The sequence below is a fragment of the Leuresthes tenuis genome, unplaced genomic scaffold (genome assembly GCF_036924035.1).
Source record: "Leuresthes tenuis unplaced genomic scaffold, fLeuTen1.0.hap1 SCAF_34, whole genome shotgun sequence".
NCBI classification, from domain to species: domain Eukaryota; kingdom Metazoa; phylum Chordata; class Actinopteri; order Atheriniformes; family Atherinopsidae; genus Leuresthes; species Leuresthes tenuis.
The window spans coordinates 1,065,848-1,137,936 of NW_027325388.1; the positions used below are offsets into that span (position 1 = coordinate 1,065,848).

Genomic DNA, 72,089 nt, shown 5'->3' on the forward strand with positions numbered 1-72,089 from the left:
TAAGAGTCAGCAGTAAAAGCTGTACTCCACCGGTGTGTTAAGTGCTAGTAACCTCTGACACCGAAGATTGAAACATCCTTACTGAGACCAGCGATGAAGATGATCATACACATGCTGTGAACCATGGAAGAAACTGTTTGTTGTTTGTATTTTCTTATTTGTAACCAGCATGTGCACATTGTATCTTGATTTCACAGGAAGCAATAATACAGGGCTGCCGTATTTCCCCACGACCCGAGAGACCACCAGACGCCCGAAGCCACACAGCCCCCCCCAGCACACACCCAACCGCCCAGAGCGACGGGACAGCAACCCACCACCACCACTATGTGATCAAGCTAATCAGAAGGGACCAGAGAGAATTAAATTCAGCCAATTGATGTTTTGAGGAAGCAGACATTGTTTCCATGCTAATATAATCTAAAAGAAAATTTCTAAACTGGTTAATACACAGATTGTTCTTCGCTTTCCAGTTCATGAGAATAGTTTTCTTTGCTATACATAACACTGTGAGGATCATGTGTGCTAAGCTAAATTCCACATTGATGTTGTCTAAGTCACCCAGTATGCACAGTGTGGGGCATGCAGGAATGGTACACTTTAGTCATGTTGATAGGTCCGCACAGACTTCAAGCCAGAACTTCTGGACAGGCGCACAAAACCACAAAGCGTGTGCATAATCATCAGGTGTGTTATCTGTGCAATGTGAGCAGATGTTTGAGTGTGTTAAACCCATCCTGAACATCCTTTGTCCTGTATAGTGTGTTCTATGAAGAATTTTGTATTGTATGAGCTGTAAATTAGGATTTCGAGTCATTCTGAAGGTGTTCAAACATATATGTGGCCAGAAGCTATGACTAGAACTGATGGATAAATCTGCCTCCCATTTTGAGGACGGTAGAGACATTGTGTCATCTATCTTAGACAATAATTTATATATTTTTGATAGTAGTTTTGGGGTGCAGATGCTTAGAAATTCTACTACCCTAATCGGGAGTTGTAAGTCTGGTTGGTGGAGGATATATTTCTTTTTTATTATAGACTTAAGTTGTTGATATTCTAGGAATTTATTGCTGCCTATCTCATGTTGTGATATGAGCTCATAAAATAAAATAAAATGTCCATTTTGGATTATATGTTCCAGATGTTTGATTCCTTTGATCTTCCAGAGAGTAAAGTTTAGCATTTTTTTGTTTTGCAGGATGTCAGGATTGTTCCAGATGGGTGTAAGCTTACACGGGACAAGTGAAGACTATGTTATTTTAAGAAATTCCCACCAGGCTGTCAGAGAGGTGCTGATGTTAATGCTTTTGAAACATTTGTGATTTTTTACGTTTTGACTAATAAGTGGCAGGTCAGAGATTTCCAGATTATCACACAATGCTTGTTCTATATTTATCCATGGTTCATCTATTGGGCTAGGTTTAAACCATTTTGATATATACTGTAACCTATTGGCTAAGGAATAGTGCTGAAAATTAGGTAAATCTAATCCACCCTGTCCTTGGTCTTCTGTAGGGTTTTTAAACTAATACGTGGTGGTTTGTTTTTCCACAGAAATTTGGAGATGCATGAACCTAGTGACTTAAACCAAGTAGCAGATGGTTTTATGGGGATCATTGAGAACAAATAGTTAACTTTTGGTAGTATCATCATTTTAATGGTTGTAACTCTCCCCATAAGTGATATAGGTAAGGACTTCAAACGAGAGAGATCGTCCTCTACTGTCTTTAATAATTGCACATAATTTAGCTTTGTTAGCCCTGAGAGCCTGGAGGAAATGTTTATTCCTAAATATCTAATATTTCCTGACTGTAAAGTGATCGCAGGTATATTCTGGTCCCTATAGTTAATGGGCAGAACTGTGGTCTTAGACCAATTGATAGAGTAGTCAGAAAGTGCTGAGAATTTATTTATGAGTGTGATCGTGTGAGTGAGAGACGTTTGTGAGTTCTGAAGGAAAAGTAATACATCATCAGCATAAAGACTTATTTTATGCTCAATATTTTGGGGTTGGATGCCTTTAATATTTCTATCTTGTCTGATAGCAGCTGCTAAAGGTTCGATGAAAATATCAAAAAGTGAGGGCGAAAGTGGGCAACCCTGTCTTGTACCTCTCTGCAGACTGAAGCTTGGAGAAGTTTGATCATTTGTCCTGACACTTGCACTTGGGGAGTCAGTTATTTTCTTTTGAGGAGATAAGAGGCTTTAATAATAATATCTTGCAAGAGAGAACAACACAGTACAGAATACAGAGTTGCTCTGACCACTGAAGCAAAAACACACAGTTATATTGCCCACTCATCACGTCATCTGTTTTTGGGTATAGTTGATTGTTCTTCTAACTTTCCTCCCCAACCATTAGTTGAGGTTACCCAGACACACTCGTAAATACCAGCCTAACCCTGTCCCCCCTAAAGTGTAGCTATCTCATAATAACAAGCCCACCATTGTAAAGAGGAATTTAAGAAAACAGGGCAGGGTGGTACCTTGCAGCTCAGTGTTTTGCAGGTTATACACAGTAACACTCAATGCAATGCATATAAGAATTATTTTCCATTACATTCCTCCCTTTTGATTATAATAATACCATTATATTAATCAACCCAAAAGAAACAAGGAAAATAATAACTTTATCTGTAAAACATCAGCCTGCATTTGCACACAACGTGAGTTTAAAATGCAGGCATCATAGTGATAAAGGGTCCAATGATAAACAATCAAAACATGAACAATTAAATATGATTATCTTCATCCCTCTCTAAGTCAGCGTCACTAGAAGAAAAATTTTGAAAGCAAATAAGTTCTTTGAGTCATTTGAATCATTTGGTGAGATACATACAATGAGGCCTTTCACACAGGGAAAAATACAGCAGCCCTGTATTATTGCTTCCTGTGAAATCAAGATACAATGTGCACATGCTGGTTACAAATAAGAAAATACAAACAACAAACAGTTTCTTCCATGGTTCACAGCATGTGTATGATCATCTTCATCACAGGTCTCAGTAAGGATGTTTCAATCTTCGGTGTCAGAGGTTACTAGCACTTAACACACCGGTGGAGTACAGCTTTTACTGCTGACTCTTATCTTTGTCCTTCCGGGCGTGTTGGTTAGGCTGATGTATGTCAGGGTGGAAGTCATCTACTGGTTCTGGTACCTTCTTACAGTGACTGGCATGAATCCAGGTTGCTCTCTCTGCAACTTTAACAGCTGTATGAGTGACCAGTAGCACCTGGAACGGGCCTTGCCAACGTTTGGACTTCCAATGTTTCCTGCGAAGTTCCTTCACCACCTGTCATCTGGTTGGAGTGGTGTGTTTTCTGTGGCTGGAAGGGCTGCTTTTACTGTCTGTGAAACTTGAGATAGAACAGTGGAAAGGTTTCGACAGTAAGACAACATAGCATCATCACAAACAGTTGTGGAAGGGAGGGGTCTGGTTACAGGTCCCAATCCCAGGTTAGGAGGTCTGCCAAATAAAATTTCAAATGGGCTGAGATTCACTTGAGCTCTGATTCTCATTCTCATGTAGGTAAGCACAATAGGTAATGTTTTTGTCCATGGCAGACCTGTTTCTTCACAACATTTGGCTAACTTGGACTTTAATGTACCATTTTCTCTTTCCACAGCACCTCCACTCTGTGGATGATAAGCACAATGTGTGCGCAAGGTTATTCCCAGGAATTTACCAACCTCAGTCAATGCAGTGTTTACAAAATGTGTGCCATTATCACTGCTGATCTTCTCTGGAATGCCCCATCTAGGAATGATTTCTGTTTAGCAGTGCTTTAGTCACTGCATTACTGTTTGCATGTTTTGCAGTGAAAACTTCAACCCATTTACTAAACACGTCCACTATTACTAGTGCATATTTCTTTCCTTCAGCTGGTGTGAGTTCAACAAAATCCATCATCAAATGTTCAAAAGGTTTCTCTGATGGAGGGTGTGGAACTTGCGATGTGTGTAATGCCTTTCCTACATTATGTGTGGCACAAACCATACATGACTGACAGTATTTTTGCGCATATGAACTGAACCCTTTTGTGAACCACTGAGCAGTGAGTGCATTCAGCATCCCCCCTTTTGACACATGGTCCAACCCATGTGTCAATTTTGAAAAATGAGGAAAAAAATGTTTAGGTAGACAGGGTTTACCATCAGGTCCCATCCAAACACCATCCATATAAGTTGCACCCACAGAGGACCAAATGCGTCCAGAGGACCAAATTTCATCTGCAGAGGCAAAGGTTTACAAAGCATGGAGATCTGTGAGGGAGTCTTCTGCCTGCAAAGAGAGCTGCATGTCAGAACTGCAGCTGCCTTTACCATGGATAAGAGCACCTAAGAGAGCTTCGAGAAAAGAGTAGTTAGGAATAAAGTTCCTGCAGTAAGATGTTATACCTAAGAATGACATAAGCTGTTTTTTAGTAACCGGTTTAGGAATGATCTGAACTGCAGCAACACGTTTAGGAGAAAGTGAGCGCCCATCCTTAGAAATCACATGACCCAAAAAGGTGACTTCGTCCTGTACAAACTGTAACTTAGAAAGGCTGGCTTTATGGCCATAAGAAGGAAGATGTTTCAACAGATTCACTGTCTTTTTCACACTGTTGTTTAGATGGACCACATAAAAGGATGTCATCCACATACTGCAAAAGAGCAGAGCCTGTGGTTGATTGAAGTTAATCCAGACTAGCTTTGAGGGCAGCATTGTAAATAGTGGGACTTTCACAGTACCCCTGGCATAACCGGGTAAAAGTCCAAGATCTCCCTTCAAACTAAAAAGCAAACCAAAATGGGCTATCAGGGTGCACTGGCGACAAGTCAACCACGGAGAAAAACTGTGCATCTGATGTAATTTGAGACAAAATAGTGTGTGGGTTGGGCACAGTAGGAGCATGTGGCTGAACTGCAGCATTCACCGCTTGGAGGTCCTGTACAAAACGCCATTCATCTGGCTGGCCAGCATCTTTAATCTTTTTAACAGGAAACAATGGAGTAACCACAGGTGAATTTTCAAAAGGAACAATAACGCCTGTTTTCTGAAAAGATTGAAAAACAGGTTTAATCCCTTTAATTGCTTCAGGCTTAAAAGGGTATTGTTTTTTACATGGACAAAAGTCTGATTTAGGGGTGACAATTACTGGTTCACAGCCTTTTATCAACCCCACATCATATTTGCTCTTAGCCCAAAGATCATTGGGCACTTCAGCCAACATGGGTATCGAAGACAAATCTGTTTCAGATAAAAAACATGCTTCAAAATGTGATTCTGTGGTAGGAATTAAGTCCACAGTTCTTTGACAATGCATTGTACTCAAAAATGTTTTTTTGTATGCTGACAATCGTTCAGAAAACATCAAATTTGGATCAGCAGGTGAAACGGTCCACTCCATTTCTTTCTGACATGTAGCAACAAACTCTCCCACACCTTGTCACTGCCAGTGTGTACGTTTGGCCAAGGAAATGTGAGGGCGAGTACCACAAACATTAAAAAAATCGAAGTGCTCTGGAGTGAGCGACACAGCCAATAAAGTAGGCGCACATATTTTTTCACTTCTTCTCATAGTCATTGTCAGGCCCCGAAGAAATGTGTGATGTGCAGTGCAAATCAGTAGGTTGCATGAAATCAGAAAGGGGTGAAACTAACGCTTTTGCTTCTTCCACTAGTTGTTGTGAAAAAGGAGAGCTGGGAAGTTTCCACTCATAAGCATATGTAAGTGCCGATGAATCAAACTGCACTGCTGTGAAAACTTTGTCAGGCTGTAACATAACCTTAACACCCTCTGGTGTAGAAGTTAAAATAATGCCTAATTTACACATGAGATCACAGCCCATCAGGTTAATGGGACACAACTCTGATAACAAAAATGAGTGTTTGAAGGAGAGCTCATCGGGAGTGACAACACGCAATGGGCATTGTCATTTTCTCCTTCACAACCTGGCCTGAGGCAGACATACAGTAAACGTGGTTTCCACTTAACTTTTGAGGACAATCAAACTCCCCTGACGTCACTACTGATGAACATAAGTTCCTATATTCTGAAAGAAATATCTTTGCTCTAGGACGGAAATAGCATGCAAAACTTTACTACGTGAATCACAGTCGGCAAGCGTTTCTTCACTACACAGAGCAGGAAAAATGTGTGAGTGTGTTTGTGCTATCACCCATCAGTGGAGGCTCCGCTGCCGCGTGACGTCCAGAACCTGCCTCCCACCCTCAGTCAGCCTTTTGCCCAATTTCATCACTTTTCAGCTGTGGACAGTCCTTCTTCCAGTGTCCAGTCTGGCCACAGTAAAAACAAATATTCGGATCATAGCTCTGGCGTGGCCCATTTCGACCTCCTCTCCCACACGTCCACGTCTTCAACTTCGGCCTCGTCCTCTGTTTACACCAACTGCGTAATACATGGTCATGGCTGCCAAATGCAGCTCCTTTTCACACTTGTCCCTTTTGGTTGTCTTACGCGTCTCAACTTGGTTATGAGCATGGCAAACATATCGGCGAACGTCAGCCAAACGAGGACCCTCACACCATCCCACGTAAATGTTCTTTACTTCAGTGGCGACATCTGGCATGAGGCCTTTAATTATTGCATTGCATGCAATACTCTCCCATGGTCCTGATTCATTACCCAAATCCCTTGGTCTCTGATGACCGCTGTGCTTGCTGACTTCCTCAAGGATGCGGTGTACAAAATCATCAGTCCCTTCACCAGGTTTCTGTTTGCAGGTGTAAATGTGGGACATATTGATTTTGGTTGGAAATTGAGTGGTGATGGCTTGACACAGTCTTTGGATGGCTGCTTCATATTGAGCGTTATCATTATGTCCTCGTTCACTGTTGGTAGGTCGCAAATCCAGTTGTAGCATACTGGCCTCTATTTTGCAGAGGTCGGTCGGTTTGAACTTTTTTGCCAATGTGCGACGCAATTCAACCCCAGTCGGGCAGATTGTGCGCAGAAATCTCGCAACTCGTCAGCAAAATGGGGTCCAGAAATCTCTGGATCTGGTAAGCATTGTTATGCTTCCATGATGTCAGTCTCAGTCCAGGGTCGATAAACCAGTAATGGTCCAGTGGGAACTGCAACTTTAACCATAGGCATGGTTTGAATCTGGTTTTGTTTTTTCTCACGTTTAGATCTCTGAAGTCCAGATTGTGGGTAAAGGATTTTTGTCACTTGCGTTAAAAGTTCTTGGGCAGGTACGCTGGAGAACCAAACGTCTTCCTTTTCCTCATCATCAGACCTATGTAACTGATGTTGTGAGAATGATGGAATTTCTTCCCGAGGGAGGATGGAAGAAGTCCCTTCTTCCCGAGAGCCAGAGGCTTGTGGCAGGGCTGGCTGTTGTTGTTGCAGGGCAGGAGTCCAGGTCTGGATCCGGCACAGCTAATACTAAATTATTATCATCATTCCGTCATGGCATTTGTTTAACATTTTCCTTTCTTTCTCTTAATACACTTTATTTTTTCCAAAATTCTATACCTTTCTTACTTCTTATTTAAACTTAATTTTCTTTTTTTTTGCTTCATCTCTTTCTCATATTTGCAAAACTTTTCTTCTAATTTTCTTATTTCTAACATACTAAAAGAACCTTCTGGTGGAAAACCTCTGGACCATATGTCTTTTTCATTTCATCATGCTTAGGTCCCCCGGTAGGGTCAAAAGTCTGAGACCTACTGTTTCCCATTCTCAGACTTGGAATGGGGAAATATATTCCTTCACTCAAAGGACGTCTCCAATGAGGACCTTAATCTGTACTCACACTTCTTCGGAGTACTTCACACTTCTTCGGACTGCTTCAAAAGTTTCACTTACCCATGAAATCTCTGTCTCACTAATGACACAACCGGGAAACCCTCTTTTATTCAAATAAAAACTAAAAAGCAGTCCTATCGTCTCAGACTATCTGTTTTATGAATTTAAGGGGCTAAAAAGTTTTGTTCTCGTTTTTCTATGATTAACCGAATGTATGTGAGAGTCCAAACAGACAGAAGGGTTACGGCCGAGCGCTGGACCTTCCTACCCGGCTGGGGTATATGTTCTTGTATGTTGTCTGACTGTTTGATTTGAATGTGTTGTGTAAGTGTCCTGTTGAATGTTACATGTTTGGGCTTTGACACGCTTCACTGTGGTTGTTAACTGTGTGGTGTGTCCTGAAATGTTATATGTTTGGGCTGTGTGACATGCTTAATGCTTTTCAGTAGCAACCCACTTATTCATATATAGCAACTGACAACATAAGAAGTCCGGACATACTTTGATAGTAGTTGTAGAAGTATCCTTATTGATAATAGATAAACTAATTCATAGTGATAGAACAGTAGATGAACAGGTGCCTGCACATGTCTCATGAAAATAAAATGGGTGTATGATTGCTGACGGCAGAGCAATACTGCCAAACTTATGAGTTCATGTGGCAAACTTGATTCAGTGTCTTGACGTGTATACGCTGTTTCGCTGACTTGTCACAAGAAACAAAGTGTGTTTGATAAGATCCGACCATTTTATTACGGGAGGATCAGTATGTATGGATTCTGATGTGACTGATAAACCCATTCGTATCTTAAGCATAATCTAATACGTGAGACAACGCCCTGGCACACAATCAAAAAAAAAAAGAGAGAGAGCGGTTTTGTGTCCCCACAGTCCATAATGTAGAAAAGAGAGAAAAAAGCCTTTCTGATTTGGTGTGTGTGCTCACAGTGCAGAGTGTAGAGAAAAGAGAGGAAAGAAAGCCGTTTTGGTGTCACGGGTGCTGTGACTTACACACACACATTTCTGAATTGAGAAAGGAAATTATTTTAGAGAAAGCACTAGAGTTTAGATCCCACATTTGTTGATAGGCATTCATTTAATTTTTCTTTTAATCAGTTTTAAAGTGAATACTAACTGAGAAATGAAAAAGGTGAAGAGTTTAGAAGCTTGGTTCAAGAGCAAAACTTGGTTTATGATCAGCTGAGTCTCTAAACAGAACAGCAAAGGGCTTCATCGAACATTTAAAAAAGATTCAGATTGTTAGAATATCCAGAATTTATAGGAATGGTGGTGATTACTCTTATTTTCTAGAATGGAAATAACTGCACCATGTCTGTTTTATGAATTTAAGGGGCTAAAAAGTTTTGTTCTCGTTTTTCTATGATTAACCGAATGTATGTGAGAGTCCAAACAGACAGAAGGGTTACGGCCGAGCGCTGGACCTTCCAAAAAAGATGAGACAGGCTGGACCTGTGCCATACTAGTTAAGACCTGCCTGTGGATAACAGGTTCTTTAAACTCTCACACACACAAACTCACACACGTTCGCACACATACACCCATACACACACACATTCTTGAACTTGCTGCAAGATTAAACATTTGCATTAACTGACTCCAGCAACTCTGAGTCTCATTGAGAGACTTTTCTCAACAATTGGGTCCTCAAACCAGATCTCAACGTTTTTTCCGCTTTCCAGGGTCGGAGCTGAAACCGTGCACGGGGGAGTCCAGTACTCCTAATGAAAGACCCCCTGCTGAATTGCGGTAATTAGGGGCCAGTGTCCACTGAAAGGGGGAAAAAGGGACGAGATCGTACTTTTGAATCAATGGCCAGAAGCCATTGGCAGTGCAGGCATCAACAATAATGGTGTTATTTCACCCATTAACACTCAAGGTACCTCATGCAGTGGCTGTGATATGGTTACTTAACAAAATATCTTTACCAGACATCTCTCCTACATAACAGTTCTTCTTTCACAGCCACACCTTGTTGTCGAGAGATGTGCTACACTTAATCCATCCACACTGCTACCTACCCCACAGATGGAAAGCCTCATGATTGCATGTCAGAAATAACCATCAGTGTTTTACCCAGGCCAGACTTAACTGATATACATTATGAAAATGCAGAAATAACTATATTTATTCAACAGGTCAAGCAAAAAACCCTGATGGCACAAATGCTACAGGATTTGCAGTAGTAACAGAAACTGAAGTTTTCTTAAAACAACCACTACCAAAAAATTACTCTGTTCAAGCAGTCGAATTGGTAGCTTTAACTGAAGCTTGTAAATTAAATAACAAAAAGGTTGTTAACGTTTACACTGACAGTCAGTATGCCTTCTCAACTGTACATGTGTTAACACAGCATTGGAAAAACAGGTATGTTGACATCCACAGCTAAATGTATAAACTACAAATATTTTAGCATTATTAGATGTTATTCAATTGCCATCTACAATAGACTCGTATGAATGACCGGAAGGAAAACCATACTGCCAAAGAATTTGTTTAAATATGCTGCAGTATTGAGCCACGGACCATGTCATGTCTCAACAGGAGGGATGGAAGCAATAATGAACAAGGTTTTTACAGCATATGGTTTTACTAATTATTGAATTTTTTTTTTAGAATAAATAAATGAATAAAGTTTTGTCTAGCAGGTCAAATATGTGCAAAATACATTCCACAGGGCAATCTAAGACCAAAACGAAGATAATTCCCTAAGCCAGTGTATCTTTTTCAACATATTTGTTTGTATTTCATTATTTCATTATTGTGTAGATTTCATTGAACTAAATTAATGTTAAGGGAAACGATTCTGCTCAGTGACAACAGAGGTTTTTACCAAATGGTCTGAAATATTTCCATGTGCACAAGCAGATGCACTCTCAGTAGCAAAATCACGCGTAAAATAACTCATTTCTAGATTTGAAATTCCTGAAAAGATCTTCAGTGATAATTTGACACACTTTGTAAACTATGTCATCTCACTGATGGCAAAGAACTTAAAATAGATCTTAGAAACCACTGTGATATAGAAGGTTTCGCTAACACATTGGAATTGTTTTACTATTTACATATGCATGTGCAGTGAAGAATTGCTTGCTGCTGATAAATGCAAAGAAGAACAGCTTACACATAGATGCTCACATATAGGCTGCTGAATGCAATGAAGACCTGCTTATCCAGTAAAGTTCAATGTCAATGTGTAATATTCAATTAGGATTTGCAAAACAGTGAAGTTAAACAATGAATGGGTCCATAGTCGGTATGAGAAGACTACAGGAATATTTACCTGGGTGTACGTTCAAACAGAGATGAGAAAATTGCGATAAATTATTGTTTGTTTGTTTGTTAGTATGTATATGAATGTTATGTGTATAAACTGTGTTGAGTTGTAGTTACTCAGTAGTGTCTCAGTGAAACAACCGACGGGGGAAGCCTTGCGGTGACAACAAAAGCAGTGTTTTACTGATCAGTCAAGTTGCTCCAGTGTACTCCATACAAACTGGTTGGCTACTGAAGGGATAGAAAATGGGGAATACTTGTTTTAAAGCAAACAAGGAATTAGATGGGAAAAATACATGTTTTAACGGGACCCAGACAATATTAAATACTCAGACAGATGGGAGAAGAAGTGTAGTTTTGTAGGAAATCACAAAATTATTACATAAAATTAGTGAAATCAATTGAAGAATGCCTTTTTGAAGAGCTGTTTACCACAGATGAGCAGCTTTGCGACCAAGCACATTGTAGATCGCTTTACTGCCAAAATGATCTAGTTTAATGGATTGGTTTAGACATGCATAACAGCATTTTAAGAACAAAGAGAGAAACAAAAAGGGACAACGCTTCATGGTGGAAGGTGATGTATAAATAACTGTGTATATGATGAAGGAGAGACCATTTGAGCAGCACAGCCATTTCGCAGCACAGGGACAGCAGTCCAAGTTAAAGGATCTCCCACGTGGTATCACCTGTCACACTGTGTCAAGGCATCAAAAGAAGAAAAAATCACCAAACTCAAGGACAAAGAGACGAAGACTCCGGTGAACGAAGAGAGAGGACTTACAAACCAGAAATACAAAAGGATGCTCGATATCAAGATCCAGAAGAAGAGGCTAACAATGCCACGAACACTTACGATGCTGGGAATGATGCCAGCAATGAACAGAGAAGAAGATTCAGTGTCATCAATCTGCAACACGTGCCTCTAATGAGGGGGTGAATATAGAATCCTCAACGATTACAACGTCTCTGGGAACTGTGACAACAACAAGGTTTAAACCATTTTGATATATATTGTAACCTATTGGCTAAGGAATAGTGCTGAAAATTAGGTAAATCTAATCCACCACTGTCCTTGGTCTTCTGTAGGGTTTTTAAACTAATACGTGGTGGTTTGTTTTTCCACAGAAATTTGGAGATGCATGAATCTAGTGACTTAAACCAAGTAGCAAATGGTTTTATGGGGATCATTGAGAACAAATAGTTAACTTTTGGTAGTATCATCATTTTAATGGTTGTAACTCTCCCCATAAGTGATATAGGTAAGGACTTCCAACGAGAGAGATCGTCCTCTACTCTCTTTAATAATTGCACATAATTTAGCTTTGTTAGCTCTGAGAGCCTGGAGGAAATGTTTATGCCTAAATATCTAATATTTCCTGACTGTAAAGTGATCGCAGGTATATTCTGGACCCTACAGTTAATGGGCAGAACTGTGGTCTTAGACCATTTGATAGAGTAGTCAGAAAGTGCCGAGAATTTATTTATGAGTGTGATCGTGTGAGTGAGAGACGTCTCTGAGTTCTGAAGGAAAAATAATACATCATCAGCATAAAGACTTATTTTATGCTCAATATTTTGGGGTTGGATGCCTTTAATATTTCTATCTTGTCTGATAGCAGCTGCTAAAGGTTTGATGAAAATAGCAAAAAGTGAGGGAGAAAGTGAGCAACCCTGTCTTGTACCTCTCTGCAGACTGAAGCTTGGAGAAGTTTGATCATTTGTCCTGACACTTGCATTTGGGGAGCTATATAATATCCTTATCCAGTTGATGAAGTGTGACCCAAACCCAAATTTGTTTTATGCTGCGAATAAAAATTTCCAGTTCCCTCCATTAAATGCTTTTTCTGCATCTAGAGAGTCGATTGTGGTTTCCAAGTTGTTGATGGTAGAATAGTCTATGAGATTAACGATGCGGTTTGTGAACGAACTGTTGTGCCTACTGCTCTTCAGCCTTTCAAATGAAAGGTAGAATTTAAAACGTGACAAATGAACGAAGACCCAAGGAGTTGAGTCGTAAACTAATCAATACTGTTTCCTGTGCGAGGACCCGTCAGTCGAGGAGTTGAGTCATGAACGAATCAATACTGTTTCCTGTCCTGCTGACTGAGCTTATGAAGCTGCCGCCTGCCATGTGGTGAGGAAGGGTACTGCATGAAAATGAACGAATCACTCACTGAGACAACTCGTTACTCCCGAGTCATATAAAAAATTTGTTCATATCGAACGAATCGCTCACGAACGACACTTCACTATCTATTTGACGAGTTATGCATGAATTCGGATTTTGCAATAAAATTAATTCCTTCTCTCAAACCAAGTTCAAACTGCTTTGTCCTTCATATTAATCTATTTCTAATCTAGTTTCAACAATAAACAACCCCACATCATATTTGCTCTTCGCCCAAAGATCATTGGGCACTTCAGCCAACATGGGTATCGAAGACAAATCTTTTTCAGATTAAAAACATGCTTCAAAATGTGATTCTGTGGTAGGAATTAATTCCACAGTTCTTTGACAATGCATTGTACTCAAAAATGTTTTTTTGTATGCTGACAATCGTTCAGAAAACATCAAATTTGGATCAGCAGGTGAAACGGTCCAATCCGTTTCTTTCTGACATGTAGCAACAAACTCTCCCACACCTTGTCAATGCCAGTGTGTAGGTTTGGCCAAGGAAATGTGAGGGCGAGTACCACAAACATTAAAAAAATCGAATTGCTCTGGAGTGAGCGACACAGCCAATAAAGTAGGCGCACATATTTTTTCACTTCTTCTCATAGTCATTGTCAGGCCCCAAAGAAATGTGTGATGTTCAGTGCAAATCAGCAGGTTGCATGAAATCAGAAAGGGGTGAAACTAACGCTTTTGCTTCTTCCACTAGTTGTTGTGAAAAAGGAGAGCTGGGAAGTTTCCACTCATAAGCATATGTAAGTGCAGATGAATCAAACTGCACTGCTGTAAAAACTTTGTCAGGCTGTAACATAACGTTAACACCCTCTGGTGTAGAAGTTAAAATAATGCCTAATTTACACATGAGATCACAGCCCATCAGGTTAATGGGACACAACTCTGATAACAAAAATGAGTGTTTGAAGGAGAGCCCATCGGGAGTGACACACGCAATGGGCGATGTCATTTTCTCCTTCACAACCTGGCCTGATGCAGACATAGAGTAAACGTGGTTTCCACTTAACTTTGGAGGACAATCAACCTCCCCTGACGTCACTACTGATGAACATAAGTTCCTATATTCTGAGAGAAATATCTTTGCTCTAGGACGGAACTAGCATGCAAAACTTTACTACGTGAATCACAGTCGGCAAGCGTTTCTTCACTACACAGAGCAGGAAAAATGTGTGAGTGTGTTTGTGCTATCACCCATTAGTGGAGGCTCCGCTGCCGCGTGACGTCCAGAACCTGCCTCCCACCCTCAGTCAGCCTTTTGCCCAATTTCATCACTTTTCAGCTGTGGACACAGCCACAGTAAAAACAAATATTCGGATCATAGCTCTGGCGTGGCCCATTTCGACCTCCTCTCCCACACGTCCACGTCTTCAACTTCGGCCTCGTCCTCTGTTTACACCAACTGCGTAATACATGGTCATGGCTGCCAAATGCAGCTCCTTTTCACACTTGTCCCTTTTGGTTGTCTTACGCGTCTCAACTTGGTTATGAGCATGGCGAGCATATCGGCGAACCTCAGCCAAACGAGGACCCTCACACCATCCCACGTAAATGTTCTTTACTTCAGTGGCGACATCTGGCATGAGGCCTTTAATTATTGCATTGCATGCAATACTCTCCCATGGCCCTGATTCATTACCCAAATCCCTTGGTCTCTGATGACCGCTGTGCTTGCTGACTTCCTCAAGGATGCGGTGTACAAAATCATCAGTCCCTTCACGGGTTTCTGTTTGCAGGTGTAAATGTGGGACATATTGATTTTGGTTGGAAATTGAGTGGTGATGGCTTGACACAGTCTTTGGTTGGCTGCTTCATATTGAGCGTTATCATTATGTCCTCGTTCACTGTTGGTAGGTCGCAAATCCAGTTGTAGCATACTGGCCTCTATTTTGCAGAGGTCGGTCGGTTTGAACTTTTTTGCCAATGTGCGACGCAATTCAACCCCAGTCGGGCAGATTGTGCGCAGAAATCTCGCAACTCGTCAGCAAAATGGGGTCCAGAAATCTCTGGATCTGGTAAGCATTGTTATGCTTCCATGATGTCAGTCTCAGTCCAGGGTCGATAAACCAGTAATGGTCCAGTGGGAACTGCAACTTTAACCATAGGCATGGTTTGAATCTGGTTTTGTTTTTTCTCACGTTTAGATCTCTGAAGTCCAGATTGTGGGTAAAGGATTTTTGTCACTTGCGTTAAAAGTTCTTGGGCAGGTACGCTGGAGAACCAAACGTCTTCCTTTTCCTCATCATCAGACCTATGTAACTGATGTTGTGAGAATGATGGAATTTCTTCCCGAGGGAGGATGGAAGAAGTCCCTTCTTCCCGAGAGCCAGAGGCTTGTGGCAGGGCTGGCTGTTGTTGTTGCAGGCGTCGTGGAGGGCAGGAGTCCAGGTCTGGATCCGGCACAGCGAGAGCGCTCAGGGTGGGGTAAAGAGGTGCAGAAGGAGAAAAAGTGTTATCAGTGGAATATGGTGGTGGTTTAAAAGAAGATTCAGTCTTAATCAGAGCTGAATTATGTTTTCGTCCACATACTAAATTATTATCATCATTCCGTCATGGCATTTGTTTAACATTTTCCTTTCTTTCTCTTAATACACTTTATTTTTTCCAACATTCTATACCTTTCTTACTTCTTATTTAAACTTAATTTTCTTTTTTTTGCTTCATCTCTTTCTCATATTTGCAAAACTTTTCTTCTAATTTTCTTATTTCTAACATACTAAAAGAACCTTCAGGTGGAAAACCTCTGGACCATATTTCTTTTTCATTTCAACATGCTTAGGTCCCCCGGTAGGGTCAAAAGTCTGAGACCTACTGTTTCCCATTCTCAGACTTGGAATGGGGAAATATATTCCTTCACTCAAAGGACGTCTCCAATGAGGACCTTTAATCTGTACTCACACTTCTTCGGAGTACTTCACACTTCTTCGGACTGCTTCAAAAGTTTCACTTACCCATGAAATCTCTGTCTCACTAATGACACAACCGGGAAACCCTCTTTTATTCAAATAAAAACTAAAAAGCAGTCCTATCGTCTCAGACTATCATATTTAAAAAATGATCCCAGCGCTGGTATTCAGGAAAAGGACCTGCCAGTCCTCTCTCTCAGAAAAGGCCTTGGAGGTATGAGGCTGGAACAGCTACTTCAGTCCAGGCTGGCCATGCACTGCGGTCCGGTCCAGAGACACCAGTCGAGGGATCCTGTTCGTGACGCCAAAATTGTGGACATTGAAGGGCATGTTGAAGGTGTGAATGTCCGACCATAGTTGGTAAAAAGCGGGTAAGAAAAGGTTAAAATACCCGACTCTACACAATCAATAGCGGGAGCGGAGTTGTTCGGCTAAAAGAAGGTGTGAAAGTCCGACCATGGTTTGTAAAAAGCGGGTAAGAAAAGGTTCGAATGCCAAAATATACACCATCAAAAGCGGAAGCCGAGGTGTTCGGCTGCAAGTAGGTGTGAATGTCAGATCATAATTTGCAAAAAGCTGATGAGAAAGGTGTGAATGACCAACAAAAGTTGCTGAAAAATGTGATTCTGTGGTAGGAATTAATTCCACAGTTCTTTGACAATGCATTGTACTCAAAAATGTTTTTTTGTATGCTGACAATCGTTCAGAAAACATCAAATTTGGATCAGCAGGTGAAACGGTCCAATCTGTTTCTTTCTGACATGTAGCAACAAACTCTCCCACACCTTGTCAATGCCAGTGTGTAGGTTTGGCCAAGGAAATGTGAGGGCGAGCACCACAAACATTAAAAAAATCGAATTGCTCTGGAGTGAGCGACACAGCCAATAAAGTAGGCGCACATATTTTTTCACTACTGTTTCCCATTCTCAGACTTGGAATGGGGAAATATATTCCTTCACTCAAAGGACGTCTCCAATGACGGTGTGAATGACCGACAATAATTGCTGAAAAATGTGTTAGAAAAGGTAAGAATGCCAGACCATTCATCATCAAAAGCGGGAGTAGAGGTGTTCCGCTGTAAGATGGTGCGAATGTCCGACCATAGTTGGTAAAAAGCGGGTAAAAAAAGGTTCGAATGCCCGAATATATACCATCAAAAGCGGAAGCGGAGGTGTTCGGCTGCAAGAAGGTGTGAACGTCCGACCAAAGTTTGTAAAAAGCAGGTAAGAAAAGGTGCGAATGCCCGAACATACACCATCAAAAGAGGGAGCGGAGGTGTTCCGCTGTAAGATGGTGCGAATGTCCGACCATAGTTGGTAAAAAGCGGGTAAGAAAAGGTTCGAATGCCCGAATATATACCATCAAAAGCGGAAGCGGAGGTGTTCGGCTGCAAGAAGGTGTGAATGTCCGACCAAAGTTTGTAAAAAGCAGTTAAGAAAAGGTTCGAATATCCAACCAAACAATCAAAAGTGGGAGCAGAGCTGTTCGACTGCAAGTAGGTGTGAATGTCCACCCATAATTCCTGAAAAATGGGTAAGAAAAGGTGCGAATGCCCAACCATACATCATCAAAAGAAGAAGTGGATGTGTTCTGCTACAAGAAGGTTTGAATGTCCGACCATAGTTTGTAAAAAGTGGGTAAGAAAAAGTTCGAATGCCCGAACATACACCATCAAAAGAGGGAGCGGAGGTGTTCCGCTGTAAGACGGTGTGAATGTCCGACCATAATTGGTAAAAAGCGGGTAAGAAAAGGTTAAAATACCCGACTGTACACAATCAATAGCGGGAGCGGAGTTGTTCGGCTACAAGAAGGTGTGAAAGTCCGACCATGGTTTGTAAAACGCGGGTAAGACAAGGTGCGAATGCCCGACAATGTATGATCAAAAGAGGGAGCGGAGGTGTTCGGCTGCAAGGTCTGAATTTCCAACAATAATTTGTAAACACCGTTGAAGAAAAGCCTCGAAAGCCCGACTATACACCATCAAAAGCGGGAGCAGAGGTGTTCAGCTGCAAGAAGGTCTGAATGTCCACCAATAATTACTGAAAAATGGGTAAGAAAAGGTGTGAATGCCCAACTATACATCATAAAAAGCAGAAGTGGATGTGTTCGGCCACAAGAAGGTTTGAATGTCCGACCATAGTTTGTAAAAGGCGGGTAAGAAAAGGTTTGAATGCCCGAACATACACAATCAAAAGAGGGAGCGGAGGTGTTTCGCTGCAAGAAGGTGTGAATGTCCGAGCATAGTTTGTAAAAAGTCGGTAAGAAAAGGTTCGAATGCCAGAACATACACCATCAAAAGAGGGAGCGGAGGTGTTCCGCTGTAAGAAGGTGTGAATGTCCGACCATAGTTGGTAAAAAGCGGGTAAGAAAAGGTTAAAATACCCGACTCTACACAATCAATAGCGGGAGCGGAGTTATTCGGCTAAAAGAAGGTGTGAAAGTCCGACCATGGTTTGTAAAAAGCGGGTAAGAAAAGGTTCGATTGCCAAAATATACACCATCAAAAGCGGAAGCCGAGGTGTTCGGCTGCAAGTAGGTGTGAATGTCCGACCATAGTTTGTAAAAAGCGGGTAAGAAAAGGTTGAAATGCCCGAACATACACCATCAAAAGAGGCAGCGGAGGTGTTCCGCCATAAGAAGGTGTGAATGTCCGACCGTAGTTTGTAAAAAGCAGTTAAGAAAAGGTTCGAATATCCAACCAAACAATCAAAAGTGGGAGCAGAGCTGTTCGACTGCAAGTAGGTGTGAATGTCCACCCATAATTCCTGAAAAATGGGTAAGAAAAGGTGCGAATGCCCAACCATACATCATCAAAAGAAGAAGTGGATGTGTTCTGCTACAAGAAGGTTTGAATGTCCGACCATAGTTTGTAAAAAGTGGGTAAGAAAAAGTTCGAATGCCCGAACATACACCATCAAAAGAGGGAGCGGAGGTGTTCCGCTGTAAGACGGTGTGAATGTCCGACCATAATTGGTAAAAAGCGGGTAAGAAAAGGTTAAAATACCCGACTGTACACAATCAATAGCGGGAGCGGAGTTGTTCGGCTACAAGAAGGTGTGAAAGTCCGACCATGGTTTGTAAAACGCGGGTAAGACAAGGTGCGAATGCCCGACAATGTATGATCAAAAGAGGGAGCGGAGGTGTTCGGCTGCAAGGTCTGAATTTCCAACAATAATTTGTAAACACCGTTGAAGAAAAGCCTCGAAAGCCCGACTATACACCATCAAAAGCGGGAGCAGAGGTGTTCAGCTGCAAGAAGGTCTGAATGTCCACCAATAATTACTGAAAAATGGGTAAGAAAAGGTGTGAATGCCCAACTATACATCATAAAAAGCAGAAGTGGATGTGTTCGGCCACAAGAAGGTTTGAATGTCCGACCATAGTTTGTAAAAGGCGGGTAAGAAAAGGTTTGAATGCCCGAACATACACAATCAAAAGAGGGAGCGGAGGTGTTTCGCTGCAAGAAGGTGTGAATGTCCGAGCATAGTTTGTAAAAAGTCGGTAAGAAAAGGTTCGAATGCCAGAACATACACCATCAAAAGAGGGAGCGGAGGTGTTCCGCTGTAAGAAGGTGTGAATGTCCGACCATAGTTGGTAAAAAGCGGGTAAGAAAAGGTTAAAATACCCGACTCTACACAATCAATAGCGGGAGCGGAGTTATTCGGCTAAAAGAAGGTGTGAAAGTCCGACCATGGTTTGTAAAAAGCGGGTAAGAAAAGGTTCGATTGCCAAAATATACACCATCAAAAGCGGAAGCCGAGGTGTTCGGCTGCAAGTAGGTGTGAATGTCCGACCATAGTTTGTAAAAAGCGGGTAAGAAAAGGTTGAAATGCCCGAACATACACCATCAAAAGAGGCAGCGGAGGTGTTCCGCCATAAGAAGGTGTGAATGTCCGACCGTAGTTGGTAAAAAGTGGGTAAGAAAAGGTTAAAAAACCCGACTGTACACAATCAATAGCGGGAGCGGAGTTGTTCGGCTACAAGAAGGTGTGAAAGTCCGACCATGGTTTGTAAAACGCGGGTAAGACAAGGTGCGAATGCCCCACAATGTATGATCAAAAGAGGGAGCGGAGATTTTAGGCTGCAAGGTCTGAATTTCCAACCATAATTTGTAAACACCGTTGAAGAAAAGCCTCCAAAGCCCGACTATACACCATCAAAAGCGGGAGCGGAGGTATTCAGCTGCAAGAAGGTCTGAATGTCCACCAATAATTACTGAAAAATGGGTAAGAAAAGGTATGAATGCCCAACTATACATCATCAAAAGCAGAAGTGGATGTGTTCGGCCACAAGAAGGTTTGAATGTCCGACCATAGTTTGTAAAAGGCGGGTAAGAAAAGGTTCGAATGCCCGAACATACACAATCAAAAGAGGGAGCGGAGGTGTTTCGCTGTAAGAAGGTGTGAATGTCCGACCATAGTTGGTAAAAAGCGGGTAAGAAAAGGTTAAATTACCCGACTCTACACAATCAATAGCAGGAGCGGAGTTGTTCGGCTAAAAGAAGGTGTGAAAGTCCGACCATGGTTTGTAAAAAGCGGGTAAGAAAAGGTTCGAATGCCAAAATATACACCATCAAAAGCGGAAGCCGAGGTGTTCGGCTGCAAGTAGGTGTGAATGTCAGATCATAATTTGCAAAAAGCTGATGAGAAAGGTGTGAATGACCGACAATAATTGCTGAAAAATGTGTTAGAAAAGGTAAGAATGCCGGACAATTCATCATCAAAAGCGGGAGAAGAGGTGTTCGGCTGCAAGAAGCTGTGAATGTCCAGCCATAATTACCTAAAAACGGGTAAGAAAAGGTAGTATTGCCAGACCATAAATGATCAAAACAGGGAGCGGAGGTGTTCCGCCGAAAGAAGGTGTGAATGTCCGACCATAATTGGTAAAAAGCGGGTAAGAAAAGGTTAAAATACCCGACTGTACACAATCAATAGCGGGAGCGGAGTTGTTTGGCTACTAAAAGGTGTGAAAGTCCGACCATGGTTTGTAAAAAGCGGGTACGAAAAGGTGCGAATGTCCGACAATATATGATCAAAAGAGAGAGCGGAGGTTTTCGGATACAAGAAGGTTTGAATGTCCCACCATAGTTTGTAAAAAGCGGGTAAGAAAAGGTTCGAAAGCCCGACTATACACCATCAAAAGCGGGAGCAGAGGTGTTCCGCTGTAAGACGGTGTGAATGTCCGACCATAGTTGGTAAAAAGCGGGTAAGAAAAGGTTAAAATACCCGACTGTACAAAATCAATAGCGGGAGCGGAGTTGTTTGGCTACAAGAAGGTGTGAAAGTCACACCATGGTTTGTAAAAACCGGGAAGAAAAGGCTCGAAAGCCCGACTATACACAATCAAAAAGAAGGTTTGAATGTCCATCAATAATTGCTTTAAAACAAGAAAGTAAATTTTCGAATATCAAACCGTACATGATCATAAGCGGGAGAGGAGGTGTTCCGCTGTAAGACGGTGTGAATGTCCGACCATAGTTGGTAAAAAGCGGGTAAGAAAAGGTTAAAATACCCGACTGTACACAATCAATAGCGGGAGCGGAGTTGTTCGGCTACTAAAAGGTGTGAAAGTCCGACCCTGGTTTGTAAAAGCGGGTAAGAAAAGGTTCGAATGCCCGAACATACACCATCAAAAGAGGGAGCGGAGGTGTTCCGCTGTAAGACGGTGTGAATGTCCGATCATAGTTGGTAAAAAGCGGGTAAGAAAAGGTTAAAATACCCGACTGTACACAATCAAAAGAGGGAGCGGAGTTGTTCAGCTAAGAGAAGGTGTGAAAGTCCGACCATGGTTTGTAAAAAGCGGGTAAGAAAAGGTTCGTATGCCCGAATATACACTATCAAAACCGGAAGCGTAGGTGTTCGGCTGCAAGAAGGTGTGAACGTCCGACCAAAGTTTGTAAAAAAGCAGTTAAGAAAAGGTTCGAATATCTAACCAAACATAATCAAAAGCGGGAGCAGAGCTGTTTGACTGCAAGTAGGTGTGACTGTCAGAGAATAATTTGCAAAAAGCTGATGAGAAAGGGTGAGAAATCCCGACTATACACCATCAAATGCGGTAGCGGAGTTGTTCGACTGTGAGTAGGTGTGATTCTCCAACCATAATTGCTGAAAAATGTGTTAGAAAAGGTAAGAATGCCGGTCCATACATCATCAAAAGCGGGAGAGGTGGTGTTCGGCTGCAAGTAGGTGTGAATGTCCATTAATAATTGCTTTAAAACATGAAAGAAAATTTTCGAATATCAAACCTTACATGATCATTAGCGGGAGAGGAGGTGTTCAGCTGCAAGAAGATGTGAATATCCACCCATAATTACTGAAAAATGGGTAGGAAAAGATGCGAATGTCCAACCATAAATCATCAAAAGCAGGAGTGGAGTTGTTCAGCTACAAGAAGGTATGAAAGTCCAACCATGGTTTGTAAAAAGCGGGTAAGAGAAGGTTCGAATACTGAAAAATGTGTTAGAAAAGGTAAGAATGCCGGACCATATATCATCAAAAGCGGGAGAGGTTGTGTTCGGCTGCAAGAAGGTGTGAATGTCCAGCCATAATTACTCACAAACGGGTAAGAAAAGGTACTATTGCCAGACCATATATGATCAAAACAGGGAGCGGAGGTGGTTCAGCTGCAAGAAGGTTTGAATGTCCGACTAAAGTTTGTAAAAAGCGGGTAAGACAAGGTGTGAATGCCCGACAATGTATGATCAAAAGAGGTGCGGAGGTTTACAGCTGCAAGAAGGTCTGAATATCCACCCATAATTACTGAAAAATGGGTAAGAAAAGGTGCGAAAGCCCAACCGCACATGATCATAAGTGGATGAGAAGGTGTTCGACTGCAAGTAGGTGTGAATGTAAGATCATAATTTGTAAAAAGCGGGTAAGAAAAGGTAAGAATGCCCAACCATAAATTATCAAAAGTGGCAGCAGAGTTTCGGCTGGTATTTATCAATGTCTAGATAGATTTCAACAAAAAACAACGTTGTACTTTGCAGTAAAAGAAAGTGCAAATCAAAAGTTTTAGGAATCCGAGAATAAGCTTATTTTCATGAGTTCTGCACGATTTCGGATTTTATGTATAAAATGAATTTCTTCACGCAAACTAAGTTAACACTGCTTTGTCCTTCATATGTACCCATTTCTACATATATTTCAAGCATAAACTTCCTCATATTACCCTGAATGAGAAAGAGCCACACTTGTGATTAAGCCATACCTCCCTTTTGAGGAGTTCTGCATGATTTGGGATTTTATCTATAAAATTAATTCCTTCACTCAAACTATGTTAAAACGGCTTTTACCTTCATATTTATCAATGTCTCGATAGATTTAAACAAAAAAACCACGTTGTACTTTTCAATAAAAGAAAGAGCCAATCAAAAGTTTTAGGAATCCGAGAATAAGCTTATTTTCATGAGTTCTGCACGATTTCGGATTTTATGTATAAAATGAATTCATTCACTCAAACCAAGTTAAAACTGCTTTTTCCTTCATATTTATCAATGTCTAGATCGACTTCAACAAAGAACAACATTGTATTTTGCAGTAGAAGAAAGAGCAAAACTGAAGGATCAGGAATCCGAGAATAAGCTTCTTTTCATACGTTCTGCATGATTTGGGATTTTATGTATAAAATGAATTCCTTCACTCAAACTAAGTTAACACTGCTTTGTCCTTCATATGTACCCATTTCTACATATATTTCAAGCATAAACTTCCTCATACTACCCTGAATGAGAAAGAACCACACTTGTGATTAAGCCATACGCCCCTTTTGAGGAGTTCTGCATGATTTGGGATTTTATCTATAAAATCAATTCCTTCACTCAAACTATGTTAAAACGGCTTTTACCTTCATATTTATCAATGTCTCGATAGATTTAAACAAAAAAACAACGTTGTTTAAATATTTCTAGACATGGTAAATATGAAGGACAAATCAGTTTTAACATAGTTTGAGTGAAGTAATGCATTTTATAAGCAAAATCCCAAATCATGCAGAACTCACGAAATGCTTTTTCTCACTTTTCACTGCTTTTTACAAACTTTGGTCGGACGTTCACACCTTCTTGCATCCGAACACCTCCGCTTCCGCTTTTGATGATGTATATTCGGGCATTCGAACCTTTTTTTACCCGCTTTTTACAAACCATTGTCGGACTTTCACACCTTCTTGCAGCCGAACACCACCTCTCCCGCTTTTAATGATGTATAGTCCAGTATTCTTACCTTTTCTAACACATTTTTCAGCAATTATGGTCGGACATTCACACCTACTCACAGCTGGACACCTCCGCTCTCGCTTTTGATTATACAATGAAGGGACATCGCTCCTTGTCTTACCAGCTTTTTACAAACTTTAGTCGAACATTCACACCTTCTTGCAGCTGAACACCTCCGCTCCCGCTTTTGATGATGTATAGTCGGGCTTTCGAGCCTTTTCTTACCCGGTTTTTACAAATTATGGTTGGACATTCAGACCTTGCAGCCGAACACCTCCGCTCTCTCTTTTGATCATACATTGTTGGGCATTCGCACCTTGTCTTACCCGCTTTTTACAAACTATAGTCAGACATTCACACCTTGCAGCTGAACCTCCGCTCCCTGTTTTGATCATGTATGGTCTGGTAATACTACCTTTTCTTCCCCCGTTTGTGAGTAATTATGGCTGGACATTCACACCTACTTGCAGTCGAACAGCTCTGCTCCCGCTTTTGATTATGTTTGGTTGGATATTCGAACCTTTTCTTAACTGCTTTTTACAAACCATGGTCGGACTTTCACACCTTCTTGTAGCCGAACAACTCCGCTCCCGCTATTGATTGTGTACAGTCGGGTATTTTAACCTTTTCTTACCCGCTTTTTACCAACTATGGTCGGACATTCACACCGTCTTACAGCGGAACACCTCCGCTCCCGCTTTTTATGGTGTATAGTCGGGCATTCGAACCTTTTCTTACCCGCTATTTACAAACTATGGTAGGACATACAAACCTTCGTGTATCCGAAAACCTCCGCTCTCTCTTTTGATCATACATTGTCGGACATTCGCACCTTTTCTTACCCGCTTTTTACAAACCATGGTCGGACTGTCACACCTTCTTGTAGCCGAACACATCCGCTCCCGCTATTGATTGTGTACAGTCGGGTATTTTTAACCTTTTCTTACCCGCTTTTTACCAAGTATGGTTGGACATTCACACTTTCGTACAGCGGAACACCTCCGCTCCCTCTTTTGATGGTGTATGTTCGGGCATTCAAACCTTTTCTTACCCGCTTTTTCCAAACTATGGTCGGCTATTCACAGCTTCCTCTCCACCATACTTGTATGGTGGGATATTCACACCCACTTGCATCCGAAAACCTCCGCCCCAAATTTTGTTGATATTTAGTCGGACATTCGCACCTTACCCGCTTCTGGCAAACTATGGCCTTCTTGCAGCCAAACAACTCTGATCTCGCTTTTGATGATGTAAGGTTGGGCATTCAGACCTTGCTTCACCTGCTTTTCACCAAATATAGTCGGACATTCACACCTTCTTGCAGCCGAACACTTCCGCTCCACCTTTTAGTGTTCTATCACACCTTTTTTTTCACCGCATTTTATACATTATGGTTGGAAATTTTCAACCACTTTCATCCGAAGACCTCTCCTCCCGCTTTTGTTAATATATTTGAACTTTACTTTGACATTCAAACCTTCTTGCAGCTGAACCACCTCCGCTCCCTGTTTTGATCATATATGGTCTGGCAATACTACCTTTTCTTACCCGTTTGTGAGTAATTATGGCTGGACATTCACACCTACTCACAGCCGAACAACTCCGCTCCCGCATTTGATGGTGTATAGTCGGGCATTCTCACCCTTTCTCATCAGCTTTTTGCAAATTATGATCTGACATTCACACCTACTTGCAGTCGAACAGCTCTGCTCCCGCTTTTGATTATGTTTGGTTGGATATTCGAACCTTTTCTTAACTTCTTTTTACATATTTTGGTTGGACGTTCACACCTTCTTGTTGCCGAACACTTCCACTCCTGCTTTTGATGATGTATGGTTGGGCATTCACACCTTTTTTTGCCCATTTTTCAGGAATTATGGGTGGACATTCACACCTTGCAGCTGAACACCTCCTATCCCACTTATGATCATGTGCGGTTTGATTTTCGAAAAGTTTCTTTCATGTTTTCTAGCAATTATTGATGGACATGTAGACCTTCTTGCAGCTGAACACCTCCGCTCCCGCTTTTGATCATACATTGTCAGGCATTCGCACCTTGTCTTACCCACTTTTTACAAACTTTAGTCGAACAGTCACACCTTTTTGCAGCCGAACACCACCTCTACCGCTTTTGATGATGTATGGTCCAGCATTCTTACCTTTTCTAACACATTCTTCAGCAATTATGGTCGGACATTCACACCTACTCAGAGCCGAACACCTCCGCTCCCGCATTTGATGGTCTATAGTCGGGCATTCTACAGCGGAAAAGACTCATTCTTATGTTTGGTTAGATATTCGAACCTTTTCTTAACTGCTTTTTACAAACTTTGGTCGGACGTTCACAATATCTTGCAGCCGAACACCTCCGCTTCCGCTTTTGATGGTGTATATTCGGGCATACGAACCTTTTCTTACCCGCTTTTTACAAACCAAGGTCGGACTTTCACACCTTCTCTTAGCTGAACAACTCCGCTCCCTCTTTTGATGGTGTACAGTCGGGTAATTTAACCTTTTCTTACCCGCTTTTTACCATCTATGGTCGGACATTCACACAGTCTTACAGCGGAACACCTCCGCTCCCTCTTTTGATGATGTATGGTTAGGCAATCGCACCTTTTCTTACCCATTTTTCAGTAATTATGGGTAGACATTCACACCTTCTTGCAGCTGAACACCTCCTCTCCTGCTTATGATCATGTGCAGTTTGATATTTGAAAATTTTCTTTCATGTTTTCTAGCAATTATTGATGGACATTCAGACCGTCTTGAAGTTGAACACCTCCGCTCCCACTTTTGATGGTGTATAGTCGGGCTTTCGAGCCTTTTCTTCCCCGGTTTTTACAAATTATGGTTGGACATTCAGACCTTCTTGCAGCCGAAAACCTCCACTCCCTCTTTTGATCATACATTGTCGGGCATTCGCACCTTTTCTTACCCGCTTTTTACAAACCATGGTCGGACTTTCACACCTTCTTGTAGCGGAACAACTCCGCTCCCGCTATTGATTGTGTACAGTCGGGTATTTTAACCTTTTCTTACCCGCTTTTTACCAACTATTGTTGGACATTCACACCGTCTTACAGCGGAACACCTCCGCTCCCTCTTTTGATGGTGTATGTTCGGGCACTCGAACCTTTTCTTACCCGCTTTTTACAAACTATGGTCAGACATTCAAACCTTCTTGTAGCCGAACACATCCACTCCTGCTTTTGATGATGGGTATTCAAACCTACTTGTTGCCCGCTTTTTATTAATTATGGGTGGACATACACACCTTGTCGCAGCCAAACACCTCCGCTCCCTGTTTTGATCATGTATGATTGGACATTCGCACCTTTTCTCACCCGCTTTTTACTATGGTCGGCCATTCACAGCTTCCTCTCCACCATACTTGTATGGTGGAATATTCACACCCACTTGCATCCGAAGACCTCCGCCCCCACTTTTGTTGATATTTAGCCGGTCATTCGCAGCTTACCCGCTTTTGGCAAACTATGGCCTTCTTGCAGCCAAACACCTCTGATCTCGTTTTTGATGATGTAAGGTTGGGCATTCAGACCTTGCTTCACCTGCTTTTCACCATATATAGTCGAACAGTCACACCTTCTTGCAGCCGAACACTTCTGCTCCACCTTTTAGTGTTCTATGGGGTATTCACACCTTTTTTTTCATCGCATTTTATTGATTATGGTTGGAAATTCTCACCCACTCTTATCCGAAGACCTCTCCTCCTGCTTTTGTTAATATATAGTCGAGCATTCAAACCTTTTCTTACCCGCTTTTTACAAATTATGGTTGAACATTCACACCTACTTGCAGCCGAACACCTCCGCTCCCGCTTTTGATGGTGTATAGTCGGGCTTTTGAGCCTTTTCTTCCCCGGTTTTTACAAATTATGGTTGTACATTCAGACCTTGCAGCCGAAAACCTCCGCTCCCTCATTTGATCATACATTGTCAGGCATTCGCACCTTGTCTTACCCGCTTTTTATAAACTTTAGTCAGATATTCACACCTTGCAGCTGAACCACCTCCGCTCCCTGTTTTGATAATGTATGGTCTGGCAATACTACCTTTTCTTACCGGTTTGTGAGTAATTATGGCTGTATATTCACACCTACTTGCAGCCGAACACCACTTTTCCCGCTTTTGATGATGTATGGTCCGGCATTCTAGTCTTTTCTAACACATTTTTCAGCAATTATGGTTTGACATTCACACCTACTCACAGCCGAACACTTCCGCTCCCGCATTTGATGGTGTATAGCCGGGCATTCTCACCCTTTCTCATCAGCTTTTTGCAAATTATGATCTGACATTCACACCTACTTGCAGTCGAACAGCTCTGCTCCCGCTTTTGATTATGTTTGGTTGGATATTCGAAACTTTTCTTCACTGCTTTTTACAAACTTTGGTCGGACGTTCACACCTTCTTGTAGCCGAACACATCCACTCCTGCTTTTGATGATGGGTATTCAAACCTACTTGTTGCCCGCTTTTCATTAATTATGGGTGGACATATACACCTTGTCGCAGCCAAACACCTCCGCTCCCTGTTAGGATCATGTATGGTTGGGCATTCGTACCTTTTCTTACCCATTTTGCAGTAATTATGGGTGGACATTCACACCTTCTTGCATTTGAACACCTCCTCTCCCGCTTATGATCATGTGCGGTTTGATATTCGAAAATTCTCTTCCATGTTTTCTAGCAATTATTGATGGACATTCAGACCTTCTTGCAGCTGAACACCTCCGCTCCAGCTGTTGATGGTGTATAGTCGGGCTTTCGAGCCTTTTCTTCCCAGATTTTTACAAAATATGGATGGACATTCAGACCTTGTTTCAGCCGAAAACCTCCTCTCCCTCTTTTGATCATACATTGTCGGGCATTCACACCTTTTCTTACCCGCTTTTTACAAACCATGGTCGGACTTTCACACCTTTTAGTAGCGGAACAACTCTGCTCCCGCTATTGATTGTGTACAATCGGGTATTTTAACCTTTTCTTACCTGCTTTTTGCCAACTATGGTCGGACATTCACACCTTCTTACAGCTGAACACCTCCGCTCCCTCCTTTGATGGTGTATGTTCGGGCATTCGAACCTTTTCTTACCCGCTTTTTACAAACTATGGTCAGACATTCACACCTTCTTGCAGCCGAACACTTCCGCTCTACCTTTTAGTGTTCTATGGGGTATTCACACCTTTTTTTTCACCGCATTTTATAGATTATGGTTGTAAATTCTCACCCACTCTTATCCGAAGACCTCTCCTCCTGCTTTGGTTAATATATAGTCGGGCATTCGAACCTTTTCTTACCCGCTTTTTACAAATTATGGTCGAACATTCACACCTACTTGCAGCCGAACACCTCCGCTCCCGCTTTTGATGGTGTATAGTCGGGCTTTCGAGCCTTTTCTTCCCCGGTTTTTACAAATTATGGTTGGACATTCAGACCTTGCAGCCGAAAACCTCCGCTCCCTCTTTTGATCATACATTGTCATGCATTCGCACCTACTTGCAGCCGAATACTTCCGCTCCACCTTTTAGTGATGTATGGTTGGCATTTGCACCTTTTCTTACCCTTTCTTACCCTACTGATTGCTTAAGATGAAGTTGTTTTTTCTCAAACTACAACATTTTTTTAATTGTTGAAACTTGATTTGAAGTGGATAAATAAGGAGGACAAACAGTTTTAAGTCAGGCTGATAGAAGGAATTAATTTTATAGCAAAATCTGTATTTCGTCATATGTCGAGAGATGCTTATTGCTGAAGAAGTTCTTTCTCATTCTAGAAAGTACAACGTTGTTTATCGTTGAAACTTGATTAGACATGAATAAATATGAAGTACAAAGCAGTCTTAACTTGGTTAGAGTTAAGGAATTCGTTTTATAGGAGAATCCGAATTCGTGCATAACTCGTAAAATAGAGCTTATTTTCGGATTCCTGAAGAATGAGTCTGGTTCTTTCTCATAATACAAAGTTTGTTGTTTATTGTTGAAACTTCATCAGAAGTGAAGAAATAAATGAATGCCTATCAACAAATGTGGGATCTAAACTCTAGTGCTTCCTCTAAAATAATTTCCTTTCTCAATTCAGAAATGTGTGTGTGTAAGTCACAACACCCGTGACACCAAAACTCAAAGGACGTCTCCAATGAGGACCTTTAATCTGTACTCACACTTCTTCGGAGTACTTCACACTTCTTCGGACTGCTTCAAAAGTTTCACTTACCCATGAAATCTCTGTCTCACTGATGACACAACCGGGAAACACTCTTTTATTCAAATAAAAACTAAAAAGCAGTCCTATCGTCTCAGACTATCATATTTCAAAAATGATCCCAGCGCTGGTATTCAAGAAAAGGACCTGCCAGTCCTCTCTCTCAGAAAAGGCCTTGGAGGTATGAGGCTGGAACAGCTACTTCAGTCCAGGCTGGCCATGCACTGCGATCCGGTCCAGAGACACCAGTCGAGGGATCCTGTTCGTGACGCCAAAATTGTGGTGGAAATTTAGTAACGCACAGAGTCAGTTATTTTCTTCTGAGGAGATAAGAGGCTTTAATAATAATATCTTGAAAGAGAGAACAACACAGTACAGAATACAGAGTTGCTCTGACCACTGAAGCAAAAACACACAGTTATATTGCCCGCTCATCACGTCATCTGTCTTTGGTTGATAGTTGATTGTTCTTCTAACTTTCCTCCCCAACCATCAGTTTAGGTTACCCAAAAGGAGTGTATTGCTCCATCACAAGTATGCTTCTTTCACATACAGGGTAATATGAAGAATTTTATGCCTGAAACCTATTTAGACATGCAAAAATATGAAGGACAAAGCAGTTTTAACTTGGTTTGAGTGAAGGAATTCATTTTATATCAAAATCCGGAATTGTGCATTATGGCAGCAGAATTGTAGTCTGAATACCTTTATGCCAAACAGATTTGCTTTGCCAAGGGAAGTTTTATAAATGTTTATTGTTTATGTTTACAATATATAAACTAGCAGAATAATTAATTCATCCTCCTGGTCCCTCCCACCCCGGAGAGGGCAGCCAGAGACTGGCTGCAATAGGCATCCCCGCTACCTGGGACCCAACACAGGGCAGGAGGGCCTGATGTCCACCAGGCTCGGGGCCTGCAGTCACCATATTCCGGGAGCTACTGTACCCCCAGAAGGAACCCATCCCGCCCCACCCCACTCAACCCAACCCCATCCCGGAGGACCTCTACAAAAACAAACAAACAACAACAAAAATCAAACAAACATACAAACAAATCACCCGGTCACACCAGTCGCAGCAGCGAGACCCACCATCACCCAGGCCCCCCCCAACAGGGGAAAAGCACACCCCCACACAGACCCCCTCCCCCTCACCGCACGCCCCAACACCCTAAAAAAAATAACCACCTGCGGACACCTTGGAGTTCCCAGAGCAACAAGGCCGGCACCAGGATCTGCACCAACCCACGCATATTGTGGCATGTCCAGGGCAACCCAGACCCCCCAGGCACAGGCAGGGCCCCGCCCCGGGCGCAAGGCAGCGGCAAGCCACCAGGTCCAGGCCCAGCTCCACCACCCACGCCAGAGCGGCCCGGTCACCCGGTACAGAGCCAGCAGCCACCACCCCAAGGCCCCTAAGGGACCCCGCCCCACACCGCAAGACAGCCCCACCCGCAAGCCCCCAAAACTGCCCTCCAAGCCCGACACACAGTCCCCCCCAGCAATGACCAACCCGGTCCCCACGACCCGAGAGACCACCAGACGCCCGAAGCCACACAGCCCCCCCCAGCACACACCCAACCGCCCAGAGCGACGGGACAGCAACCCACCACCAACACTATGTGATCAAGCTAATCAGAGGGGACCAGAGAGAATTAAATTCAGCCAATTGATGTTTTGAGGAGGTAGACATTGTTTCCATGCTAATATAATCTAAAAGAAAATTTCTAAACTGGTTAATACACAGATTGTTCTTCGCTTTCCAGTTCATGAGAATAGTTTTCTTTGCTATACATAACACTGTGAGGATCATGTGTGCTAAGCTAAATTCCACGTTGATGTTGTCTAAGTCACCCAGTATGCACAGTGTGGGGCATGCAGGAATGCTACACTTTAGCCATGTTGATAGGTCCGCACAGACTTCAAGCCACAACTTCTGGACAGGCGCACAAAACCACAAAGCGTGTGCATAATCATCAGGTGTGTTATCTGTGCAATGTGAGCAGATGTTTGAGTGTGTTAGACCCATCCTGAACATCCTTTGTCCTGTATAGTGTGTTCTATGAAGAATTTTGTATTGTATGAGCTGTAAATTAGGATTTTGAGTCATTCTGAAGGTGTTCAAACATATTTGTGGCCAGAAGCTATGACTAGAACTGATGGATAAATCTGCCTCCCATTTTGAGGACGGTAGAGACATTGTGTCATCTATCTTAGACAATAATTTATATATTTTTGATAGTAGTTTTGGGGTGCAGATGCTTAGAAATTCTGCTACCCTAATCGGGAGTTGTAAGTCTGGTTGGTGGAGGATATATTTCTTTGTTATTATAGACTTAAGTTGTTGATATTCTAGGAATTTATTGCTGCCTATCTCATGTTGTGATATGAGCTCATCAAATGAAATAAAATGTCCATTTTGGATTATATGTTCCAGATGTTTGATTCCTTTGATCTTCCACAGAGTAAAGTTTAGCATTTTTTTGTTTTGCAGGATGTCAGGATTGTTCCAGATGGGTGTAAGCTTACACGGGACAAGTGAAGACTTTGTTATTTTAAGAAATTCCCACCAGGCTGTCAGAGAGGTGCTGATGTTAATGCTTTTGAAACATTTGTGATTTTTTACGTTTTGACTAATAAGTGGCAGGTCAGAGATTTACAGATTATCACACAATGCTTGTTCTATATTTATCCATGTTCATCTATTGGGCTAGGTTTAAACCATTTTGATATATACCGTAACCTATTGGCTAAGGAATAGTGCTGAAAATTAGGTAAATCTAATCCACCACTGTCCTTGGTCTTCTGTAGGGTTTTTAAACTAATACGTGGTGGTTTGTTTTTCCACGGAAATTTGGAGATGCATGAATCTAGTGACTTAAACCAAGTAGCAGGTTGGTTTTATTGGGATCATTGAGAACAAATAGTTAACTTTTGGTAGTATCATCATTTTAATGGTTGTAACTCTCCCCATAAGTGATATAGGTAAGGACTTCCAACGAGAGAGATTGTCCTCTACTGTCTTTAATAATTGCACATAAATTAGCTTTGTTAGCTCTGAGAGCCTGGAGGAAATGTTTATGCCTAAATATCTAATATTTCCTGACTGTAAAGTGATCGCAGGTATATTCTGGACCCTACAGTTAATGGGCAGAACTGTGGTCTTAGACCAATTGATAGAGTAGTCAGAAAGTGCTGAGAATTTATTTATGAGTGTGATCGTGAGTGAGAGACGTCTGTGAGTTCTGAAGGAAAAGTAATACATCATCAGCATAAAGACTTATTTTATGCTCAATATTTTGGGGTTGGATGTCTTTAATATTTCTATCTTGTCTGATAGCAGCTGCTAAAGGTTTGATGAAAATAGCAAAAGGTGAGGGAGAAAGTGAGCAACCCTGTCTTGTACTTCTCTGCAGACTGAAGCTTGGAGAAGTTTGATCATTTGTCCTGACACTTGCATTTGGGGAGTCAGTTATTTTCTTGTGAGGAGATAAGAGACTTTAATAATAATATCTTGCAAGAGAGAACAACACAGTACAGAATACAGAGTTGCTCTGACCACTGAAGCAAAAACACACAGTTATATTGCCCGCTCATCACGTCATCTGTTTTTGGGTATAATTGATTGTTCTTCTAACTTTCCTCCCCAACCATCAGTTGAGGTTACCCAGACACACTCGTAAATACCAGCCTAACCCTGTCCCCCCTAAAGTGCAGCTATCTCATTATAACAAGCCCACCATTGTAAAGAGGAATTTAAGAAAACAGGGCAGGGTGGTACCTTGCAGCTCGGTCATTTGCAGGTTATACACAGTAACACTCAATACAATGCATATAAGAATTATTTTCCATTACATTCCTCCCTTTTGATTATAATAATACCATTATATTAATCAACCCAAAAGAAACAAGGAAAATAATAACTTTATCTGTAAAACATCAGCCTGCATTTGCACACAACGTGAGTTTAAAATGCAGGCATCATAGTAATAAAGGGTCCAATGATAAACAATCAAAACATGAACAATTAAACATGATTATCTTCATCCCTCTCTAAGTCAGCGTCACTAGAGGAAAAATTTTGAAAGCAAAAAAGTTATTTGAGTCATTTGGTCTTTTTCACACTGTTGTTTAGATGGACTACATAAAATGATGTCATCCACATACTGCAAAATAGCAGAGCCTGTGGTTGATTGAAGTTAATCCAGACTAGCTTTGAGGGCAGCATTGTAAATAGTGGGACTTTCACAGTACCCCTGGCATAACCGGGTAAAAGTCCAAGATCTCCCTTCAAACTAAAAAGCAAACCAAAATGGGCTATCAGGGTGCACTGGCGACAAGTCAACCACTGAGAAAAACTGTGCATCTGATGTAATTTGAGACAAAATAGTGTGTGGGTTGGGCACAGTAGGAGCATGTGGCTGAACTGCAGCATTCACCGCTTGGAGGTCCTGTACAAAACGCCATTCATCTGGCTGGCCAGCATCTTTAATCTTTTTAACAGGAAACAATGGAGTAAGCACAGGTGAATTTTCAAAAGGAACAATAACGCCTGTTTTCTGAAAAGATTGAAAAACAGGTTTAATCCCTTTAATTGCTTCAGGCTTAAAAGGGTATTGTTTTTTACATGGACAAAAGTCTGATTTAGGGGTGACAATTACTGGTTCACAGCCTTTTATCAACCCCACATCATATTTGCTCTTAGCCCAAAGATCATTGGGCACTTCAGCCAACATGGGTATCGAAGACAAATCTGTTTCAGATAAAAAACATGCTTCAAAATGTGATTCTGTGGTAGGAATTAAGTCCACAGTTCTTTGACAATGTATTGTACTCAAAAATGTTTTTTTGTATGCTGACAATCGTTCAGAAAACATCAAATTTGGATCAGCAGGTGAAACAGTCCACTCCATTTATTTCTGACATGTAGCAACAAACTCTCCCACACCTTGTCACTGCCAGTGTGTACGTTTGGCCAAGGAAATGTGAGGGCGAGTACCACAAACATTAAAAAAATCGAAGTGCTCTGGAGTGAGCGACACAGCCAATAAAGTAGGCGCACATATTTTTTCACTTCTTCTCATAGTCATTGTCAGGCCCCAAAGAAATGTGTGATGTGCAGTGCAAATCAGTAGGTTGCATGAAATCAGAAAGGGGTGAAACTAACGCTTTTGCTTCTTCCACTAGTTGTTGTGAAAAAGGAGAGCTGGGAAGTTTCCACTCATAAGCATATGTAAGTGCCGATGAATCAAACTGCACTGCTGTGAAAACTTTGTCAGGCTGTAACATAACCTTAACACCCTCTGGTGTAGAAGTTAAAATAATGCCTAATTTACACATGAGATCACAGCCCATCAGGTTAATGGGACACAACTCTGATAACAAAAATGAGTGTTTGAAGGAGAGCTCATCGGGAGTGACAACACGCAATGGGCATTGTCATTTTCTCCTTCACAACCTGGCCTGATGCAGACATACAGTAAACGTGGTTTCCACTTAACTTTGGAGGACAATCAAACTCCCCTGACGTCACTACTGATGAACATAAGTTCCTATATTCTGAGAGAAATATCTTTGCTCTAGGACGGAAATAGCATGCAAAACTTTACTACGTGAATCACAGTCGGCAAGCGTTGCTTCACTACACAGAGCAGGAAAAATGTGTGAGTGTGTTTGTGCTATCACCCATTAGTGGAGGCTCCGCTGCCGCGTGACGTCCAGAACCTGCCTCCCACCCTCAGTCAGCCTTTTGCCCAATTTCATCACTTTTTAGCTGTGGACAGTCCTTCTTCCAGTGTCCAGTCTGGCCACAGTAAAAACAAATATTCGGATCATAGCTCTGGCGTGGCTCCTCTCCCACACGTCCACGTCTTCGACTTCGGCCTCGTCCTCTGTTTACACCAACTGCGTAATACATGGTCATGGTTGCCACATGCATCTCCTTTTCACACTTGTCCCTTTTGGTTGTCTTACGCGTCTCAACTTGGTTCTGAGCATGGCGAGCATATCGGCGAACGTCAGCCAAACGAGGACCCTCACACCATCCCACGTAAATGTTCTTTACTTCAGTGGCGACATCTATATAATATTGTCTGGGTCCCGTTAAAACATGTATTTTTCCCATCTAATTCCTTGTTTGCTTTAAAACAAGTATTCCCCATTTTCTATCCCTTCAGTAGCCAACCAGTTTGTATGGAGTACACTGGAGCAACTTGACTGATCAGTAAAACACTGCTTTTGTTGTCACCGCAAGGCTTCCCCCGTCGGTTGTTTCACTGAGACACTACTGAGTAACTACAACTCAACACAGTTTATACACATAACATTCATATACATACTAACAAACAAACAAACAATAATTTATCGCAATTTTCTCATCTCTGTTTGAACGTACACCCAGGTAAATATTCCTGTAGTCTTCTCATACCGACTATGGACCCATTCATTGTTTAACTTCACTGTTTTGCAAATCCTAATTGAATATTACACATTGACATTGAACTTTACTGGATAAGCAGGTCTTCATTGCATTCAGCAGCCTATATGTGAGCATCTATGTGTAAGCTGTTCTTCTTTGCATTTATCAGCAGCAAGCAATTCTTCACTGCACATGCATATGTAAATAGTAAAACAATTCCAATGTGTTAGCGAAACCTTCTATATCACAGTGGTTTCTAAGATCTATTTTAAGTTCTTTGCCATCAGTGAGATGACATAGTTTACAAAGTGTGTCAAATTATCACTGAAGATCTTTTCAGGAATTTCAAATCTAGAAATGAGTTATTTTACGCGTGATTTTGCTACTGAGAGTGCATCTGCTTGTGCACATGGAAATATTTCAGACCATTTGGTAAAAACCTCTGTTGTCACTGAGCAGAATCGTTTCCCTTAACATTAATTTAGTTCAATGAAATCTACACAATAATGAAATAATGAAATACAAACAAATATGTTGAAAAAGATACACTGGCTTAGGGAATTATCTTCGTTTTGGTCTTAGATTGCCCTGTGGAATGTATTTTGCACATATTTGACCTGCTAGACAAAACTTTATTCATTTATTTATTCTAAAAAAAAAATTCAATAATTAGTAAAACCATATGCTGTAAAAACCTTGTTCATTATTGCTTCCATCCCTCCTGTTGAGACATGACATGGTCCGTGGCTCAATACTGCAGCATATTTAAACAAATTCTTTGGCAGTATGGTTTTCCTTCCGGTCATTCATACGAGTCTATTGTAGATGGCAATTGAATAACATCTAATAATGCTAAAATATTTGTAGTTTATACATTTAGCTGTGGATGTCAACATACCTGTTTTTCCAATGCTGTGTTAACACATGTACAGTTGAGAAGGCATACTGACTGTCAGTGTAAACGTTAACAACCTTTTTGTTATTTAATTTACAAGCTTCAGTTAAAGCTACCAATTCGACTGCTTGAACAGAGTAATTTTTTGGTAGTTGGTGTTTTAAGAAAACTTCAGTTTCTGTTACTACTGCAAATCCTGTAGCATTTGTGCCATCAGGGTTTTTTGCTTGACCTGTTGAATAAATATAGTTATTTCTGCATTTTCATAACGTATATCAGTTAAGTCTGGCCTGGGTAAAACACTGATGGTTATTTCTGACATGCAATCATGAGGCTTTCCATCTGTGGGGTAGGTAGCAGTGTGGATGGATTAAGTGTAGCACATCTCTCGACAACAAGGTGTGGCTGTGAAAGAAGAACTGTTATGTAGGAGAGATGTCTGGTAAAGATATTTTGTTAAGTAACCATATCACAGCCACTGCATGAGGTACCTTAAGTGTTAAGGGGTGAAATAACACCATTATTGTTGATGCCTGCACTGCCAATGGCTTCTGGCCATTGATTCAAAAGTACGATCTCGTCCCTGTTTCCCCCTTTCAGTGGACACTTGCCCCTAATTACCGCAATTCAGCAGGGGGTCTTTCATTAGGAGTACTGGACTCCCCCGTGCACGGTTTCAGCTCCGACCCTGGAAAGCGGAAAAAACGTTGAGATCTGGTTTGAGGACCCAATTGTTGAGAAAAGTCTCTCAATGAGACTCAGAGTTGCTGGAGTCAGTTAATGCAAATGTTTAATCTTGCAGCAAGTTCAAGAATGTGTGTGTGAATGGGTGTATGTGTGCGAACGTGTGTGAGTTTGTGTATGTGAGAGTTTAATGAACCTGTTATCCACAGGCAGGTCTTAACTAGTATGGCACAGGTCCAGCCTGTCTCATCTTTTTTGGAAGGTCCAGCGCTCGGCCGTAACCCTTCTGTCTGTTTGGACTCTCACATACATTCGGTTAATCATAGAAAAACGAGAACAAAACTTTTTAGCCCCTTAAATTCATAAAACAGACATGGTGCAGTTATTTCCATTCTAGAAAATAAGAGTAATCACCACCATTCCTATAAATTCTGGATATTCTAACAATCTGAATCTTTTTTAAATGTTCGATGAAGCCCTTTGCTGTTCTGTTTAGAGACTCAGCTGATCATAAACCAAGTTTTGCTCTTGAACCAAGCTTCTAAACTCTTCACCTTTTTCATTTCTCAGTTAGTATTCACTTTAAAACTGATTAAAAGAAAAATTAAATGAATGCCTATCAACAAATGTGGGATCTAAACTCTAGTGCTTTCTCTAAAATAATTTCCTTTCTCAATTCAGAAATGTGTGTGTGTAAGTCACAACACCCGTGACACCAAAACAGCTTTCTTTTCTCTCTTTTCTCTACACTCTGCACTGTGAGCACACACACCAAATCAGAAAGGCTTTTTTCTCTCTTTTCTACATTATGGACTGTGGGGACACAAAACCGCTCTCTCTCTTTTTTTTTTTGATTGTGTGCCAGGGCGTTGTCTCACGTATTAGATTATGCTTAAGATACGAATGGGTTTATCAGTCACATCAGAATCCATACATACTGATCCTCCCGTAATAAAATGGTCGGATCTTATCAAACACACTTTGTTTCTTGTGACAAGTCAGCGAAACAGCGTATACACGTCAAGACACTGAATCAAGTTTGCCACAAGAACTCATAAGTTTGGCAGTATTGCTCTGCCGTCAGCAATCATACACCCATTTTATTTTCATGAGACATGTGCAGGCACCTGTTCATCTACTGTTCTATCACTATGAATTAGTTTATCTATTATCAATAAGGATACTTCTACAACTACTATCAAAGTATGTCCGGACTTCTTATGTTGTCAGTTGCTATATATGAATAAGTGGGTTGCTACTGAAAAGCATTAAGCATGTCACACAGCCCAAACATATAACATTTCAGGACACTTACACAACACATTCAAATCAAACAGTCAGACAACATACAAGAACATATACCCCAGCCGGCATTGCTCCCTGCCTATTTTCCTACAACTCACTATGTGTGCGCACACCTTTATTCACAAACTCTTCAACTTATACTCTTTTACCGAAGCTGCTACAGCTCGATTGGCCAAATACCCTTAGATCCTATTTCGGTGAATTTGACATCTGCCTTGTATGTAACAGATTAGCGGTTTAGCAGTTTTAATTTAGTTTGAGTGAAGGAATTCATTTTATAGCAAAATCCGAAATCGTGAAGAACTCATGAAAGTAAGCTTATTCTCGGATTCCTGAAACTTTAGATTTGCTCTTTCTTTTACTGCAAAGTACAACGTTGAGCAGCACTAATGAGTTGTTTCTATTTTTGGCAGGCTTTACCTTTGCGGATGAAGCCCTTTCTGTCTGTGCAAAAGAAATCTTGTTACTGTGCAGAGTGACTTCTCTGACTAGAGTCGCCTTACTTGTTGCGACTGTGCCGATGTTCGAAGCTGGAGTGCAAAGTTGTTGCTTGAATGGTGCTCGCTGGAGCGTGTGGTAGTGTAAAGTTATACCATTTAAAAGGGCTGAAGAGTGCTCAGTGCAGCGGGTGGGCGGAGGTGCAAAGTGACACTATGGCCATAAAAAGAACACCGCTACAAGTGCGCATTGTGCCAGGAAGGGCCCTCGGACGTGAACCAGTGGACAGTTATCGCTTCTCGGCCTTTTGGCTAAGATCAAGTGTAGTATCTGTTCTTATCAGTTTAATGTCTGATATGTCCTCTATGCGAGACTACATATTAAATGGATTTTTATCAATAGGAGTTGAAAAAGGAGCTTGCTCCGTTCACTCCAAGCATCGACCCGGTACTGCAGTGCCGCTGGGAACGGTGCGCTCTCCTCTGCTCTTGTGAAAAAGCAAACAGCGGTGCAGGATGGAAGTTTCAGGGAGCCTAAGATGAAACTTTCTTTTAATCTGCTGATAAAAGAGAGTGAATGCGAAGCAGACTTTAACACGGCTCTGGGAGCGAGCCGAGTGCGGGCTAACCGGGAGAATTGCTTGAAAGAAACGCGACACCGAATGAGCAGTCAGATCAAAGCCTCAATACGGTGTTCCCGTGTTGTTTGTGGCTGCCTTGTCTTTTGCACAGAGTAAAAGACAAGGCAGCCATCGAATAGGGCCCGATTGTTCCTACTTGGTCAGCCGAGGAGCAAGGGGGGGGAGCAAGCGTCTCAACCAAGCAAAGCTCACCATGGGGAAGGTGGCTATGCCAACTAGCCTGATGCCCTGCTCCCGCAGTGATGGATAATCATACACTGGTTTCTCTTCATAATGTACAAGTCTTTCGCCTTTTACTAAAGACTTCCGTGGAGAGCAGCACTAATGAATTGTTTCTATTTTTGGCAGGCTTTACCTTTGCGGGTGAAGCCCTTTCTGTCTGTGCAAAAGAAATCTTGTTACTGTGCAGAGTGACTTCTCTGAGTAGAGTCGCCTTACTTGTTGCGACTGTGCCGATGTTGCTTGAATGGTGCTCGCTGGAGCGTGCGGTAGTGTAAAGTTATACCATTTAAAAGGGTTGAAGAGTGCTCAGTGCAGCGGGTGGGCGGAGGTGCAAAGTGACACTATGGCCATAAAACGAACACCGCTACAATTGCGCATTGTGCCAGGAAGGGCCCTCGGACGTGAACCAGTGGACAGTTATCGCTTCTCGGCCTTTTGGCTAAGATCAAGTGTAGTATCTGTACTTATCAGTTTAATATGTGATATGTCTATGCAAGGACTACATATTAAATGGATTTTTATCAATAGGAGTTGAAAAAGGAGCTTGCTCCGTTCACTCCAAGCATCGACCCGGTACTGCAGTGCCGCTGGGAACGGTGCGCTCTCCTCTGCTCTTGTGAAAAAGCAAACAGCGGTGCAGGATGGAAGTTTCTTTAATCTGCTGAGAAAAGAGAGTGAATGCGAAGCAGACTTTAACACGGCTCTGGGAGCGAGCCGAGTGCGGGCTAACCAGGAGAATTGCTTGAAAGAAACGCGACACCGAATGAGCGGTCAGAACAAAGCCTCAATACGGTGTTCCTGTGGTGTTTTTATAAAATGCGGTGTAAAAAAAGGTGTGAATGCCCCATAGAAAACTAAAAGGTGGAGCGGAAGTGTTCGGCTGCAAGAAGGTGTGAATGTCCGACTATATTTGGTGAAAAGCAGGTGAAGCAAGGTCTGAATGCCCAACCTTACATCATCAAAAGCGAGATCAGAGGTTTTTGGCTGCAAGAAGGCCATAGTTTGCCAAAAGCGGGTAAGGTGCGAATGATCGGCTAAATATCAACAAAAGTGGGGGCGGAGGTCTTCGGATGCAAGTGGGTGTGAATATCCCACCATACAAGTATGGTGGAGAGGAAGCTGTGAATGGCCGACCATAGTTTGCAAAAAGCGGGTGAGAAAAGGTGCGAATGTCCAACCATACATGATCAAAACAGGGAGCGAATGGAAAGCTATAGGCCGATCACGTTGCTCTGTGTGGACTACAAAATTGTGGCTCGAGTCCTAGTTGGTCGTCTTCGGAAGGCTCTACCTCATGTAATCCATGAGGATCAGACGTGTGGGGTGGAGGGAAGGCTAATACAGTGGAATCTGGGATTGGTGAGGGACTGTATTCATTGGGTGGAGGAGCGGGGGATCAATATGAGTTTGGTGGGGTTAGATATAGAGAAAGCGTTTGACAGGGTGAACCACAGGTTTCTTTTTGCAGTTTTGGAGAGGATGGGATTTGGGCCCCGTTTTATAGAGTGGTTGGAGATCATGTACAAGGGGGTGGGGAGCAGAGTTATGGTGAACGGGCACTTGGGTACAGTGGTGGCACAGAGAACTGGGGTGAGGCAGGGATGCCCACTCTCCCCGCTGCTCTTTGTGGCTTACATGGAGCCGCTGGGTTCGGTGGTGCGGGGGGACCCGGGTGTGGTGGGTCTGCACCTTCCTGGAGCAGGTCCGGACAAGTTGACAGTGATGCAGTATGCGGATGACATGACCTTTTTTTTGACAACAGAGAGGTCGGTCACACGGCTGTTGAAAGTGGTGGAGAGTTTTTCAATAGTGTCGGGGGCCAAGGTGAACTTAGGGAAGTCCACCATTAAGTTTTTTGGACCATGGGCTGGTAGGGTGGGAGGCCTAGCTGGTCTGCCCCAGTGCCAGGGCCCAGTGAGAGTCCTGGGGGTAGAGTTTCAGGGAGAAGGGAGTGCAGCATTAAATTGGGGAAGGCGTCTGGCTGCAGCCCGTTCGCGGATGGGGCTGTGGAAATCCCGGCAACTTTCCTTAAGTGGTAGAGTGCTGGTTTTGAAGGCTGATATTTTGCCATTTTTGGTATACCTAGCGTATGTTTTTCCTTTACCTCCTCAATTTTGGAGAAGTTTCATGAGAGATGTTTTTTCCTTTGTATGGGGGGGGTATGAATATGTGAGAAGGGAGTGGATGTACCAGGAAGTTCGGATGGGAGGGAGGGGTGTGCCGGACATCCCACTTAAGTTGGATGTGGTTTTCTTTTCCTTTTTGTGCAGGTCTGTGCAACAGACAAGTGGCCATCATTTTCAGGCACTTTTGCTGTTTTGGTTGTCATTCCCCTTCAGGAGATTGGTGTCCTGGGACAATAGAAGGCCAAAGGGGGATGTCTTACCCCCGTATTATAGGCAGGTGGTATGCTGGGGGAAAAAGCACCCAGAGTGTCAGGAGGGGGACCTGTGCTTCAGTCACCGGCGCCTGTACAGGGCTCTGGTGGAAAAAAGGGGGCTGGTGGGGGTGTATGGGGTGGGGCAACAAGGGTGGGTTTTCACACAGCAGAAAGGTCTCACAAACAGGGCGAGGGATATAAATTGGCTCGCCTTACACAGGAGGTTGCCAGTCAGGGAAGTTTTAAATAGACACGGGTTGACACGGGGGAGTTTGTGCCCAAGGGAGGGGTGTGGGGCTGATGAGACAATTGAGCATGTGTTTTGGGAATGTGGGTTTGCAACATAAGTGTGGGTTGAGTTGGTTCTTTTTTTTCCAAGATTGGGGTCTTTAAAGTATGACATGATAATGCTGGGCTTGGGTTTAAGGGGGAAAGGTAGGGAGGGTTTTCTGTTATGGTTGGTTCTGTCTATGGGAAAGGTGGCGCTGTGGGATGCAAGGACGGCGTTGATTAAAAACAATGTGGACTGGCAGGTGGGAAGGGTGGTGGCAAGGGTGAGGGCAGAGATTGGATGCATGAGAAGAATGGAGGAGGAAAAGTACGGGTATCACGCTGCAAGAGAGCGATGGAAGACTTTATTTTCATGAGCGGCGAGTGTTTCTTTGTGGTTGTTTCTTATGTTTGTATGGTTTTTGTGTCGGACATGTAAAGCATTACTTTGACTGTTTTGTCATGTTGTTCTAAATGTTTCTTGGAAGTTTTGTAATAAAAAAAAAAAAAAAAAAAAAAAAAAAAAAAAAAAATCTGTACTTATCAGTTTAATATGTGATATGTCTATGCAAGGACTACATATTAAATGGATTTTTATCAATAGGAGTTGAAAAAGGAGCTTGCTCCGTTCACTCCAAGCATCGACCCGGTACTGCAGTGCCGCTGGGAACGGTGCGCTCTCCTCTGCTCTTGTGAAAAAGCAAACAGCGGTGCAGGATGGAAGTTTCTTTAATCTGCTGAGAAAAGAGAGTGAATGCGAAGCAGACTTTAACACGGCTCTGGGAGCGAGCCGAGTGCGGGCTAACCAGGAGAAGTGGTTTAGAATTTCCAACCATTATCTATAAAATGCGGTGAAAAAAAAGGTGTGATAGAACACTAAAAGGTGGAGCGGAAGTGTTCGGCTGCAAGAGGGTGTGAATGTCCGACTATATTTAGTGAAAAGCAGGTGAAGCAAGGTCTGCATGCCCAACCTTACATCATGAAAAGCGAGATCAGAGGTGTTTGGCTGAGAGAAGGCCACAGTTTGCGATGCAATAATTAAAGGCCTCATGCCAGATGTCGCCACTGAAGTAAAGAACATTTACGTGGGATGGTATGAGGGTCCTCGTTTGGCTGACGTTCGCCGATATGCTCGCCATGCTCAGAACCAAGTTGAGACGCGTAAGACAACCAAAAGGGACAAGTGTGAAAAGGAGCTGCATTTGGCAGCCATGACCATGTATTACGCAGTTGGTGTAAACAGAGCACGAGGCCGAAGTCGAAGACGTGGACGTGTGAGAGAGGAGGTCGAAATGGGCCACGCCAGAGCTATGATCCGAATATTTGTTTTTACTGTGGCCAGACTGGACACTGGAAGAAGGACTGTCCACAGCTGAAAAGTGATGAAATTTGGCCAAAGGCTGACTGAGGGTGGGAGGCAGGTTCTGGACGTCACGCGGCAGCGGAGCCTCCACTAATGGGTGATAGCACAAACACACTCACACATTTTTCCTGCTCTGTGTAGTGAAGAAACGCTTGCCGACTGTGATTCACGTAGTAAAGTTTTGCATGCTATTTCCGTCCTAGAGCAAAGATATTTCTCTCAGAATATAGGAACTTATGTTCATCAGTAGTGACGTCAGGGGAGTTTGATTGTCCTCCAAAGTTAAGTGGAAACCACGTTTACTCTATGTCTGCATCAGGCCAGGTTGTGAAGGAGAAAATGACATCGCCCATTGCGTGTGTCACTCCCGATGGGCTCTCCTTCAAACACTCATTTTTGTTATCAGAGTTGTGTCCCATTAACCTAATGGGCTGTGATCTCATGTGTAAATTAGGCATTATTTTAACTTCTACACCAGAGGGTATTAACGTTATGTTACAGCCTGACAAAGTTTTCACAGCAGTGCAGTTTGATTCATCTGCACTTACATATGCTTATGAGTGGAAACTTCCCAGCTCTCCTTTTTCACAACAACTAGTGGAAGAAGCAAAAGCGTTAGTTTCACCCCTTTCTGATTTCATGCAACCTGCTGATTTGCACTGCACATCACACATTTCTTTGGGGCCTGACAATGACTATGAGAAGAAGTGAAAAAATATGTGCGCCTACTTTATTGGCTGTGTCGCTCACTCCAGAGCAATTCGATTTTTTTAATGTTTGTGGTACTCGCCCTCACATTTCCTTGGCCAAACCTACACACTGGCATTGACAAGGTGTGGGAGAGTTTGTTGCTACATGTCAGAAAGAAACGGATTGGACCGTTTCACCTGCTGATCCAAATTTGATGTTTTCTGAACGATTGTCAGCATACAAAAAAATATTTTTGAGTACAATGCATTGTCAAAGAACTGTGGAATTAATTCCTACCACAGAATCACATTTTGAAGCATGTTTTTAATCTGAAAAAGATTTGTCTTCGATACCCATGTTGGCTGAAGTGCCCAATGATCTTTGGGCGAAGAGCAAATATGATGTGGGGTTGTTTATTGTTGAAACTAGATTAGAAGTAGATAAATATGAAGGACAAAGCAGTTTGAACTTGGTTTGAGAGAAGGAATTAATTTTATTGCAAAATCCGAATTCATGCATAACTCGTCAAATAGATAGTGATGTGTCGTTCGTGAGCGATTCGTTCGACATGAACAAATTTTTTATATGACTCGGGAGTAACGAGTTGTCTCAGTGAGTGATTCGTTCATTTTCATGCAGTACCCTTCCTCACCACATGGCAGGCGGCAGCTTCATAAGCTCAGTCAGCAGGACAGGAAACAGTATTGATTCGTTCATGACTCAACTCCTCGACTGACAGGTCCTCGCACAGGAAACAGTATTGATTAGTTTACGACTCAACTCCTTGGGTCTTCGTTCATTTGTCACGTTTTAAATTCTACGTTTCATTTGACAGGCTGAAGAGCAGTAGGCACAACAGTTCGTTCACAAACCGGATCATTAATCTCATAGACTATTCTACCATCAACAACTTGGAAACCACAATCGACTCTCTAGATGCAGAAAAAGCATTTAATGGAGTGAACTGGAAATTTTTTTACAAACTATGCTCGGACATTCAAACCTTCTTGTAACCGAACACATCCAGTCCTGCTTTTGATGATGTATGGTTGGGCATTCGCACCTTTTTTTTTACCCATTTTTGAGGAATTATGGGTGGACATTCACACCTTCTTGAAGCTGAACACCTCCTCTCCCACTTATGATCATGTGCGGTTGGATATTCGAACATTTTTTTTCATGTTTTCTAGCAATTATTGATGGACATTCAGACCTTCTTGCAGCTGAACACCTCCGCTCCCGCTTTTGATGGTGTATAGTCGGGCTTCCGAGCCTTTTCTTCCCCGGTTTTTACAAATTATGGTTGGACATTTAGACCTTCTTGCAGCCGAAAACCTCCGTTCCCTCTTTTGATCATACATTGTCCGGCATTCGCACCTTTTCTTACCCGCTTTTTACAAACCATGGTCGGACATTCACACCTTCTTACAGCCAAACAACTCCGCTCCCGCTATTGATTGTGTACAGTCGGGTATTTTAACCTTTTCTTACCCGCTTTTTACCAATTATGGTCGGACATTCACACCTTCTTACAGCGGAACACCTCCGCTCCCTGTTTTGATAATTTATGGTCTGGCAATACTACCTTTTCTTACCCGTTTTTGAGTAATTATGGCTGGACATTCACAGCTTCTTGTAGCCGAACACATCCACTCCTGCTTTTGATGATGTATGGTATGGCATTCGAACCTACTTGTTGCCCGCTTTTCATTAATTATGGGTGGACATTCACACCTTGTCGCAGCCAAACACCTCCGCTCCCTGTTTTGATCATGTATGGTTGGACATTCGCACCTTTTCTCACCCGCTTTTTGCAAACTATGGTCGGCCATTCACAGCTTCCTCTCCACCATACTTGTATGGTGGGATATTCACACCCACTTGCATCCGAAGACCTCCGCCCCCACTTTTATTTATATTTTACTTCACTTTTACTTGATATTTAGTCGGTCATTCGCACCTTACCCGCTTTTGGCAAACTATGGCCTTCTTGCAGCCAAAAACCTCTGATCTCGCTTTTGATGATGTAAGGTTGGGCATTCAGACCTTGCTTCACCTGCTTTTCACCAAATATAGTCGGACATTCACACCTTCTTGCAGCCGAACACTTCCGCTCCACCTTTTAGTTTTCTCTGGGGCATTCACACCTTTATTTTCACTGCATTTTATAAAAACACCACAGGAACACCGTATTGAGGCTTTGTTCTGACCGCTCATTCGGTGTCGCATTTCTTTCAAGCAATTCTCCTGGTTAGCCCGCACTCGGCTCGCTCCCAGAGCCGTGTTAAAGTGTACTTCGCATTCACTCTCTTTTCTCAGCAGACTAAAAGAAAGTTTCATCTTGGGGTCCCTGAAACTTCCATCCTGCACCGCTGTTTGCTTTTTCACAAGAGCAGAGGAGAGCGCACCGTTCCCAGCGGCACTGCAGTACCGGGTCGATGCTTGGAGTGAACGGAGCAAGCTCCTTTTTCAACTCCTATTGATACAAATCCATTTAATATGTGGTCCTTGCATAGACATATCACAACTTGGTTTGAGTGAAGGAATTAATTTTATATCAAAATCCGGAATTGTGTAGAACTCGTGAAACGACGCTTATTCTCTGATTCCTGAAAAGGTTTAGTGTTGTTCTCTCCTATCCTGCAAAGTACAACGTTCTTTTTTGTTTAAAGCTATTTGGACATGGATAAATATGAAGGACAAAGAAGTTTTAACTTAGTTTGAGTGAAGGAATTCATTTTATATCAAAATCCGAAATTGTGTAGAACTCGTAAAAATAAGCTTATTCTCGGATTCCTAAAGGTTTAGTGTTGTTGTTTCCTATCCTGCAAAGTACAACGTTCTTTTTTGTTCAAAGCTATTTAGACATGGATAAATATGAAGGAAAATGCAGTTTTAACTTGGTTTGAGTGAAGGAATTCATTTTATATCAAAATCCGGAATTGTGCATTATGGCAGCAGAATTGTAGTCTGAATACCTTTATGCCAAACAGATTTGCTTTGCCAAGGGAAGTTTTATAATTGTTTATTGTTTATGTTTACAATATATAAACTAGCAGAATAATTAATTCATCCTCCTGGTCCCTCCCACCCCGGAGAGGGCAGCCAGAGACTGGCTGCAATAGGCATCCCCGCTACCTGGGACCCAACACAGGGCAGGAGGGCCTGATGTCCACCAGGCTCGGGGCCTGCAGTCACCATATTCCGGGAGCTACTGTACCCCCAGAAGGAACCCATCCCGCCCCACCCCACTCAACCCAACCCCACCCCAGAGGACCTCTACAAAAACAAACAAACAACAACAAAAATCAAACAAACAAACAAACAAATCACCCGGTTACACCAGTCGCAGCAGCCCGGGCCTGAGACCCACCATCACCCAGGCCCCCCCAGGCCCCCCCCAACAGGGGAAAAGCACACCCCCATACAGACCCCCTCCTCCTCACCGCACGCCCCAACACCCTAAAAAAAACAACCACCTGCGGACACCTTGGAGTTCCCAGAGCAACAAGGCCGGCACCAGGACCTGCACCAACCCACGCATACTGTGGCATGTCCAGGGCAACCCAGACCCCCCAGGCACAGGCAGGGCCCCGCCCCGGGCACAAGGCAGCGGCAAGCCACCAGGTCCAGGCCCAGCTCCACCACCCACGCCAGAGCGGCCCCGTCACCCGGTACAGAGCCAGCAGCCACCACCCCAAGGCCCCTAAGGGACCCCGCCCCACACCGCAAGACAGCCCCACCCGCAAGCCCCCAAAACTGCCCTCCAAGCCCGACACACAGTCCCCCCCAGCAATGACCAACCCGGTCCCCACGACCCGAGAGACCACCAGACGCCCGAAGCCACACAGCCCCCCCCCAGCACACACCCAACCGCCCAGAGCGACGGGACATCAACCCACCACCAACACTATGTGATCAAGCTAATCAGAGGGGACCAGAGAGAATTAAATTCAGCCAATTGATGTTTTGAGGAAGCAGACATTGTTTCCATGCTAATATAATCTAAAAGAAAATTTCTAAACTGGTTAATACACAGATTGTTCTTCGCTTTCCAGTTCATGAGAATAGTTTTCTTTGCTATACATAACACTGTGAGGATCATGTGTGCTAAGCTAAATTCCACGTTGATGTTGTCTAAGTCACCCAGTATGCACAGTGTGGGGCATGCAGGAATGCTACACTTTAGCCATGTTGATAGGTCCGCACAGACTTCAAGCCAGAACTTCTGGACAGGCGCACAAAACCACAAAGCGTGTGCATAATCATCAGGTGTGTTATCTGTGCAATGTGAGCAGATGTTTGAGTGTGTTAGACCCATCCTGAACATCCTTTGTCCGGTATAGTGTGTTCTATGAAGAATTTTGTATTGTATGAGCTGTAAATTAGGATTTCGAGTCATTCTGAAGGTGTTCAAACATATTTGTGGCCAGAAGCTATGACTAGAACTGATGGATAAATCTGCCTCCCATTTTGAGGACGGTAGAGACATTGTGTCATCTATCTTAGACAATAATTTATATATTTTTGATAGTAGTTTTGGGGTGCAGATGCTTAGAAATTCTGCTACCCTAATCGGGAGTTGTAAGTCTGGTTGGTGGAGGATATATTTCTTTGTTATTATAGACTTAAGTTGTTGATATTCTAGGAATTTATTGCTGCCTATCTCATGTTGTGATATGAGCTCATCAAATGAAATAAAATGTCCATTTTGGATTATATGTTCCAGATGTTTGATTCCTTTGATCTTCCACAGAGTAAAGTTTAGCATTTTTTTGTTTTGCAGGATGTCAGGATTGTTCCAGATGGGTGTAAGCTTACACGGGACAAGTGAAGACTTTGTTATTTTAAGAAATTCCCACCAGGCTGTCAGAGAGGTGCTGATGTTAATGCTTTTGAAACATTTGTGATTTTTCACTATTTGACTAATAAGTGGCAGGTCAGAGATTTCCAGATTATCACACAATGCTTGTTCTATACTTATCCATGTTCATCTATTGGGCTAGGTTTAAACCATTTTGATATATACTGTAACCTATTGGCTAAGGAATAGTGCTGAAAATTAGGTAAATCTAATCCACCCTGTCCTTGGTCTTCTGTAGGGTTTTTAAACTAATACGTGGTGGTTTGTTTTTCCACAGAAATTTAGAGATGCATGAATCTAGTGACTTAAACCAAGTAGCAGGTGGTTTTATGGGGATCATTGAGAAAAGATAGTTAACTTTTGGTAGTATCATCATTTTAATGGTTGTAACTCTCCCGATAAGTGATATAGGTAAGGACTTCCAACGAGAGAGATCGTCCTTTACTGTCTTTAATAATTCCACATTGAGGCGGCCTGTTGCCACTGCGGGTTCTTTCAGAGAGACTCAGAGACAGAGGACGGTTCAACGTATAGTTTATTTAACCCTTTTTCATGAATGTGGAGTCGTTCGCAGGCCTTCCCTCCCGGTTCGTGCTGCCGACTCCACTTCAATCCTCCTTACAGCTCTGAGTTTTTTAAAGAGGAGAGTGATTAGACAAGTGACTGCCGGTGTACTAATCACTCACCTAGTCCTGCTCCCCAGAGCTCTCTCCACAGCTCTCTCCTGCAGCTGATGCACCACGCCCCCTCCACATACCTCCACCGCCTGACCTTGCGGTCCGGCCTAACCCCCCCCCCCCCCCCACACACACACACACCTCGCCATGCGAGCTGTAAAGGAAGTCGGCCACAGCCATCTGTGCCCCCGGCCTATGGACCACTTTGAATTTAAAAGGCTGTAGTGCCAGATACCAGCAGGTGATCCGTGCATTGACATTTTTCATTCGGTGGAGCCACTGGAGGGGAGCAAGGTCCGAGCAAAGGGTGAATGGGCGCCCCAGCAAGTAATACCGCAGAGCGCCGACCACGCACCGGATGGCCAGGCACTCCCTCTCCACCGTGTTGTATCTGGTCTCCCTCTCGGATAGTTTCTGGCTGATGTAAAGCACTGGGTGGTCAACGCCCCGCACCTGCTGGGACAGAACAGCCCCCAACCCCCTTCCCGATGCATCAGTCTGCAGGACAAATGGGAGAGAGGAGTTAGGTGTGTGGAGAAGAGGCTCCCCACAGAGGGTCTGCTTTACCCTCTCAAGTGACACCTGGCACTGCTTCGTCCACCGGACCGGATCAGAGGCACCTTTTCGGGTAAGGTTGGTCAAAGGGCTGGTCAGCTCCGCGAAGTTGGGAATAAATCGCCGGTAATATCCGGCCAGCCCCAAAAACCGCCTCACCTCTTTCTTGGTCTTAGGTTTTGGGCAGGCTGCAATCGCTGCTGTCTTGTCTACCTGTGGACGCACCTGTCCGCCGCCCAAGTGGTACCCCAGATACCGTACCTCCCTCCATCCAACTGCACACTTCTTTGGGTTGGCCGTGAGCCCCGTGACTCCAGCACTGCCGCCATCTGCTGAACATGCTCCGCCCAGCTGTTGCTATGGATGATGACGTGATCCAGGTAAGCGGCAGCATACGCAGGAACTTACATCATGAAAAGCGAGATCAGAGGTGTTTGGCTGAGAGAAGGCCACAGTTTGCGATGCAATAATTAAAGGCCTCATGCCAGATGTCGCCACTGAAGTAAAGAACATTTACGTGGGATGGTGTGAGGGTCCTCGTTTGGCTGACGTTCGCCGATATGCTCGCCATGCTCATAACCAAGTTGAGACGCGTAAGACAACCAAAAGGGACAAGTGTGAAAAGGAGCTGCATTTGGCAGCCATGACCATGTATTACGCAGTGTGTGTAAACAGAGGACGAGGCCGAAGTCGAAGACGTGGACGTGTGGGAGAGGAGGTCGAAATGGGCCACGCCAGAGCTATGATCCGAATATTTGTTTTTACTGTGGCCAGACTGGACACTGGAAGAAGGACTGTCCACAGCTGAAAAGTGATGAAATTGGGCAAAAGGCTGACTGAGGGTGGGAGGCAGGTTCTGGACGTCACGCGGCAGCGGAGCCTCCACTAATGGGTGATAGCACAAACACACTCACACATTTTTCCTGCTCTGTGTAGTGAAGAAACGCTTGCCGACTGTGATTCACGTAGTAAAGTTTTGCATGCTATTTCCGTCCTAGAGCAAAGATATTTCTCTCAGAATATAGGAAATTATGTTCATCAGTAGTGACGTCAGGGGAGTTTGATTGTCCTCCAAAGTTAAGTGGAAACCACGTTTACTCTATGTCTGCATCAGGCCAGGTTGTGAAGGAGAAAATGACAATGCCCATTGCGTGTTGTCACTCCCGATGAGCTCTCCTTCAAACACTCATTTTTGTTATCAGAGTTGTGTCCCATTAACCTGATGGGCTGTGATCTCATGTGTAAATTAGGCATTATTTTAACTTCTACACCAGAGGGTGTTAAGGTTATGTTACAGTCTGACAAAGTTTTCACAGCAGTGCAGTTTGATTCATCGGCACTTACATATGCTTATGAGTGGAAACTTCCCAGCTCTCCTTTTTCACAACAACTAGTGGAAGAAGCAAAAGCGTTAGTTTCACCCCTTTCTGATTTCATGCAACCTACTGATTTGCACTGCACATCACACATTTCTTTGGGGCCTGACAATGACTATGAGAAGAAGTGAAAAAATATGTGCGCCTACTTTATTGGCTGTGTCGCTCACTCCAGAGCACTTCGATTTTTTTAATGTTTGTGGTACTCGCCCTCACATTTCCTTGGCCAAACGTACACACTGGCAGTGACAAGGTGTGGGAGAGTTTGTTGCTACATGTCAGAGAGAAATGGAGTGGACCGTTTCACCTGCTGATCCAAATTTGATGTTTTCTGAACGATTGTCAGCGTACAAAAAAACATTTTTGAGTACAATGCATTCTCAAAGAACTGTGGACTTAATTCCTACCACAGAATCACATTTTGAAGCATGTTTTTTATCTGAAACAGATTTGTCTTCGATACCCATGTTGGCTGAAGTGCCCAATGATCTTTGGGCTAAGAGCAAATATGATGTGGGGTTGATAAAAGGCTGTGAACCAGTAATTGTCACCCCTAAATCAGACTTTTGTCCATGTAAAAAACAATACCCTTTTAAGCCTGAAGCAATTAAAGGGATTAAACCTGTTTTTCAATCTTTTCAGAAAACAGGCGTTATTGTTCCTTTTGAAAATTCACCTGTGCTTACTCCATTGTTTCCTGTTAAAAAGATTAAAGATGCTGGCCAGCCAGATGAATGGCGTTTTGTACAGGACCTCCAAGCGGTGAATGCTGCAGTTCAGCCACATGCTCCTACTGTGCCCAACCCACACACTATTTTGTCTCAAATTACATCAGATGCACAGTTTTTCTCAGTGGTTGACTTGTCGCCAGTGCACCCTGATAGCCCATTTTGGTTTGCTTTTTAGTTTGAAGGGAGATCTTGGACTTTTACCCGGTTATGCCAGGGGTACTGTGAAAGTCCCACTATTTACAATGCTGCCCTCAAAGCTAGTCTGGATTAACTTCAATCAACCACAGGCTCCGCTCTTTTGCAGTATGTGGATGACATCCTTTTATGTAGTCCATCTAAACAACAGTGTGAAAAAGACAGTGAATCTGTTGAAACATCTTCCTTCTTATGGCCATAAAGCCAGCCTTTCTAATTTACAGTTTGTACAGGACGAAGTCACCTTTTTGGGTCATGTGATTTCTAAGGATGGGCGCTCACTTTCTCCTAAACGTGTTGCTGCAGTTCAGATCATTCCTAAACCGGTTACTAAAAAACAGCTTATGTCATTCTTAGGTATAACATCTTACTGCAGGAACTTTATTCCTAACTACTCTTTTCTCGAAGCTCTCTTAGGTGCTCTTATCCATGGTAAAGGCCTCCAGTCAGCTGATCGTGTTCCATGGACTCCTGAGGCTGAATCAGCCTTTAGTCAGCTTAAGCTGGCTCTTCAAACAGCACCAACACTTGGCATTCCAGATCCTCATAAACCTTTCATACAGGCAGTTGATGAGAAGCATGGTTGTATGACATCTGTTCTTATGCAGGAACATGGGGCAGGCAAAGGCCAGTGGCTCATTTCTCAGCAAAACTGGACTCTGTGGCTGCAGGCCTGCCTGGTTGTCTTCGTGCTGTTGCAGCTGCAGAGAAAGCTGTCCTGGCCTCCCAAGATATTGTGGGCTACGCTAATTTGACTGTTTTGGTTCCTCATGCTGTTGCCATTATTCTTCTCGAGCAGAAAACTTCACATCTTTCAACTGCTCGTTGGCTCAGATACACCTCTGTGATATGCCAAATGTCACTGTTAAACGTTGTACTGTTCTGAATCCTGCTACTTTGCTTCCAACTCCTGAGGATGGGGAGCCTCATGACTGTGAAGCTGTTTTGGAACAAGTTTGTACACCCCGACCTGATCTTTTAGAGACTCCTCTTCCAAACTCTGACATGATTCTTTTTGTAGATGGATCAGCTTTGCGTGATCCAGCCACAGGTACTAACTGTGTTTGGTTTGCAGTATGTTCTTCACATGACACTTTGTTGTCTGGTTCTCTTCCTAAACATTTCTCTGCTCAAACTACTGAGCTTATTGCACTTACTGAAGCTTGTAAGTTGGCAGCTGGTAAGTCACTATTTACACAGATTCCAGATATGCTTTTGGTGTTGTTCATGACTTTGGTGCGCTGTGGAAACACAGGCATTTCCTTAAATCAGATGGTAAAACTATTCTGAACTCCAAGCAGGTTTCTGATCTTCTTGATGCGATCCTTTTGCCTACAGCAATCTCGGTCTGTAAGTGTGCGGCTCACACTAACTCAGACGATCCTGTTGCTTGTGGCAATGCCAGAGCTGATGCTGCAGCTAAGCAAGCAGCTAAATCTTTTCCTGTTTTCGCTTCCCTCTCTTTGCAGGCAGAAGACTCCCTCACAGATCTCCATGCTTTGCAAACTTTTGCCTCTGCAGATGAAATTTGGTCACACTTAGCATACTGACTGTCAGTGTAAACGTTAACAACCTTTTTGTTATTTAATTTACAAGCTTCAGTTAAAGCTACCAATTCGACCGCTTGAACAGAGTAATTTTTTGGTAGTGGTTGTTTTAAGAAAACTTCAGTTTTTGTTACTACTGTAAATCCTGTAGCATTTGTGCCATCAGGGTTTTTTGCTTGACCTGTTGAATAAATATAGTTATTTCTGCATTTTCATAACGTATATCAGTTAAGTCTGGCCTGGGTAAAACACTGATGGTTATTTCTGACATGCAATCATGAGGCTTTCCATCTGTGGGGTAGGTAGCAGTGTGGATGGATTAAGTGTAGCACATCTCTCGACAACAAGGTGTGGCTGTGAAAGAAGAACTGTTATGTAGGAGAGATGTCTGGTAAAGATATTTTGTTAAGTAACCATATCACAGCCACTGCATGAGGTACCTTAAGTGTTAATGGGTGAAATAACACCATTATTGTTGATGCCTGCACTGCCAATGGCTTCTGGCCATTGATTCAAAAGTACGATCTCGTCCCTTTTTCCCCCTTTCAGTGGACACTGGCCCCTAATTACCGCAATTCAGCAGGGGGTCTTTCATTAGGAGTACTGGACTCCCCCGTGCACGGTTTCAGCTCCGACCCTGGACAGCGGAAAAAACGTTGAGATCTGGTTTGAGGACCCAATTGTTGAGAAAAGTCTCTCAATGAGACTCAGAGTTGCTGGAGTCAGTTAATGCAAAGGTTTAATCTTGCAGCAAGTTCAAGAATGTGTGTGTGTATGGGTGTATGTGTGCGAACGTGTGTGAGTTTGTGAGAGTTTAAAGAACCTGTTATCCACAGGCAGGTCTTAACTAGTATGGCACGGGTCCAGCCTGTCTCATCTTTTTTGGAAGGTCCAGCGCTCGGCCGTAACCCTTCTGTCTGTTTGGACTCTCACATACATTCGGTTAATCATAGAAAAACGAGAACAAAACTTTTTAGCCCCTTAAATTCATAAAACAGACATGGTGCAGTTATTTCCATTCTAGAAAATAAGAGTAATCACCACCATTTCTATAAATTCTGGATATTCTAACAATCTGAATCTTTTTTAAATGTTCGATGAAGCCCTTTGCTGTTCTGTTTAGAGACTCAGCTGATCATAAACCAAGTTTTGCTCTTGAACCAAGCTTCTAAACTCTTCACCTTTTTCATTTCTCAGTTAGTATTCACTTTAAAACTGATTAAAAGAAAAATTAAATGAATGCCTATCAACAAATGTGGGATCTAAACTCTAGTGCTTCCTCTAAAATAATTTCCTTTCTCAATTCAGAAATGTGTGTGTTTAAGTCACAACTCCCGTGACACCAAAACGGCTTTCTTTTCTCTCTTTTCTCTACACTCTGCACTGTGAGCACACACACCAAATCAGAAAGGCTTTTTTCTCTCTTTTCTACATTATGGACTGTGGGGACACAAAACCGCTCTCTCTTTTTTTTTTTTTGATTGTGTGCCAGGGCGTTGTCTCACGTATTTGATTATGCTTAAGATACGAATGGGTTTATCAGTCACATCAGAATCCATACATACTGATCCTCCCATAATAAAATGGTCGGATCTTATCAAACACACTTTGTTTCTTGTGACAAGTCAGCGAAACAGCGTATACACGTCAAGACACTGAATCAAGTTTGCCACAAGAACTCATAAGTTTGGCAGTATTGCTCTGCCGTCAGCAATCATACACCCATTTTATTTTCATGAGACATGTGCAGGCACCTGTTCATCTACTGTTCTATCACTATGAATTAGTTTATCTATTATCAATAAGGATACTTCTACAACTACTATCAAAGATGTCCGGACTTCTTATGTTGTCAGTTGCCATATATGAATAAGTGGGTTGCTACTGAAAAGCATTAAGCATGTCACACAGCCCAAACATATAACATTTCAGGACACACCACACAGTTAACAACCACAGTGAAGCGTGTCAAAGCCCAAACATGTAACATTCAACAGGACACTTACACAACATATTCAAATCAAACAGTCAGACAACATACAAGAACATATACCCCAGCCGGCATTGCTCCCTGCCTATTTTCCTACAACTCACTATGTGTGCGCACACCTTTATTCACAAACTCTTCAACTTATACTCTTTTACCGAAGCTGCTACAGCTCGATTGGCCAAATACCCTTAGATCCTATTTCGGTGAATTTGACATCTGCCTTGCATTTAACAGATTAGCGGTTTAGCAGTTTTAATTTAGTTTGAGTGAAAGAATTCATTTTATAGCAAAATCCAAAATCGTGAAGAAGAAAGAAGAAAGTAAGCTTATTCTCGGATTCCTGAAACTTTAGATTTGCTCTTTCTTTTACTGCAAAGTACAACGTTGAGCAGCACTAATGAGTTGTTTCTATTTTTGGCAGGCTTTACCTTTGTGGATGAAGCCCTTTCTGTCTGTGCAAAAGAAATCTTGTTACTGTGCAGAGTGACTTCTCTGAGTAGAGTCGCCTTACTTGTTGCGACTGTGCCGATGTTCAAAGCTGGAGTGCAAAGTTGTTGCTTGAATGGTGCTCGCTGGAGCATGCGGTAGTGTAAAGTTATACCATTTAAAAGGGTTGAAGAGTGCTCAGTGCAGCGGGTGGGTGGAGGTGCAAAGTGACACTATGGCCATAAAAACAACACCGCTACAAGTGCGCATTGTGCCAGGAAGGGCCCTCGGACGTGAACCAGTGGACAGATATCGCTTCTCGGCCTTTTGGCTAAGATCAAGTGTAGTATGTGATATGTCTATGCAAGGACTACATATTAAATGGATTTTTATCAATAGGATTTGAAAAAGGAGCTTGCTCCGTTCACTCCAAGCATCGACCCGGTACTGCAGTGCCGCTGGGAACGGTGCGCTCTCCTCTGCTCTTGTGAAAAAGCAAACAGTGGTGCAGGATGGAAGTTTCTTTTAGTCTGCTGAGAAAAGAGAGTGAATGCGAAGTAGACTTTAACACGGCTCTGGGAGCGAGCCGAGTGCGGGCTAACCAGGAGAATTGCTTGAAAGAAACGCGAACCGAATGAGCGGTCAGAACAAAGCCTCAATACGGTGTTCCTGTGGTGTTTTTATAAAATGCGTTGAAAAAAAAGGTGTGAATGCCCCAGAGAAAACTAAAAGGTGGAGCGGAAGTGTTCGGCTGCAAGAAGGTGTGAATGTCCGACTATATTTGGTGAAAAGCAGGTGAAGCAAGGTCTGAATGCCCAACCTTACATCATCAAAAGCGAGATCAGAGGTTTTTGGCTGCAAGAAGGCGATAGTTTGCCAAAAGCGGGTAAGGTGCGAATGACCGACTAAATATCAACAAAAGTGAGGGCGGAGGTCTTCGGATGCAAGTGGGTGTGAATATCCCACCATACAAGTATGGTGGAGAGGAAGCTGTGAATGGCCGACCATAGTTTGCAAAAAGCGGGTGAGAAAAGGTGCGAATGTCCAACCATACATGATCAAAACAGGGAGCGGAGGTGTTTGGCTGCGACAAGGTGTGAATGTCCACCCATAATTAATGAAAAGCGGGCAACAAGTAGGTTCGAATGCCCAACCATACATCATCAAAAGCAGGAGTGGATGTGTTCGGCTACAAGAAGGTTTGTATGTCTGAGCATAGTTTGTAAAAAGCGGGTAAGAAAAGGTTCGAATGCCCGAACATACACCATCAAAAGAGGGAGCGGAGGTGTTCCGCTGTAAGACTGTGTGAATGTCCGACCATATTTGGTAAAAAGTGGGTATGAAAAGGTTCGAATGCCCAAATTCGGCTGCAAAAAACTGTGTTCGGCTGCAAAAAGGTGTGAATGTTTGACTAAAGTTTGTAAAAAGCGGGTAAGACAAGGTGCGAATGCCTGACAATGTATGATCAAAAGCGGGAGCGGAGGTGTTCAGCTGCAAGAAGGTCTAAATGTCCATCATTAATTGCTAGAAAACATGAAAGAAAATTTTCGAAAATCAATCCGCACATGATCATAAGTGGGAGAGGAGGTGTTCAGCTGCAAGAAGGTGTGAATGTCCTACCATAATTGCTGAAAAATGTGTTAGAAACGGTAAGAATGCCGGACCATACATCATCAAAAGCTAGAGAGGTGGTGTTCGGCTGCAAGTAGGTGTGAATGTCTGACTAAAGTTCAAATATATTAACAAAAGCGGGAGGAGAGGTCTTCGGATGAGTGGTTGAGAATTTCCGACCATAATCTATAAAATGCGGTGAAAAAAAAGGTGTGATAGAAACCTAAAAGGTGGAGCGGAAGTGTTCGGCTGCAAGAAGGTGTGAATGTCCATCTATAGTTGGTGAAAAGCAGGAAAAGCAAGGTCTGAATGCCCAATCTTACATCATCAAAAGTGAGATCAGAGGTGTTTGGCGGCAAGAAAACGGGTAAGGTGTGAATGACCGACTAAATATCAACAAAAGTGGGGGCGGAGATCTTCGGATGCAAGTGGGTGTGAATATCCCACCATACAAGTATGGTGGAGAGGAAGCTGTGAATGACCGACCATAGTTTGCAAAAAGCGGGTGAGAAAAGGTGCGAATGTCCAACCATACATGATCAAAACAGGGAGCGGAAGTGTTTGGCTGCGACAAGGTGTGAATGTCCACCCATAATTAATGAAAAGCGGGCAACAAGTAGGTTCGAATGCCCAACCATACATCAACAAAAGCAGGAGTGGATGTGTTTGGCTACAAGAAGGTTTGAATGTCCGAGCATAGTTTGTAAAAAGCGGGTAAGAAAAGGTGCGAATGCCCGACAAAGTATGATCAAAAGAGGGAGTGGAGGTTTTCGGCTACAAGGTTTGAATGTCCGACCATAGTTTGTAAAAAGCGGGTAAGAAAAGGTGCGAATGCCCGAATATATACCATCAAAAGAGGAAGCGGAGGTGTTCGGCTGCAAGAAGGTGTGAACATCCGACCAAAGTTTGTAAAAAGCAGTTAAGAAAAGGTTCGAATATCCAACCAAACATAATCAAAAGTGGGAGCAGAGCTGTTCGACTGCAAGTAGGTGTGAATGTCCACCAATAATTCCTGAAAAATGGGTAACAAAAGGTGCGAATGCCCAACCATACATCATCAAAAGAAGAAGTGGATGTGTTCTGCTACAAGAAGGTTTGAATGTCCGACCATAGTTTGTAAAAAGTGGGTAAGAAAAACTTCGAATGCCCGAACATACACCATCAAAAGAGGGAGCGGAGGTGTTCCGCTGTAAGATGCTGCGAATGTCCGACCATAGTTGGTAAAAAGCGGGTAAGAAAAGGTTAAAAAACCCGACTGTACACAATCAATAGCGGGAGCGGAGTTGTTCGGCTACAAGAAGGTGTGAAAGTCCGACCATGGTTTGTAAAACGCGGGTAAGACAAGGTGCGAATACCCGACAATGTATGATCAAAAGAGGGAGCGGAGTTGTTCGGCTGCAAGGTCTGAATTTCCAACCATAATTTGTAAACACCGTTGAAGAAAAGCCTCGAAAGCCCGACTATACACCATCAAAAGCGGGAGCGGAGGTGTTCAGCTGCAAGAAGGTCTGAATGTCCACCAATAATTACTGAAAAATGGGTAAGAAAAGGTGTGAATGCCCAACTATACATCATCAAAAGCAGAAGTGGAAGTGTTCGGCCACAAGAAGGTTTGAATGTCCGACCATAGTTTGTAAAAGGCGGGTAAGAAAAGGTTCGAATGACCGAACATACACAATCAAAAGAGGGAGCGGAGGTGTTTCGCTGCAAGAAGGTGTGAATGTCCGACCATAGTTGGTAAAAAGCGGGTAAGAAAAGGTTAAAATACCCGACTCTACACAATCAATAGCGGGAGCGGAGTTGTTCGGCTAAAAGAAGGTGTGAAAGTCCGACCATGGTTTGTAAAAACCGGGTAAGAAAAGGTTCAAATGCCAAAATATACACCATCAAAAGCGGAAGCTGAGGTGTTCAGCTGCAAGTAGGTGTGAATGTCAGATCATAATTTGCAAAAAGCTGATGAGAAAGGTGTGAATGACCGACAATAATTGCTGAAAAATGTGTTAGAAAAGGTAAGAATGCCGGACCATTCATCATCAAAAGCAGGAGAAGAGGTGTTCGGCTGCAAGAAGCTGTGAATGTCCAGCCATAATTACTCAAAAATGGGTAAGAAAAGGTAGTATTGCCAGACCATAAATGATCAAAACAGGGAGCGGAGGTGTTCCGCTGTAAGAAGGTGTGAATGTCCGACCATAATTGGTAAAAAGCGGGTAAGAAAACGTTAAAATACCCGACTGTACACAATCAATAGCGGGAGCGGAGTTGTTTGGCTACTAAAAGGTGTGAAAGTCCGACCATGGTTTGCAAAAAGCGGGTAAGAAAAGGTGCGAATGCCGGACAATGTATGATCAAAAGAGGGAACGGAGGTTTTCGGCTGCAAGAAGGTCTAAATGTCCAACCATAATTTGTAAAAACCGGGGAAGAAAAGGCTCGAAAGCCCGACTATACACCATCAAAAGCGGGAGCAGAGGTGTTCAGCTGCAAGAAGGTCTCAATGTCCATCAATAATTGCTAGAAAACATGAAAGAAAATTTTTTGAATATCAAACCGCACACAATCATATGCGGGAGAGGAGGTGTTCAGCTGCAAGAAGGTGTGAATGTCCACCCATAATTCCTGAAAAATGGATAAAAAAAGGTGCGAATGCCCAACCATACAACATCAAAAGCAGGTGTGAATGTCAGATCATAATTTAAAAACCTGATGAGAAATGGTGAGAATGCCCGACTATACACCATCAAATGCGGGAGCGGAGGTGATCAGCTGTGAGTAGGTGTGAATGTCCAACCATACTTGCTGAAAAATATGACAAAGCAGTTTTCACTTGGTTTGAGTGAAGGAATTCATTTTATAAGCCAGTGTATCTTTTTCAACATATTTGTTTGGATTTCATTATTTCATTATTTTGGAGATTTTATTGAACTAAATTAATGTTAAGGGAAACGATTCTGCTCAGTGACAACAGAGGTTTTTACCAAATGGTCTGAAATATTTCCATGTGCACAAGCAGATGCACTCTCAGTAGCAAAATCACGCGTAAAATAACTCATTTCTAGATTTGAAATTCCTGAAAAGATCTTCAGTGATAATTTGACACACTTTGTAAACAATGTCATCTCACTGATGGCAAAGAACTTAAAATAGACCTTAGAAACCACTGTGATATAGAAGGTTTCGCTAACACATTGGAATTGTTTTACTATTTACATATGCATGTGCAGTGAAGAATTGCTTGCTGCTGATAAATGCAAAGAAGAACAGCTTACACATAAATGCTCACATATAGGCTGCTGAATGCAATGAAGACCTGCTTATCCAGTAAAGTTCAATGTCAATGTGTAATATCCAATTAGGATTTGCAAAACAGTGAAGTTAAACAATGAATGGGTCCATAGTCGGTATGAGAAGACTACAGGAATATTTACCTGGGTGTACGTTCAAACAGAGATGAGAAAATTGCGATAAATTATTGTTTGTTTGTTTGTTAGTATGTATATGAATGTTATGTGTATAAACTGTGTTGAGTTGTAGTTACTCAGTAGTGTCTCAGTGAAACAACCGACGGGGGAAGCCTTGCGGTGACAACAAAAGCAGTGTTTTACTGATCAGTCAAGTTGCTCCAGTGTACTCCATACAAACTGGTTGGCTACTGAAGGGATAGAAAATGGGGAATACTTGTTTTAAAGCAAACAAGGAATTAGATGGGAAAAATACATGTTTTAACGGGACCCAGACAATATTAAATACTCAGACAGATGGGAGAAGAAGTGTAGTTTTGTAGGAAATCACAAAATTATTACATAAAATTAGTGAAATCAATTGAAGAATGCCTTTCTGAAGAGCTGTTTACCACAGATGAGCAGCTTTGCGACCAAGCACATTGTAGATCGCTTTACTGCCAAAATGATCTAGTTTAATGGATTGGTTTAGACATGCATAACAGCATTTTAAGAACAAAGAGAGAAACAAAAAGGGACAACGCTTCATGGTGGAAGGTGATGTATAAATAACTGTGTATATGATGAAGGAGAGACCATTTGAGCAGCACAGCCATTTCGCAGCACAGGGACAGCAGTCCAAGTTAAAGGATCTCCCACGTGGTATCACCTGTCACACTGTGTCAAGGCATCAAAAGAAGAAAAAATCACCAAACTCAAGGACAAAGAGACGAAGACTCCGGTGAACGAAGAGAGAGGACTTACAAACCAGAAATACAAAAGGATGCTCGATATCAAGATCCAGAAGAAGAGGCTAACAATGCCACGAACACTTACGATGCTGGGAATGATGCCAGCAATGAACAGAGAAGAAGATTCAGTGTCATCAATCTGCAACACGTGCCTCTAATGAGGGGGTGAATATAGAATCCTCAACGATTACAACGTCTCTGGGAACTGTGACAACAACAAGGTTTAAACCATTTTGATATATATTGTAACCTATTGGCTAAGGAATAGTGCTGAAAATTAGGTAAATCTAATCCACCACTGTCCTTGGTCTTCTGTAGGGTTTTTAAACTAATACGTGGTGGTTTGTTTTTCCACAGAAATTTGGAGATGCATGAATCTAGTGACTTAAACCAAGTAGCAAATGGTTTTATGGGGATCATTGAGAACAAATAGTTAACTTTTGGTAGTATCATCATTTTAATGGTTGTAACTCTCCCCATAAGTGATATAGGTAAGGACTTCCAACGAGAGAGATCGTCCTCTACTCTCTTTAATAATTGCACATAATTTAGCTTTGTTAGCTCTGGGAGCCTGGAGGAAATGTTTATGCCTAAATATCTAATATTTCCTGACTGTAAAGTGATCGCAGGTATATTCTGGACCCTACAGTTAATGGGCAGAACTGTGGTCTTAGACCATTTGATAGAGTAGTCAGAAAGTGCCGAGAATTTATTTATGAGTGTGATCGTGTGAGTGAGAGACGTCTCTGAGTTCTGAAGGAAAAATAATACATCATCAGCATAAAGACTTATTTTATGCTCAATATTTTGGGGTTGGATGCCTTTAATATTTCTATCTTGTCTGATAGCAGCTGCTAAAGGTTTGATGAAAATAGCAAAAAGTGAGGGAGAAAGTGAGCAACCCTGTCTTGTACCTCTCTGCAGACTGAAGCTTGGAGAAGTTTGATCATTTGTCCTGACACTTGCATTTGGGGAGCTATATAATATCCTTATCCAGTTGATGAAGTGTGACCCAAACCCGAATTTGTTTTATGCTGCGAATAAAAATTTCCAGTTCCCTCCATTAAATGCTTTTTCTGCATCTAGAGAGTCGATTGTGGTTTCCAAGTTGTTGATGGTAGAATAGTCTATGAGATTAACGATGCGGTTTGTGAACGAACTGTTGTGCCTACTGCTCTTCAGCCTGTCAAATGAAACGTAGAATTTAAAACGTGACAAATGAACGAAGACCCAAGGAGTTGAGTCGTAAACTAATCAATACTGTTTCCTGTGCGAGGACCCGTCAGTCGAGGAGTTGAGTCATGAACGAATCAATACTGTTTCCTGTCCTGCTGACTGAGCTTATGAAGCTGCCGCCTGCCATGTGGTGAGGAAGGGTACTGCATGAAAATGAACGAATCACTCACTGAGACAACTCGTTACTCCCGAGTCATATAAAAAATTTGTTCATATCGAACGAATCGCTCACGAACGACACTTCACTATCTATTTGACGAGTTATGCATGAATTCGGATTTTGCAATAAAATTAATTCCTTCTCTCAAACCAAGTTCAAACTGCTTTGTCCTTCATATTTATCTATTTCTAATCTAGTTTCAACAATAAACAACCCCACATCATATTTGCTCTTCGCCCAAAGATCATTGGGCACTTCAGCCAACATGGGTATCGAAGACAAATCTTTTTCAGATTAAAAACATGCTTCAAAATGTGATTCTGTGGTAGGAATTAATTCCACAGTTCTTTGACAATGCATTGTACTCAAAAATGTTTTTTTGTATGCTGACAATCGTTCAGAAAACATCAAATTTGGATCAGCAGGTGAAACGGTCCAATCCGTTTCTTTCTGACATGTAGCAACAAACTCTCCCACACCTTGTCAATGCCAGTGTGTAGGTTTGGCCAAGGAAATGTGAGGGCGAGTACCACAAACATTAAAAAAATCGAATTGCTCTGGAGTGAGCGACACAGCCAATAAAGTAGGCGCACATATTTTTTCACTTCTTCTCATAGTCATTGTCAGGCCCCAAAGAAATGTGTGATGTTCAGTGCAAATCAGCAGGTTGCATGAAATCAGAAAGGGGTGAAACTAACGCTTTTGCTTCTTCCACTAGTTGTTGTGAAAAAGGAGAGCTGGGAAGTTTCCACTCATAAGCATATGTAAGTGCAGATGAATCAAACTGCACTGCTGTAAAAACTTTGTCAGGCTGTAACATAACGTTAACACCCTCTGGTGTAGAAGTTAAAATAATGCCTAATTTACACATGAGATCACAGCCCATCAGGTTAATGGGACACAACTCTGATAACAAAAATGAGTGTTTGAAGGAGAGCCCATCGGGAGTGACACACGCAATGGGCGATGTCATTTTCTCCTTCACAACCTGGCCTGATGCAGACATAGAGTAAACGTGGTTTCCACTTAACTTTGGAGGACAATCAACCTCCCCTGACGTCACTACTGATGAACATAAGTTCCTATATTCTGAGAGAAATATCTTTGCTCTAGGACGGAACTAGCATACAAAACTTTACTACGTGAATCACAGTCGGCAAGCGTTTCTTCACTACACAGAGCAGGAAAAATGTGTGAGTGTGTTTGTGCTATCACCCATTAGTGGAGGCTCCGCTGCCGCGTGACGTCCAGAACCTGCCTCCCACCCTCAGTCAGCCTTTTGCCCAATTTCATCACTTTTCAGCTGTGGACACAGCCACAGTAAAAACAAATATTCGGATCATAGCTCTGGCGTGGCCCATTTCGACCTCCTCTCCCACACGTCCACGTCTTCAACTTCGGCCTCGTCCTCTGTTTACACCAACTGCGTAATACATGGTCATGGCTGCCAAATGCAGCTCCTTTTCACACTTGTCCCTTTTGGTTGTCTTACGCGTCTCAACTTGGTTATGAGCATGGCGAGCATATCGGCGAACGTCAGCCAAACGAGGACCCTCACACCATCCCACGTAAATGTTCTTTACTTCAGTGGCGACATCTGGCATGAGGCCTTTAATTATTGCATTGCATGCAATACTCTCCCATGGTCCTGATTCATTACCCAAATCCCTTGGTCTCTGATGACCGCTGTGCTTGCTGACTTCCTCAAGGATGCGGTGTACAAAATCATCAGTCCCTTCACCGGGTTTCTGTTTGCAGGTGTAAATGTGGGACATATTGATTTTGGTTGGAAATTGAGTGGTGATGGCTTGACACAGTCTTTGGATGGCTGCTTCATATTGAGCGTTATCATTATGTCCTCGTTCACTGTTGGTAGGTCGCAAATCCAGTTGTAGCATACTGGCCTCTATTTTGCAGAGGTCGGGCAGTTTGAACTTTTTTGCCAATATGCGACGCAATTCAACCCCGGTCGGGCAGAATTGTGCGCAGAAATCTCGCAACTCGTCAGCAAAATGGGGTCCAGAAATCTCTGGATCTGGTAAGCATTGTTATGCTTCCATGATGTCAGTCTCAGTCCAGGGTCGATAAACCAGTAATGGTCCAGTGGGAACTGCAACTTTAACCATAGGCATGGTTTGAATCTGGTTTTGTTTTTTCTCACGTTTAGATCTCTGAAGTCCAGATTGTGGGTAAAGGATTTTTGTCACTTGCGTTAAAAGTTCTTGGGCAGGTACGCTGGAGAACCAAACGTCTTCCTTTTCCTCATCATCAGACCTATGTAACTGATGTTGTGAGAATGATGGAATTTCTTCCCGAGGGAGGATGGAAGAAGTCCCTTCTTCCCGAGAGCCAGAGGCTTGTGGCAGGGCTGGCTGTTGTTGTTGCAGGCGTTGTGGAGGGCAGGAGTCCAGGTCTGGATCCGGCACAGCGAGAGCGCTCAGGGTGGGGTAAAGAGGTGCAGAAGGAGAAAAAGTGTTATCAGTGGAATATGGTGGTGGTTTAAAAGAAGATTCAGTCTTAATCAGAGCTGAATTATGTTTTCGTCCACATACTAAATTATTATCATCATTCCGTCATGGCATTTGTTTAACATTTTCCTTTCTTTCTCTTAATACACTTTATTTTTTCCAACATTCTATACCTTTCTTACTTCTTATTTAAACTTAATTTTCTTTTTTTTGCTTCATCTCTTTCTCATATTTGCAAAACTTTTCTTCTAATTTTCTTATTTCTAACATACTAAAAGAACCTTCAGGTGGAAAACCTCTGGACCATATTTCTTTTTCATTTCAACATACTTAGGTCCCCCGGTAGGGTCAAAAGTCTGAGACCTACTGTTTCCCATTCTCAGACTTGGAATGGGGAAATATATTCCTTCACTCAAAGGACGTCTCCAATGAGGACCTTTAATCTGTACTCACACTTCTTCGGAGTACTTCACACTTCTTCGGACTGCTTCAAAAGTTTCACTTACCCATGAAATCTCTGTCTCACTAATGACACAACCGGGAAACCCTCTTTTATTCAAATAAAAACTAAAAAGCAGTCCTATCGTCTCAGACTATCATATTTAAAAAATGATCCGAGCGCTGGTATTCAGGAAAAGGACCTGCCAGTCCTCTCTCTCAGAAAAGGCCTTGGAGGTATGAGGCTGGAACAGCTACTTCAGTCCAGGCTGGCCATGCACTGCGGTCCGGTCCAGAGACACCAGTCGAGGGATCCTGTTCGTGACGCCAAAATTGTGGACATTGAAGGGCATGTTGAAGGTGTGAATGTCCGACCATAGTTGGTAAAAAGCCGGTAAGAAAAGGTTAAAATACCCGACTCTACACAATCAATAGCGGGAGCGGAGTTGTTCGGCTAAAAGAAGGTGTGAAAGTCCGACCATGGTTTGTAAAAAGCGGGTAAGAAAAGGTTCGAATGCCAAAATATACACCATCAAAAGCGGAAGCCGAGGTGTTCGGCTGCAAGTAGGTGTGAATGTCAGATCATAATTTGCAAAAAGCTGATGAGAAAGGTGTGAATGACCAACAAAAGTTGCTGAAAAATGTGATTCTGTGGTAGGAATTAATTCCACAGTTCTTTGACAATGCATTGTACTCAAAAATGTTTTTTTGTATGCTGACAATCGTTCAGAAAACATCAAATTTGGATCAGCAGGTGAAACGGTCCAATCTGTTTCTTTCTGACATGTAGCAACAAACTCTCCCACACCTTGTCAATGCCAGTGTGTAGGTTTGGCCAAGGAAATGTGAGGGCGAGCACCACAAACATTAAAAAAATCGAATTGCTCTGGAGTGAGCGACACAGCCAATAAAGTAGGCGCACATATTTTTTCACTACTGTTTCCCATTCTCAGACTTGGAATGGGGAAATATATTCCTTCACTCAAAGGACGTCTCCAATGACGGTGTGAATGACCGACAATAATTGCTGAAAAATGTGTTAGAAAAGGTAAGAATGCCAGACCATTCATCATCAAAAGCGGGAGTAGAGGTGTTCCGCTGTAAGATGGTGCGAATGTCCGACCATAGTTGGTAAAAAGCGGGTAAAAAAAGGTTCGAATGCCCGAATATATACCATCAAAAGCGGAAGCGGAGGTGTTCGGCTGCAAGAAGGTGTGAACGTCCGACCAAAGTTTGTAAAAAGCAGGTAAGAAAAGGTGCGAATGCCCGAACATACACCATCAAAAGAGGGAGCGGAGGTATTCCGCTGTAAGATGGTGCGAATGTCCGACCATAGTTGGTAAAAAGCGGGTAAGAAAAGGTTCGAATGCCCGAATATATACCATCAAAAGCGGAAGCGGAGGTGTTCGGCTGCAAGAAGGTGTGAATGTCCGACCAAAGTTTGTAAAAAGCAGTTAAGAAAAGGTTCGAATATCCAACCAAACAATCAAAAGTGGGAGCAGAGCTGTTCGACTGCAAGTAGGTGTGAATGTCCACCCATAATTCCTGAAAAATGGGTAAGAAAAGGTGCGAATGCCCAACCATACATCATCAAAAGAAGAAGTGGATGTGTTCTGCTACAAGAAGGTTTGAATGTCCGACCATAGTTTGTAAAAAGTGGGTAAGAAAAAGTTCGAATGCCCGAACATACACCATCAAAAGAGGGAGCGGAGGTGTTCCGCTGTAAGACGGTGTGAATGTCCGACCATAATTGGTAAAAAGCGGGTAAGAAAAGGTTAAAATACCCGACTGTACACAATCAATAGCGGGAGCGGAGTTGTTCGGCTACAAGAAGGTGTGAAAGTCCGACCATGGTTTGTAAAACGCGGGTAAGACAAGGTGCGAATGCCCGACAATGTATGATCAAAAGAGGGAGCGGAGGTGTTCGGCTGCAAGGTCTGAATTTCCAACAATAATTTGTAAACACCGTTGAAGAAAAGCCTCGAAAGCCCGACTATACACCATCAAAAGCGGGAGCAGAGGTGTTCAGCTGCAAGAAGGTCTGAATGTCCACCAATAATTACTGAAAAATGGGTAAGAAAAGGTGTGAATGCCCAACTATACATCATAAAAAGCAGAAGTGGATGTGTTCGGCCACAAGAAGGTTTGAATGTCAGACCATAGTTTGTAAAAGGCGGGTAAGAAAAGGTTTGAATGCCCGAACATACACAATCAAAAGAGGGAGCGGAGGTGTTTCGCTGCAAGAAGGTGTGAATGTCCGAGCATAGTTTGTAAAAAGTCGGTAAGAAAAGGTTCGAATGCCAGAACATACACCATCAAAAGAGGGAGCGGAGGTGTTCCGCTGTAAGAAGGTGTGAATGTCCGACCATAGTTGGTAAAAAGCGGGTAAGAAAAGGTTAAAATACCCGACTCTACACAATCAATAGCGGGAGCGGAGTTATTCGGCTAAAAGAAGGTGTGAAAGTCCGACCATGGTTTGTAAAAAGCGGGTAAGAAAAGGTTCGAATGCCAAAATATACACCATCAAAAACGGAAGCCGAGGTGTTCGGCTGCAAGTAGGTGTGAATGTCAGATCATAATTTGCAAAAAGCTGATGAGAAAGGTGTGAATGACCGACAATAATTGCTGAAAAATGTGTTAGAAAAGGTAAGAATGCCGGACCATTCATCATCAAAAGCGGGAGAAGAGGTGTTCGGCTGCAAGAAGCTGTGAATGTCCAGCCATAATCACCTAAAAACGGGTAAGAAAAGGTAGTATTGCCAGACCATAAATTATCAAAACAGGGAGCGGAGGTGTTCCGCTGAAAGAAGGTGTGAATGTCCGACCATAATTGGTAAAAAGCGGGTAAGAAAAGGTTAAAATACCCGACTGTACACAATCAATAGCGGGAGCGGAGTTGTTTGGCTACTAAAAGGTGTGAAAGTCCGACCATGGTTTGTAAAAAGCGGGTAAGAAAAGGTTCGAACGCCAAAATATACACCATCAAAATAGGGAGCGGAGGTGTTCAGCTGCAAGAAGGTCTGAATGTCCATCAATAATTGCGAGAAAACATGAAAAAAAATTTTCGAATATCCAACCGCACATGATAATAAGTGGGAGAGGAGGTGTTCAGCTGCAAGAAGGTTTGAATGTCCGACCATAGTTTGTAAAAAGCGGGTAAGAAAAGGTTCAAATGCCCGAACATACACCATCAAAAGAGGCAGCGGAGGTGTTCCGCCATAAGAAGGTTTGAATGTCCGACCGTAGTTTGTAAAACGCGGGTAAGACAAGGTGCGAATGCCCGACAATGTATGATCAAAAGAGGGAGCGGAGATTTTAGGCTGCAAGGTCTGAATTTCCAACCATAATTTGTAAACACCGTTGAAGAAAAGCCTCCAAAGCCCGACTATACACCATCAAAAGCGGGAGCGGAGGTATTCAGCTGCAAGAAGGTCTGAATGTCCACCAATAATTACTGAAAAATGGGTAAGAAAAGGTATGAATGCCCAACTATACATCATCAAAAGCAGAAGTGGATGTGTTCGGCCACAAGAAGGTTTGAATGTCCGACCATAGTTTGTAAAAGGCGGGTAAGAAAAGGTTCGAATGCCCGAACATACACAATCAAAAGAGGGAGCGGAGGTGTTTCGCTGTAAGAAGGTGTGAATGTCCGACCATAGTTGGTAAAAAGCGGGTAAGAAAAGGTTAAATTACCCGACTCTACACAATCAATAGCAGGAGCGGAGTTGTTCG

The 72,089-nt window shown here is 42.7% G+C and overlaps 3 non-coding genes and 3 pseudogenes across 3 annotated transcripts; 5 read left to right on the forward strand and 1 right to left on the reverse strand.

Moving 5' to 3' along the window:
* The first annotated feature begins 40,623 nt into the window (after positions 1-40,623).
* On the forward strand, positions 40,624-40,813 carry LOC140285336 (U2 spliceosomal RNA). The gene has a single exon (XR_011910427.1). It is a non-coding gene; the product is annotated as a U2 spliceosomal RNA (small nuclear RNA).
* A 411-nt stretch (positions 40,814-41,224) lies between these two features.
* On the forward strand, positions 41,225-41,338 carry LOC140285279 (U5 spliceosomal RNA). Its single transcript, XR_011910374.1, has one exon. It is a non-coding gene; the product is annotated as a U5 spliceosomal RNA (small nuclear RNA).
* Positions 41,339-41,613: 275 nt separating this feature from the next.
* Positions 41,614-41,801, forward strand: LOC140285332 (U2 spliceosomal RNA). The gene has a single exon (XR_011910424.1). It is a non-coding gene; the product is annotated as a U2 spliceosomal RNA (small nuclear RNA).
* A 2,517-nt stretch (positions 41,802-44,318) lies between these two features.
* LOC140285247 (U2 spliceosomal RNA) lies at positions 44,319-44,527 on the forward strand (annotated as a pseudogene).
* Positions 44,528-48,294: 3,767 nt separating this feature from the next.
* LOC140285252 (U2 spliceosomal RNA) lies at positions 48,295-48,444 on the reverse strand (annotated as a pseudogene).
* Positions 48,445-58,569: 10,125 nt separating this feature from the next.
* LOC140285217 (U2 spliceosomal RNA) lies at positions 58,570-58,736 on the forward strand (annotated as a pseudogene).
* The last annotated feature ends 13,353 nt before the right edge of the window (positions 58,737-72,089 follow it).